Source organism: Apium graveolens, chromosome 7 (genome assembly GCF_009905375.1).
Source record: "Apium graveolens cultivar Ventura chromosome 7, ASM990537v1, whole genome shotgun sequence".
Lineage (NCBI taxonomy): Eukaryota > Viridiplantae > Streptophyta > Magnoliopsida > Apiales > Apiaceae > Apium > Apium graveolens.
In genome coordinates this window covers 180,303,788-180,375,876 of record NC_133653.1, presented here as the reverse complement: position 1 = coordinate 180,375,876, position 72,089 = coordinate 180,303,788, and the positions used below count along the sequence as shown (strand labels likewise).

The window sequence follows — 72,089 nt, the reverse complement described above, 5'->3', positions numbered from 1 at the left end:
AAGAGAAAGCAGCTGGCACACATATCTTATTAAATGCCTATAATAGAATTCAGTATGATCTCTCTTCTCCTAACTTTTCTATAATTGTAAGTTTGAGGATTGATGATTTATGTGGGAGTTATGAAGAAAAAATATATATGTTGAGTTAATCTTCAATGAGGACATGCTTTTTCCTTTTGGTACTCAATAATATTAGGAAAAAAGATAATTTATCACAATGAGGAAATCTGAAATTGTTAAAATGTATTATGAAATTAAAAATAGTATATTTACCTTAAATAAGTTTGTTTTGATAAGAGACACATGAAAAATGAGAATCCAAACTAATAATTTTTTTTTTAAAACAAATCACTTTATTCACATCTAATCAATATATTTGTCCCACCTATTCCTCCATTTTTATTCCTTATTGTAAGCTTGTTATAGCTCCTCTTCTCGTACAACCATGAGACACCATTCATTTACTCCTCCTTTCTTTGGTCTGCCACTACATATTTCTTATTTTTCCATTTAACCCTCTCCTACACCAGCATCTCTAATAGAAGCATGGTTCAAATCTGAACACATAGGATGCGATCTTGAAAACATATGTTGTCTTTAGAATTTGGACATAAACTAAAATATTTTTTGAACATTTTTTTTCAAATTATTATTCCTTCAGATTTTATTTGGTGAAATATTGGGTTTTTGACCGAGTCTACTACTACTAGTCTTTTATAAATATAAAAATACAATAATATTTAGAGAATAAATAAAGTAAAAAATTATTGATCGTGAGTCTTAGTTAGTAAACTTAAATAGTTTAATTTTGAATTTAGCACAATATTGATGATGCAATCAAATGTCAATTTATAAAGATTTGTTCACACACTAACCACCTCAACAACAGAAAAACTTGATACCACAGTTATTCATGAGTAGGACGATAAATAAACAGAGTTAGCTATAAATAAACAGAGTTAGCTATGAACAATAGTGGAGATCGGCTCGTTTAAGTGAACTCAGTTCGTCTCGTCTCCTTAGTCAAAACGATCTTAAACATGAAAATGAGTTCGGACGAGTAAAAGAGTGAAGCCGAGCTTTTTTCTTTTAAACTAGTACTCGGCACATTAAACTCGAAATCGCTTGGATTCAGTCCGGTTTCGGTAATAATTTAGCTCGGAATCAGCTCGAACTCAGTTAAAATTCTGTTATAATAAATTATTTATAATGATATATATTACAAATGATAAATTATTACTAATCACTAATATATTTATAAATATATTTTTCTCGTCGTTTATTAATAATTTAATTATTATGGAAATGTCGTTCATATTTCGAAATTTAACGCTTAATTTTTTCATAAGAGAACTATCAAACATCGTAATCATGATTTATTTGTCTCCAATTTTTTCATAATTTCATGAACATCATTAAATAACCTGTAATTTACATATACCCGATTTTAGTAAAATATTAGAACATAATAAAATTTTGACATCTATATTTTAAAAAGTAATTTACGATTTCTAAAATTAGCATTTTCTAAATAGTGTAAAATAAGATTGTACATATTCTTAAACCTCGACGTCAAAAATAAATATATATAGATTTAAGTTTATTAATCAATATTGAACATTACTATTCTTTCGGTCGTTAAACTCTGATCATCTCGTTTCATTTTTTTAAAAATAATTAACCTCAGCTCGGTTCAGAAAGAACTTGACTTGTTTGCAGCTCGATGAGTTTGATTTGATTTGCAAATGTAACTACTAAGCTCCGTATCATATAGTAAGATTATAGTCTTTGTACCATATTAGAACTTTGTTACATATGAATTTACACGTACTTTTTATGAATATTTAAAATTAATTGTCGTAAAATATATGTAATTGTATTTTAATTTAAGTTATATATTTGTTAACCAAAGTTTTATATGAGTTTTATTTTTTTATTTTTTTTAATTTTGTAGTTAAAGACAGTTTGCATGCACCTATATATATATATATATATATCTATATATGAATATATAGGTTTAAGATCAAATACAAAATTCTTAAGTACAAGATAACAATTTTTTTGATTCTACTTATATAACACGGGTTAAACATCATTTATTCACTAATAACTTAAATTATAATAAATAAATGTAATTTATTTCTTCGATATCCTTCTCATTCGCCAATACTAAATTAGTTCACCCAAAAAATATTAGGTACAGAAATTATAAAATATTGTTAATTTATTTTGATTTTATTAATAATACCAATTTAAATTATATATGATATGAATTCAACACATGCATAACTATTGTTTAACACACACGAGTTTGAACTCTAGTTATGTATTTGTTGAGCATAGCTATAAGAAAATATGAGACTTTCGTAGAAATTTTTGCAACTTTTTCATAAATTATGAAATTTTATGAAAATGTTGTACGTATATAGTAAATATTTTTAAAAATTTTACTCATTTATTGTTAAATGATGTTAAATTCAAGTGATATATGTAATAATCAAAATTTACTCATTTATTGTTAAATGATGTTAAATTCGAGTGATATATGTAATAACCAAAAAAGTTTGTACATAATTTGTACTGGATTTTATAATCAAAATTTATTGGTCGAGTGTGATTAGTCGGGTGAATTTAGTCTAGTTATTAGTAAGCCCATTTGTAAAAATCTACTCTTATTTTTAGAAATTAAAATATTCTTTTTAAATCTTTGCATATTTTGCACACAATCATCTAGATTTTTATTAATTTTAGAATTATTACCATTTTATCTATAAAAGATCCTCGATCCAAATATTTTTGAACACTCCAGTAAGAACATGTTGAGTAGGATTTATGATCCGCACCTACCTTTAAGATTGATTATAGACCGTCAGATGGAGGGGGGAACTCACAAAACTACACTTAAGAGCCGTCAATTCATGTAGAAACTACTAAGCACATCATTAGCAACTTGTAACTGTTAAATCAAAACATAATTCCCCTGCCCCATATATAAAAACAGTTTCCCCCTCCCCATTTGTTCTTCAAACTTTTATATACATCCACTAGGAAGTGATAAAGAGAAAATAAACCTCAAAATATTTGAAGAAGAATTATAGCTCGGTAATTTATTAAGTGACCATTTCTCTTTATTTTTTTCCTCTATATGAAGTACAATTTAAATTTCTTCCCAGGAATTCTGATCTATCTAATTATATGTATGTCATATAGTATTCATCAAAGGTATTGATTGAAAACCATTCTTATTTTATTTTTAGATGGCTCGTACCAAGCAAACTGCTCGTAAATCTATTGGAGGAAAGGTTCCTCGAAAGCCGCTCACACACAAGGTTACATCTTATTAAATGCCTATAATAGAATACATTATGATCTATCTTCTCCTAACTTGATATATCTTCTCCTAACATTTCTGTGTTTTGTTCTCCATCACAGGTTGCTCGTATGCGTGCTCCAACAACTGGTGCCTATAGGAAGCCACATAGATACCGCCCTGGAACAGTTGCCCTTCGGTATATATTTATCAATTCATGTTATTTATTGAAACATCATTTCCTGGTTGTTGCCCAAGGCTAATCATACAGTAATTTCTTGTAGTGAGATCCGTAAGTATCAGAAGACTACTGAGCTTTTGATATTAAAACTTCCATTCCAGAGGCTTGTACGTGAAATTGCTCAAGGAATTAAGGTTAATTAGTTTTTAGTATATTTTTTCAAATAACTTTACCCAAGAGAAACCTTATCTCTGTGTATGGCATGTGCCAAATTTATTTCTAATTTGCAATAGTGAATTTGTTGCAGAGTGATTTGCGTTTCCAGAGCCATGCAGTCCTGGCTCTACAGGAGGCATCGGAGGCCTACCTGGTAGGCCTATTCCATGATGCCAACTTGTGTTTAATTCATGCTAAGCGGGTGACAATAATGCCAAAGGACATTCAGCTGGCAAGGAGGATCCGCGGAGAGTGTGCTTAAGCAGTTGATTCTGCCCGAGAGCAGTTTAATTAAAATAGTAGTTGTAATTGTAAGTTTGAGGATTGCTGATATATGTGGGAGTGATGAAAAAAAATTATATATGTTGAGTTAATCTTCAATGAGGAAGATACCTTTTTCTTTCGGTATTCACTAATATTAGGAAAGAAGATAATTCAAATAATGAGAAAATCCTAAATTATTAAAATGTAATAAGAAATGAAAAATAGTACATTTACCTTTAATTAGTTTACTTATTAAAATGAGAATCCAAACTAATGAAAATTTAGAAAAAAATGAGAGTCCAAACTAATGAAATTTAGTGAAAAAAATTACTTTATTCAAATTTAATATATTTGTACCCTTATTCCTCAATTTCTATTCCTTGTTGCACTACAAAAAAAACGGCTAAATACAACCGCCCAAAAACCGGTTGTATTTAGCTAAATACAACCGGATCCGGTCGTATCTAGCTAAATACAACCGGATTTTGGACAGGTTGTAAATGCTCGAGTAATATTTAGTAAATCGGTCATATTTAGTATATGGAGCGGCTAAATTCGGCCGAAAACGGTCGAATTTGTTTCTTAAATTCGACCGTTTTCGGTCGAATTTGTTTCTTAAATTCGACCGTTTTCAGTCGAATTTGTTTCTTAAATTCGACCAAAAACGGTCGAATTTGTTTTTCACCTAAAATTTGAAAATCCCGCCCAAAAATTTGAATTTTTTTTTTAAAAATTGAAAAGTCCGCCTAAAATATAAATTCGACCGTATATGGTTGAAAATATTGTTCTAAATTCAACTGAATGCGGTTGAATTAACGAGCAACATATTTTAAAAAAATCTCGCCGGAAACTTTTTCCGGCGAGCTTCAAAAAATCCGGCCACCATTCCGACAACTCCGATGTTGCCAAAATTTGGAAATACGATGCAATATTCTTGTTGGTAATTCTTCTTCACCTTCAAGCAACAACACGTAACGTCCAAGTTCTATCTCTGCGGCAAAGCCTACTTTTGGTGACTTCCCATTATTAAAATCAGTGTGTTCAGAAATGAGTTTTCTCTTCAACTGTTTGCAGTAGTAGCAACACGAAAGAACCGGTCTTAAGCATAAAATGGACATGACCCGGACCGTTTTGCTTGCTAAAAGAATGAATATCTGAATTGCAAAGCAGACACTCACTGTCACATTCTTAGAAACTTGCAAAACCTTCCTAAGTTTGCGACTATGAATCCTTATATCCATAGGTTTCTCTCTCCAATCTTTTAGCCCTTGTATTCCAAGAGTTGCAAGTGTTGAATACTTGTAACTCGAGCTGCTAACATACCAATTGACTCCAGCCTTGAAAAACAATCTAATTTCTGCTTCAGCTAATATGACAGCTGCAAAGAGGCAGACAACTCCTGCAGCAGCGCCAAAACAAAATGAGGGTTCCCTGTCTGAACCATCATCCAATATTTTCTAACATCTGCAATAAGACTCTCAACTCTAATCAATTTTCCTTTTTTTTCTTCTGGTTTATAGAACGCTACTCTATGCAGCTCTCTGTATTTCCATTCACAAAATGCGGTTGTTAAATGAAGAAAAGGAGGTTGGCCGGAAAAAGAAAGAAGTTAGCTGGAAAAAAAAGAATGAAGAAAGAGGCAGGGGAGGAGAGGAAAGGGGAGGGGAGGGGGAGCAGGGGAAAAAGTGACAGATGGGATGGGGGTGACGGGTGGGGGGGTGCTGGGGGGGTGGTTTGGGGTTTATTTTAATTTATAGTTTTATTTTTATAGAATGCAAAACTAACCGTTAGATTATTTTTTTAAGGAGGTCAATTTGGTGCGTTGGATCTAAATCACGCGGATCGCTGACATGGCATTAAATTTAACTTTCATCGATTGTATTTAGGAGTGTGATTTTATATTTGTTCCACTTAGTTTTACATTATGAAAATTAAAATTATAATACTATGATTATTTAATCATTTGATTATAAAATAATATATTGTTATAAAATATTAGAATATATTTTAACAACTACTTATTATACTAAAAAAATGGAATGATGATTTTGGTTGATTTAACATAAAAACCACCAAAAATAGTTTGCGGTAAAATTTAGGATTATAATTCATTTCTAAAAAAAATTGTAATTTGTTAATCTTTTTCTTAAAATATTATAATTTTATATTTTATTTTAAAAAATAATTATTTTAATAAAAAATATTGAAATTATAATTTTGATTGATTTTATGACCAGTACTTCTAACTGGTGTTTAATCCCATATTTAAGATTCGATTTTTTAAAACATATTTTTGAATGATCCAACCATACGGATGTTAAAATCTGTATATTTTAGTGATATGACAAAAAAGAAAATAGTACATAAATTATTTTTCAAATTTTTTTCTTCTGAATAAATATTAAATGTTTAAACTATTATTCAGAAAAAGAAAATTTTCAAAATAAGTTATACAACTATACAAGACAAGAGCCTTAAAATGCGTGTCAAACACTTCATTTCAAATGTTAACAATTCAAAGGGACGGAGGGAGTATATTTTAGTGATATGAGAAATTTTTTAGAAAAGAATAAATATATTTGGTTTGCCTTTTTAATAGTCAAAGACTAGTTTGACTAGTACTTCTAACTGGTGTTTAATCTCATATTGATGTTTCGATATTTTTAAAAATATTAATGAATGATCCAACCGTACGGATGTCAAGATCAATATATTTTAGTGATATGACAAAAATTTTAGAAAAAAATAAATATATTTGGTTTGCCTTTTTAATAGTCAAAGACTAATTTGACTCGTACTTCTAACTGGTGTTTAATCTCATATTGATATTTTGATATTTTTAAAAATATTAATAATGATTCAACCGTACGGATTTGAAGATCAATATATTTTAGTGATATGACAAAAAGTTTAGAAAAAAATAAATATATTTGGGTTGCCTTTTTAATAGTCAAAAAGTAGTTTGACCAATATTTCTAACTAGTGTTTAATCCCATATTGATGTTTCGATATTTTCAAAATATTAATGAATGATCCAACCGTACGGATGTCAATACCAGTATATTTTAGTGATATGACAAAAATTTTAGAAAAAATAAATATATTTGGTTTGCCTTTTTAATAGTCAAAGAGTAGTTTGACCAGTATTTCTAACTGGTGTTTAATCACATATTATTGTTTCGATATTTTTAAAAATATTAATGAATGATCCAATCGTACGGATGTCAATACCAGTATATTTTAGTGATATGACAAAAATTTTAGAAAAAAATAAATATATTTGGTTTGGTTTTTTAACAGTCAACTAGTAATTTGATCCATACTTCTAACTAGTGTTTAATCTCATATTGATGTTTCGATATTTTTAAAAATATTAATGAATGATCCAACCATACGGATGTCAAGATTTATATATTTTAGTGATATGACAAAAAATTTAGAAAAAAATAAATATATTTGGTTTGCCGTTTTAATAGTCAAAGAGTAGTTTGACCAGTACTTCTAACTAGTGTTTAATCCCATATTGATGTTTCGATATTTTTAAAAATACTAATGAATGCTCCAAATATACGGATGTCAAGATCTATATATTTTAGTGATATGACAAAATTTTTAGAAAAAAATAAATATATTTGGTTTGCTTTTTTAACAATCAACTAGTAATTTGACCCGTACTTTTAACTAGTTTTTAATCCCATATTGATGTTTCAATATTTTTAAAAATATTAATGAATGATCCAACCGTACGGATGTGAAGATCAATATATTTTAGTGATATGACAAAAAATTTAGAAAAAAATAAATATATTTGGTTTGCCATTTTAATAGTCAAAGAGTAGTTTGACCGGTACTTCTAACTAGTGTTTAATCCCATATTGATGTTTCGATATTTTTAAAAATACTAATGAATGATCCAAACATACGGATGTCAAGATCTATATATTTTAGTGATATGACAAAAATTTTAGAAAAAAATAAATATATTTGGTTTGCTTTTTTAACAATCAACTAGTAATTTGACCCGTACTTTTAACTAGTTTTTAATCCCATATTGATGTTTCAATATTTTTAAAAATATTAATGAATGATCCAACCGTACGGATGTGAAGATCTGTATATTTTAGTGATATGACAAAAATTTTATAAAAAAATAAATATATTTGGTTTGTCTTTTTAATAGTCAAAGAGTAGTTTGACTAGTACTTGTAACTACTGTTTAATCCCATATTGATGTTTCGATATTTTTAAAAATATTAATGAATGATCCAACCATACGGATGTGAAAATAGTTAAAATTTAAAATTTTAAATTACTTACATTTTTCCATGATTTTGTTTTTGACAATTTTCATATCCGTATGGTTGGATTATAATTTAAAACAAATACAAAACAAATTGAAACTCAAACTATAATTATTAATTGAACGATAAATATCTAACTACCATAATAATCTTTTTTGCAAGAACTAAAATATAAATTTCGTGTAAATTTTATTCTATATTTTTTTTCAAATTTTTTTCGCCATTTTTAAAAATAATTTGACCGAAATCGGTTGAATTTAGTACAAAATTCGTTGGCGGGAAAATTCCCTCCATTTTTTGGCAAGGCTAAATTCGACCGAATGCAGTTGAATTTAGGAGCATGCCTAAACTCAACCGTATACGGTTGTATATAAATATGGTTGTATTTATTCGGTTGTAATTAGTAAGGCTAAATTCAACCGAATACGGTTGAATTTAGGAGTATGCCTAAACTCAACCGTATACGGTTGTATATATATACGGTTGTATTTATTCGGTTGTAATTAGTACTAAATTCAACCGCGTAAATATGACCGTATTTAAATACGACCGCATGCGGTTGTATTTAGCCGCGCCCTTAATTTCAACCGAAAACGGTTGAATTTGATGTCGGTTGTATTTGTGCGGTTGTATTTAGCCTTGTTTTCTTGTAGTGTTGTATGTATTACCTCATGAAAGATTGTTCTAGCCAGGAGATGCCACTCACACATTCCTCATTTTCCAATTTGCCCCTCTCACCATCTCTAAAAGCATGGGTCAATTTGACTTTTTTGATAGTCTTTGTTCATAACATTTATTATTTTAATTCAAATTTTGTTATTTTAATTTTGAAAATTATGATATATAGTTTATTTAGTTTGTGTTTTAATAATTTTGATGATTATACATTTGATATTCAATCGGATCAATACTAAACAAACTCTAGAATTCAGTATGATATATCTCCTAACTTTTCTATAATTGTAAGTTTGAGAATTGATGATTTATGTGGGAGTTATGAAGAAAAAATATATATGTTGAGTTAATCTTCAATGAGGACATGCTTTTTCTTTTTGGTATTCAATAATATTAGGAAAGAAGATAATTTATCAAAATGAGGAAATCTGAAATTGTTAAAATGCATTATGAAATTAAAAATAGTATATTTACCTTAAATAAGTTTGTTTTGATAAGAGACACATGAAAAATGAGAATCCAAACTATTAATTTTTTTTTAAAACAAATCACTTTATTCACATCTAATCAATATATTTGTCCTACCTATTCCTCCATTTTTATTCCTTAATGTAAGCTTGTTCTAGCTCCTCTGCTCCTACAGCCATGAGATTACCATTCATTTACTCCTCCTTTCTTTGGTCTGCCACTACATATTTCTTATTTTCCCATTTGCCCCTCTCCTACCCGAAGCATCTCTAATAGAAGTATGGTTCAAATCTGAAAACATAGGATGCCGATCTTGAAAACATATGTTCTCTTTAGAATTTGGACATGAACTAAAATATTTTTTGAACATTTTTTTCAAATTATTATTCCTTCAGATTTTATTTGGTGAAATATTGGGTTTTTAACCGAGTCTACTACTACAAGTCTTTTATAAATATAAAAATACAATAATATTTAGAGAAGAAATAAAGTAAAAATATTTTGGATCGTGAGTCTTAGTCAGTAAACGTAAATAGTTTAATTTTGAATTTAGCACAATATTGATGATGCAATGAAATGTCAATTTGTAAAGATTTGCTCACACACACTAACCACCTCAACAAAAGAAAAACTTGATATCACAGTTATTCAAGAGTAGAACAATACTGGAGATCGGCCCGTTTAAGTGAACTCAGTTCGTCTCGTCTCCTTAGTCAAAACGATCTTAAACATGAAAATGAGTTCGGATGAGTAAAAGAGTGAAGCCGAGCTTTTTTCTTTTAAACTAGTACTCGGCTCGTTAAAATCAAAATCGCTTGAACTCAGTCCGGTTTCGGTAATAATTTAGCTCGGAATCAGCTCGAACTCAGTTAAAATTCTGTTATAATAAATTATTTATAATGATATATATTACAAATGATAAATTATTACTAATCACTAATATATTTATAAATATATTTTTCTCGTCGTTTATTAATAATTTAATTATTAAGGAAATGTCATTCATATTTCGAAATTTAACGCTTAATTTTTTCATAAGAGAACTATCAAACATTGTAATCATGATTTATTTGTCTTCAATTTTTTCATAATTTCATGAACATCATTAAATAACCTGTAATTTAGATACACCCGATTTTAGTAAATTATTAGAACATAATAAAATTTTGACATCTATATTTTAAAAAGTAATGTACGATTTCTAAAATTAGCATTTTCTAAACAGTGTAAAATAAAATTGGACATATTCTTAAACCTCGACGTCAAAAATAAATATATATAGATTTAAGAAATAAGTGTAGATCGATAATGTTTATATCATTATAAGAAAAAGTTTATTAATCAATATTGAACATTACTATTCTTTCGGTCGTTACACTCTGATCATCTCGTTTCATTTTTTTAAAAATAATTAACCTCGGCTCGGTTCAGAAAGAACTTGACTTGTTTGCAGCTCGATGAGTTTGATTTGATTTGCAAATGTAACTACTAAGCTCCGTATCATATAGTAAGATTATAGTCTTTGTACCATATTAGAACTTTATTACATATGAATTTACACGTACTTTTTATGAATATTTAAAATTAATTATCGTAAATTTATGTAAATGTATTTTAATTTAACTTATATACGTGTTAACCAAAGTTTTATATGAGTTTTATTTATTTATTTTTTTGTAATTTTGTAGATAAAGACAGTTTGCATGCACCTATATATATATATATCAATATATGAATATATAGGTTCAAGATCAAATACAAAATTCTTAAGTACAAGATTACAGTTTTTTTGATTCTACTTATATAACGCGGGTTAAACATCATTTATTCACTAATAACTTAAATTTTAATAAATAAATGTAATTTATTTCTTCGATATCCTTCTCATTCGCCAGTATTAAATTAGGGCACATAATATGATATTTTATTTTTCTTCAAAAAACCAAAAGTTTATTTCTTTAATATAGAAGTGTGCTTAGTCATTACTAAAATTTTATTAAATTAATATTATATACTTTTCAATTTTCTTTATCAGTTCACCCAAAAACTATTGGGTACAAAAATTATAAAATATTGTTAATTTATTTAATTTTATTAATAATACCAATTTAAAATTATATATGATATGAATTCAACACATGCATAACTATTGTTTAACACACACGAGTTTGAACTCTAGTTATGTATTTGTTGAGCATAGCTATAAGAAAATATGAGACTTTCGTAGAAATTTTTGCAACTTTTTCATAAATTATGAAATGTTATGAAAATGTTGTACGTATATAGTAAATGTTTTTAAAAATTTTACTCATTTATTGTTAAATGATGTTAAATTCAAGTGATATATGTAATAACCAAAATTTACTCATTTATTGTTAAATGATGTTAAATTCCAGTAATATATGTAATAACCAAAAAAGTTTGTACATAAAAAGTTTGTACCGGATTTTATAATCAAAATTTATTGGTCGAGTGTGATTACTCGGGTTAATTTAGTCTAGTTATTAGTAAGCCCATTTGTAAAAATCTTCTATTATTTTTAGAAATTAAAATATTTTTTTTAAATCTTTGCATATTTTGCACACAATCATCTAGATTTTTATTAATTTTAGAATTGTTACCATTTTATCTATAAAAGATCCTCGATCCAAATTTTTTTGAGCACTCCAATAAGAACACATTGAGTAGGATTTATGATCCGCACCTACCTTCAAGATTGATTATAGACCGTCAGATGGAGGGGCGGGGAACTCACAAAACTACACTTAAGAGCCGTCAATTCATGTAGAAACTACTAAGCACATCATGAGCAACTTGTAACTGTTAAATCAAAACATAATCCCCCTGCCCCATATATAAAAACAGTTTCCCCCTCCCCATTTGTTCTTCAAACTTTTATATACATCTTCACTAGGAAGTGATAAAGAGAAAATAAACCTCAAAATATTTGAAGAAGAATTATAGCTAGGTAATTTATTAAGTGACCATTTCTCTTTATTTTTTTCCTCTATATGAAGTACAGTTTAAAGTTCTTCCCATGAAATCTGATCTATCTAATTATATGTATGTCATATAGTATTCATCAAAGGTATTGATTGAAAACCATTCTTATTTTATTTTTAGATGGCTCGTACCAAGCAAACTGCTCGTAAATCTAGTGGAGGAAAGGTTCCTTGAAAGCAGCTCACACACAAGGTTACATCTTATTAAATGCCTATAATAGAATACATTATGATCTATCTTCTCCTAACTTGATATATCTTCTCCTAACATTTCTGTGTTTTGTTCTCCAACACAGGTTGCTCGTATGCGTGCTCCAACAACTGGTGCCTATAGGAAGCCACATAGATACCGCCCTGGAACAGTTGCCCTTCGGTATATATTTATCAATTCATGTTATTTATTGAAACATCATTTCCTGGTTGTTGCCCAAGGCTAATCATACTGTAATTTCTTGTAGTGAGATCCGTAAGTATCAGAAGACTACTGAGCTTTTGATATTAAAACTTCCATTCCAGAGGCTTGTACGTGAAATTGCTCAAGGAATTAAGGTTAATTAGTTTCTAGTATATTTTTTCAAATAACTTTACCCAAGAGAAACCTTATCTTTGTGTATCGCATGTGCCAAATTTATTTCTAATTTGCAATAGTGAATTTGTTGTTACAGAGTGATTTGCGTTTCGAGAGCCATGCAGTCCTGGCTCTACAGGAGGCATAGGAGGCCTACCTGGTAGGCCTATTCCATGATGCCAACTTGTGTTCAATTCATGCTAAGCGGGTGACAATAATGCCAAAGGACATTCAGCTGGCAAGTAGGATCGGCGGAGAGTGTGCTTAAGCAGTTGATTGTGCCGGAGAGCAGTGTAATTAAAATAGTAGTTGTAATTGTAAGTTTGAGGATTGCTGATATATGTGGGAGTGATGAAGAAAAATTATATATTGTGAGTTAATCTTCAATGATGATGATACCTTTTTCTTTTGGTATTCACTAATATTAGGAAAGAAGATAATTCACAATAATAAGGAAATCCTAAATTATTAAAATGTACCCATATTCCTCAATTTTTATTCCTTGTTGTATGTATCACCTCCTGAAAGATTGTTCTAGCCAGGAGATGCCACCCACACATTCCTCATTTTCCAATTTGCCCCTCTCACCATCTCTAAAAGCATGGGTCAATTCTGACTTTTTTGATAGTCTTTGTTCATAACATTTATTATTTTAATTCAAATTTTTCTATTTTAATTTTGAAAATTATGATATATTGTTTATTTAGTTTATGTTTTATTAATTTTGATGATTATCAATTTGATATTCAACGGATCAATAACTAAACAAACTCTAGAATTCAATATGATCTATCTTCTCCTAACTTTTCTATAATTGTAAGTTTGAGGATTGATGATTAATGTGGGAGTTATGAAGAAAAAATATATATGTTGAGTTAATCTTCAATGAGGACATGCTTTTTCTTTTTGGTATTCAATAATATTAGGAAAGAGGATAATTTATCACAATGAGAAAATCTGAAATTGTTAAAATGTATTATGAAATTAAAAATAGTATATTTACCTTAAATAAGTTTGTTTTGATAAGAGACACATGAAAATTGAGAATCCAAACAAATAACTTTTTTTAAAAAAATTCACTTTCTTCACATCGAACTAATCAATATATGTCCCACCTATTCCTCCATTTTTATTCCTTATTGTAGATGGCTAATACCAAGCAAATCCCCCAGTAAATCTAGTGGATGAAAGGTTAAGAGAAAGCCACCGGCACACAAGGTTACATATTTTATTAAATGCCTATAATAGAATTCTATGACCTTATTGCCTATAATAGAATTCAGTATGATCTATCTTCTCCTAACATTTCTATAATTGTAAGTTTGAGGATTGATGATTTATGTGGGAGTTATGAAGAAAAAATATATATGTTGAGTTAATCTTCAACAAGGACATGTTTTTTCCTTTTGGTATTCAATAATATTAGGAAAGAGGATAATTTATGACAATGAGGAAATCTAAAATTGTTAAAATGTATTATGAAATTAAAAATAGTATATTTATCTTAAATAAGTTTGTTTTCATAAGAGACACATGAAAAATGAGAATCCAAAGAAATAATCCCTACCCTAGCTTTAAGATTGATTATAGACGGTCAGATGGAGGTTTTCCCATCCCCATTTGTTCCTTCAAACTTTTATATACATCTTCATTAGGAAGTGATAAACAAGAAATAAATCTCAAAATATTTGAAGAAGAATTATAACTAGGTAATTTAAGTGATTATTTCTCTTTTAATTTTTTCCTGTATATGAAGTACAGTTTAAAGTTCTTCCTAGGCATTTTGATCTATCTATTTATTTGTATGTCATTTAGTATTCATAAGAGGTATTGATTGAAAACCATTCTTATTTTATTTGTAGATGGCTGATACCAAGCAAATCTAGTGGATGAAAGGTTAATAGAAAGCAGCTGGCACACAAGGTTACATATCTTATTAAATGCCTATAATAGAATTCGTATGATCTATCTTCTCCTAACTTTTCTATAATTGTAAGCTTGAGGATTGATGATTTATGTGGGAGTTATGAAGAAAAAATATATATGTTGAGTTAATCTTCAATGAGGACAAGCTTTTTCCTTTTGGTATTGAGAAATATTAGGAAAGAGGATAATTTATCACAATGATGAGGAAAGCTGAAATTGTTAAAATGTATTATGAAATTAAAAATAGTATATTTACCTTAAATAATTTATTTTGATAAGAGACACATGAAAAATGAGAATCCAAAGTAATAATTTTTTTTAAAACAAATCACTTTATTCATATTTAATCAATATATTTGTCCCACCTATTCCTCCATTTTTATTCCTTATTGTAAGCTTGTTCTAGCTCCTCTTCTCCTACAGCCATGAGACGCCATTCATTTACTCCTCCTTTCTTTGGTCTTCCACTACATATTTCTTATTTTCCCATTTTCCCCTCTCGTACACCAGCATCTCTAATAGAAGCATGGTTCAAATATGAAAACATAGGATGTCGAACTTGAAAACATATGTTGTCTTTAGAATTTAGACATGAACTAAAATATTTTTTGAACATTTTTTTCAAATTATTATTCCTTCAGATTTCAATTGGCGAAATATTGGGTTTTTCACCGAGTCTACTACTAGCAGTCTTTTATAAATTTAATTATACAATAATAATTAGAGAAGAAATAAAATAAAAATATTTTGGATCGTGAGTCTTAGTTAGTAAACTTAAATAGTTTAATTTTGAATTTAGCACAATATTGCTCATGCAATCAAATGTCAATTTGTAAATATTTGCTCACACACACTAACCACCTCAACAAAAGAAAAATTTGATACCATAGTTATTCATGAGTAGGGCTACAAATAAACAGAGTTATTATGAACAACACTGGAGATCGGCTCGTTTAAGTGAATCCAGTTCGTCTCGTCTCCTTAGTTAAAACGATCTTAAACATGAAAATGAGTTCGGATGAGTAAACGAGTGAAGCCGAGCTTTTTTCTTTTAAACTAGTACTCGGCTCGTTAAACTCGAAATCGCTTGGACTAGTCCGGTTTCGGTAATAATTTAGCTCGGAATCAGCTCGAACTCAGTTAGAATTCTGTTATAATAAATTATTTATAATGATATATATTACAAATGATAAATTATTACTAATCACTAATATATTTATAAATATATTTTTCTCGTCGTTTATTAATAATTTAATTATTATGGAAATGTCGTTCATATTTCAAAATTTAACATTTAATTTTTTCATAAGAGAACTATCAAACATTTTAATCATGATTTATTTGTCTCCAATTTTTTCATAATTTCATGAACATCATTAAATAACCTGTAATTTACATACACCCGATTTTAGTAAAATATTAGAACATAATAAAATTTTGACATCTATATTTTAAAAAATAATGTACGATTTCTAAAATTAGCATTTTCTAAACAGTGTAAAATAAAATTGAACATATTCTTAAACCTCGATGTCAAAAATAAATATATATAGATTTAAAAAACAAGTGTAGATCGATAATGTTTATATCATTATAAGAAAAAGTTTAATAATCCATATTGAACATTACTATTCTTTCGGTCGTTACACTCTGATCAGCTCGTTTCATTTTTTTAAAAATAATTAAACCCGGCTCGATTCAAAAAGAACTTGACTTGTTTGCAGCTCGATGAGTTTGAGTTGATTTGCAAATGTAACTACTAAGCTCCGTATCATATGGTAAGATTATAGTCTTTGTACCATATTAGAACTTTATTACATATGAATTTACACGTACTTTTTATGAATATTTAAAATTAATTGTCGTAAATATATGTAATTGTATTTTAATTTAAGTTATATATGTGTTAACCAAAGTTTTGTATGAGTTTTATTTATTTATTTTTTTGTAATTTTGTAGTTAAAGACAGTTTGCATGCACGTATATATATATATATATATATATATATCTATATATGAATATATAGGTTCAAGATCTAATACAAAATTCTTAAGTACAAGATAAATTTTTTTTTGATATAACATCTATTCTAATTTTATGTTGAGTTCTTCAATATAAATTGGAATAATTTAATCCAATAAGGACAAACTGGGTATTTGTACAACATCTCGATAAGTCACTATCTAGTTCTCGATAAGAGTCAAGAAAGTGACATTTGTACTTGAGTTCTCTATAGGTCATGAGACTTCTCTACAAGCAAATATTAACAGTTCATTATTCACTTTTTGACAAGTCACATCTCTACCCTATAAATACCCAGACATCTCGACATAACCCCTCTTTACGCTTTTGAGATCTCAATTGACCTAGTTTCTGCAAAATTTCACCAATCTCTTTCGTTTCAACTTTTTCTTTCTCAAATCACTTACCCACTAAAACGCAAACTCTTTAATGGTTGCTAACAATATGAGAACTGTTATTTCCAAGGATGGAACCAATTATCTGGCTTTTGTGGATCCAACTCAAGAACCTGATAACTTTAAGTGCTTTGTCAAGTTCATTTCTGATTCCTATATTTCAGGAGGATTAACTGTAAACCCAGAGCTCTACCTGGATGTCTTGAACGATTTCTGGAGCACTGTAGTCATGAACACCGTTGTTCATGAGAATCAAGCAGTTTTCATGATGGTTAACCGTACAATTAGGGGTATTTCTGCGGAGTTCAATGCCGAGGACATCAACAAGGGCCTGTGTATTCCTATAGACAACTTTGTTGAAGCTGCCACAACTCAGGAATTGGTTGAATTCATGGACTTTATCAACTATAGTGAAAAGATGGACATGTCCAGGCTAAACAAGAAAAACTTGAGGAGGCAATGGTAATTTTATTTGACTCCATAACCAGGGCATTCACATGCAGGAAACTGGCCATGATAATATTTATGCGAATACTTGAGTTAAGCACCACACATAAAGTGTTAACCTGTTCTGTGTTTATATACTACATAGCTACAATCAATCCCTATCAAATACAAGATATGTTACGGTATAACTCTTCTACTTTCTATACATATCTAAATCAACTACGATCCTACAAATCAGCACCTCATGATTTATCTCGCAGAATTGACTTATCCACTCAGATCCTGACAGTAATCTTATCCTGACGGCTTGCCATATCCTGACTGTCAAACAGATCCTGATTGGCTTAACATATTCTAATTCCTCTCTCAGATCTTGACGCCTTGATAAATCGATCCCTGACATAGATAATTATTAAAATTTCTCCGCCAATTTATGCTTTGCAGAATAAGCATAAATTCTAAAGTAATGTCTAGTGCCAAAAACCAAAGAGATAAATTGTAGAGTACAAAGCATACTGTATTTTAGACTTTAATTTTTATATTTATTGATAAACTCTACAGTATCTTTGAACAAAAACTTTAAATCTATCATCAAACTTTTTTAACAATATCTCTTCTAATCTGATATTCTAGTTTTTCCCATATCCAGATTAATTTGACAGTTGATAGATAGAAGCCCTTAAGTTTATGATGGGAATTCTTGCAATCATCAACTCGTCCAGTGTCACATAACAAGCATTAGAACCATCAGGATTCATGGTTTTTTGTCTGTGTAAGAACATTTTCAATAATAGCTCCTCCTTTCGTCATATTGACTTCTTGCCTTTTGAAATTTATGTATGTGGGAATATATGATCCAAATTAATATTGAGCATCATCCAGTATCTTTTTTCTGATATTGGCAAGAATCATGTTCGACCATAACCTTGAACTTTCATCTTCAACTCTTAGCAAATAGTGAATGTATTTCAGTTCCTTTGTTGACATGATCATCAGTTCATCAAGTGAAAGAACTTGAATTTGATCATTTTGCAATAAGAGTAAGATCTTCTGTTCAGGTTCTGAACCATCATGTTTGTCAAGTATAATCTTCACAACTTTAAGTCTTTCCAGATGATCAACAATTACTTCCTGACCAGGACTATCAGCAAGAGTTTATATTGGTTCTTGATTTTTGGAAATACTTGAGCTTTTCTTTCTGCTATTTCATGTAACATCTTCTTATCTATACTCCTCCATCTATTCATTTGAGGTCTTTTACGCATGTTCCTGTATGCTTGATTTGCTTTATCAACAGCAATTCTGATTTTTCTTCCCGTGCTCTTTTATCTCTGTCAAAAACCATTTCTTCTTCCTTAAAGTTTTCAGCATTAAAGGCTTCACAATCAGCAGAAAGAATCTCTAAATCCACTCGAAATAGAATTTCTTCTTCTTCAATTTTAACATAATGAGGAGTTACTATCACTCTATCAGTGTCAGGAAAAGAATTAGAACTTGTTTCTTTGTTGTCAGGAATTGAACTTGGAGTAACACGAGCAGCTTCTAAATTAGATCCATGTGATCTACCCTTAGAGACTTGAGTTGACTGTGTAGTTTGATTTTGAATTCCAGTTCCAGTTTAAACTATCACAACATCAGAGGTCTTCTTTGCTTGCTTATCACCATCATCGGAATTGGTATTCTCTTCAAAACTGATTCAGGTTGACACTTTGTCTTTGGTACTATCTCCCCCTTTTTGGCATCTAGACTTTGTAGAAGAGAGAGAATAACATCCAACTTAGAATTTGTTATAGTCTGACTTGCTTCCAGAGCTGCGAGCTTCTCAGAAATTTGATCCTGCTTAGCTTCCATGCTGAACATCCTCTTGATCAAGCCATTATGTTCGTTTGTTCCTTTAATAATCACTGAAAAATCAACAATATTTTCTCTAAGATCAACATTATCTTTCTTGAGTGTAGAGACAGAAGAATGCAATCCTTTAACTAAAACCGTTGTAGCATTGATAGACACTTTCATATCAGAATTAGAAACCAAATGAACAGAATGATCAACTAAAGTCTGAGCAGATTCCAGAGAGATCTTTTTACTTGGTAGTCCCAAGAGTGATTCCATTCATAAGCCCTATGAGTATTAAGAGTGGGAGCATGACCAGATGATGAACCAAAAATAGATAATTTAGATACTTTTATTCCAGCTTTCAGAGCAGCATCATCAGGATTATCAATGTCTACACGGGTGTAGAGAAACCACAAGTACCCAGTCAAACCACAAGTATGCTTCATCTCCTACAACTTCTTGAAGAATTCGCGTCTTACTTGGCATGTGGGTCCTCGACATGTGGCTGTCCAAATCATCATGTGGGGCCACGTTCACTGTGATCATACTCATTTCTCACCGATGTTATTTCCCACCTAGGAATTTCATCATTTCCTATCGATTTTGGGGCATTTCCTACCAATTCCTCGGTAGGAAATACCCGTTTTTCTTGTATTGTAATATGATATTTTATTTTTATTAAAAAAATCATTTCTTTAATATAGATGTGTGCTTAGCCGTTACTAATTTATTTTAATTAGTGTTATATACTTCTCAATTTTCTTTATCTATCACCCATTGGGTACAAAATTATGAAATATTGTTAATTTATTATCATTTTCTTAATAATACCAATCTAAAATTTTATATATTATATGAATTGAACACATGTATAACTATTCTTTAATACAAACAAATGTGAACTCTAGTTATGTATTTTTTTTTATCGTAGGTAACCCGCAGCCGCTACCCTTCGGGTGCGCACCGGCTAAACCCTACGGGTTCACGTAATAGCCTGCAAACCACGTGAACCAAGGTAAACCGCATTTAAGCGACAGGCTCTGGATCGGGAGGTATAATCATAGATTCTCCTCCCGTGGGATTCGAACCTGTGACCAAGAGGTTAGTTTTCCTCTCTTTAACCAACTGAGCCAACCCTTGCGGGCAACTCTAGTTATGTATTTTTTGAGCACTAGCTATAAGAAAATATCATAATTTTGTAGAAAGTTTTGCAATTTTTTAATAAATTATGAAATATTCTAAAAATGTTGTATGTATAAAATAAATGTTTTTCAAAATTTTACTCATTTATTATTAAATGATGTTAAACTCAAGTGATATATGTAATAACCAACAAAATTTGTACCATGTATAAATCTTAGTATGTTTTGCACACAATCATCTATATTTTCTATAATTTTAGAATTATTACCTTTTTATTAAAAAAAGATCCACAATCCAAATATTTTTGAAGACTCCAATAAAAACACGTTGATCGAATGGAGTTTATGATCCCTACCCTAGCTTTAAGATTGATTATAGACCGTTAGATGGAGGTTTCCCCATCCCCATTTGTTCGTTCAAACTTTTATATACATCTTCATTAGAAAGTGATAAACAAGAAATAAATATCAAAATATTTGAAGAAGAATTATAACTAGGTAATTTAAGTGATTATTTCTCTTTTAATTTTTTCCTGTATATGAAGTATAGTTTAAAGTTCTTCCTAGGCATTTTGATCTATCTAATTATTTGTATGTCATTTAGTATTCATAAGAGGTATTGATTGAAAACCATTTTTATTTTATTTGTAGATGGCTAATACCAAACAAACCCCCTAGTAAATCTAGTGGATGAAAGGCTAAGAGAAAGCAGCTGGCACACAAGATTACATATCTTATTAAATGCCTATAATAGAATTCAGTATGATCTCTCTTCTCCTAACTTTTCTATAATTGTAAGTTTGAGGATTGATGATTTATGTGGAAGTTATGAAGAAAAAAATATATATGTTGAGTTAATCTTCAATGAGGACATGCTTTTTCCTTTTGGTATTCAATAATATTAGGAAAAAAGATAATTTATCACAATGAGGAAATCTGAAATTGTTAAAATGTATTATGAAATTAAAAATAGTATATTTACCTTAAATAAGTTTGTTTTGATAAGAGACACATGAAAAATGAGAATCCAAACTAATAATTTTTTTTTAAAACAAATCACTTTATTCACATCTAATCAATATATTTGTCCCACCTATTCCTCCATTTTTATTCCTTATTGTAAGCTTGTTATAGCTCCTCTTCTCGTACAACCATGAGACACCATTAATTTACTCCTCCTTTCTTTGGTCTGCCACTACATATTTCTTATTTTTCCATTTGCCCCTCTCCTACACCAGCATCTCTAATAGAAGCATGGTTCAAATCTGAACACATAGGATGCCGATCTTGAAAACATATGTTGTCTTTAGAATTTGGACATAAACTAAAATATTTTTTGAACATTTTTTTTCAAATTATTATTCCTTCAGATTTTATTTGGTGAAATATTGGGTTTTTGACCGAGTCTACTACTACTAGTCTTTTATAGATATAAAAATACAATAATATTTAGAGAATAAATAAAGTAAAAAATTATGGATCGTGAGTCTTAGTTAGTAAACTTAAATAGTTTAATATCGTTTAAGTGAACTCAGTTCGTCTCGTCTCCTTAGTCAAAACGATCTTAAACATGAAAATGAGTTCGGATGAGTAAAAGAGTGAAGCCGAGCTTTTTTCTTTTAAACTAGTACTCGGCTCGTTAAACTCGAAATCGCTTGGATTCAGTCCGGTTTCGGTAATAATTTAGCTCGGAATTAGCTCGAACTCAGTTAAAATTCTGTTATAATAAATTATTTATAATGATATATATTACAAATGATAAATTATTACTAATCACTAATATATTTATAAATATACTTTTCTCGTCGTTTATTAATAATTTAATTATTATGGAAATGTCGTTCATATTTCAAAATTTAACGCTTAATTTTTTCATAAGAGAACTATCAAACATCGTAATCATGATTTATTTGTCTCCAATTTTTTCATAATTTCATGAACATCATTAAATAACCTGTAATTTACATACACCCGATTTTAGTAAAATATTAGAACATAATAAAATTTTGACATCTATATTTTAAAAAGTAATTTACGATTTCTAAAATTAGCATTTTCTAAATAGTGTAAAATAAGATTGTACATATTCTTAAACCTCGACGTCAAAAATAAATATATATAGATTTAAGTTTATTAATCAATATTGAACATTACTATTCTTTCGGTCATTAAACTCTGATCATCTCGTTTCACTTTTTAAAAATAATTAACCTCAGCTCGGTTCAGAAAGAACTTGACTTGTTTGCAGCTCGATGAGTTTGATTTGATTTGCAAATGTAACTACTAAGCTCCGTATCATATAGTAAGATTATAGTCTTTGTACCATATTAGAACTTTATTACATATGAATTTACACGTGCTTTCTATAAATATTTAAAATTAATTGTCGTAAAATATATGTAATTGTATTTTAATTTAAGTTATATATGTGTTAACCAAAGTTTTATATGAGTTTTATATGAGTTTTATTTTTTTTAATTTTGTAGTTAAAGACAGTTTGCATGCACCTATATATATATATATATATCTATATATGAATATATAGGTTTAAGATCAAATACAAAATTTTTAAGTACAAGATAACAATTTTTTTGATTCTACTTATATAACACGGGTTAAACATCATTTATTCACTAATAACTTAAATTATAATAAAAAAATGTAATTTATTTCTTCGATATCCTTCTCATTCGCCAATACTAAATTAGTTCACCCAAAAAATATTAGGTACAGAAATTATAAAATATTGTTAATTTATTTTGATTTTATTAATAATACCAATTTAAAATTATATATGATATGAATTCAACACATGCATAACTATTGTTTAACACACACGAGTTTGAACTCTAGTTATGTATTTGTTGAGCATAGCTATAAGAAAATATGAGACTTTCGTAGAAATTTTTGTAACTTTTTCATAAATTATGAAATTTTATGAAAATGTTGTACGTATATAGTAAATATTTTTAAAAATTTTACTCATTTATTGTTAAATGATGTTAAATTCAAGTGATATATGTAATAATCAAAATTTACTCATTTATTGTTAAATGATGTTAAATTCGAGTGATATATGTAATAACCAAAAAAGTTTGTACATAATTTGTACTGGATTTTATAATCAAAATTTATTGGTCGAGTGTGATTAGTCGGGTGAATTTAGTCTAGTTATTAGTAAGCCCATTTGTAAAAATCTACTCTTATTTTTAGAAATTAAAATATTCTTTTTAAATCTTTGCATATTTTGCACACAATCATCTAGATTTTATTAATTTTAGAATTATTACCATTTTATCTATAAAAGATCATCGATCCAAATATTTTTGAACACTCCAATAAGAACACGTTGAGTAGGATTTATGATCCGCACCTACCTTTAAGATTGATTATAGACCGTCAGATGGAGGGGGGGAACTCACAAAACTACACTTAAGAGCCGTCAATTCATGTAGAAACTACTAAGTACATCATTAGCAACTTGTAACTGTTAAATCAAAACATAATTCCCCTGCCCCATATATAAAAACAGTTTCCCCCTCCCCATTTGTTCTTCAAACTTTTATATACATCCACTAGGAAGTGATAAAGAGAAAATAAACCTCAAATATTTGAAGAAGAATTATAGCTAGGTAATTTATTAAGTGACCATTTCTCTTTATTTTTTCCTCTATATGAAGTACAATTTAAATTTCTTCCCAGGAATTCTAATCTATCTAATTATATGTATGTCATATAGTATTCATCAAAGGTATTGATTGAAAATCATTCTTATTTTATTTTTAGATGGCTCGTACCAAGCAAACTGCTCGTAAATCTATTGGAGGAAAGGTTCCTCGAAGCCGCTCACACACAAGGTTACATCTTATTAAATGCCTATAATAGAATACATTATGATCTATCTTCTCCTAACTTGATATATCTTCTCCTAACATTTCTGTGTTTTGTTCTCCATCACAGGTTGCTCGTATGCGTGCTCCAACAACTGGTGCCTATAGGAGCCACATAGATACCGCCCTGGAACAGTTGCCCTTCGGTATATATTTATCAATTCATGTTATTTATTGAAACATCATTTCCTGGTTGTTGCCCAAGGCTAATCATACAGTAATTTCTTGTAGTGAGATCCGTAAGTATCAGAAGACTACTGAGCTTTTGATATTAAAACTTCCATTCCAGAGGCTTGTACGTGAAATTGCTCAAGGAATTAAGGTTAATTAGTTTTTAGTATATTTTTTCAAATAACTTTACCCAAGAGAAACCTTATCTTTGTGTATGGCATGTGCCAAATTTATTTCTAATTTGCAATAGTGAATTTGTTGTTACGAGTGATTTGTGTTTCCAGAGCCATCTTTGTGTATGGCATGTGCCAAATTTATTTCTAATTTGCAATAGTGAATTTGTTGTTACAGAGTGATTTGTGTTTCCAGAGCCATGCAGTCCTGGCTCTACAGGAGGCATCGGAGGCCTACCTGGTAGGCCTATTCCATGATGCCAACTTGTGTTTAATTCATGCTAAGCTGGTGACAATAATGCCAAAGGACATTCAGCTGGCAGGAGGATCGGCGGAGAGTGTGCTTAAGCAGTTGATTCTGCCCGAGAGCAGTTTAATTAAAATAGTAGTTGTAATTGTAAGTTTGAGGATTGCTGATATATGTGGGAGTGATGAAGAAAAATTATATATGTTGAGTTAATCTTCAATGAGGAAGATACCTTTTTCTTTCGGTATTCACTAATATTAGGAAAGAAGATAATTCAAATAATGAGGAAATTCTAAATTATTAAAAGTAATAAGAAATGAAAAATAGTACATTTACCTTTAATTAGTTTACTTATTAAAATGAGAATCCAAACTAATGAAAATTTAGAAAAAAATGAGAATCCAAACTAATGAAATTTAGTGAAAAAAATTACTTTATTCAAATTTAATATATTTGTACCCTTATTCCTCAATTTCTATTCCTTGTTGTATGTATTACCTCATGAAAGATTGTTCTAGCCAGGAGATGCCACTCACACATTCCTCATTTTCCAATTTGCCCCTCTCACCATCTCTAAAAGCATGGGTCAATTTGACTTTTTTGATAGTCTTTGTTCATAACATTTATTATTTTAATTCAAATTTTGTTATTTTAATTTTGAAAATTATGATATATAGTTTATTTAGTTTGTGTTTTATTAATTTTGATGATTATACATTTGATATTCAATCGGATCAATACTAAACAAACTCTAGAATTCAGTATGATATATCTCCTAACTTTTCTATAATTGTAAGTTTGAGAATTGATGATTTATGTGGGAGTTATGAAGAAAAAATATATATGTTGAGTTAATCTTCAATGAGGACATGCTTTTTTTTTTGGTATTCAATAATATTAGGAAAGAAGATAATTTATCACAATGAGGAAATCTGAAATTGTTAAAATGCATTATGAATTAAAAATAGTATATTTACCTTAAATAAGTTGTTTTGATAAGAGACACATGAAAAATGAGAATCCAAACTACTAATTTTTTTTTAAAACAAATCACTTTATTCACATCTAATCAATATATTTGTCCTACCTATTCCTCCATTTTTATTCCTTAATGTAAGCTTGTTCTAGCTCCTCTGCTCCTACAGCCATGAGATTACCATTCATTTACTCCTCCTTCTTTGGTCTGCCACTACATATTTCTTATTTTCCCATTTGCCCCTCTCCTTCCGAGCATCTCTAATAGAAGCATGGTTCAAATCTGAAAAACATAGGATGCCGATCTTGAAAACATATGTTCTCTTTAGAATTTGGACATGAACTAAAATATTTTTTGAACATTTTTTTCAAATTATTATTCCTTCAGATTTTATTTGGTGAAATATTGGGTTTTTAACCGAGTCTACTACTACAAGTCTTTTATAAATATAAAAATACAATAATATTTAGAGAAGAAATAAAGTAAAAATATTTTGGATCGTGAGTCTTAGTCAGTAAACTAAAATAGTTTAATTTTGAATTTAGCACAATATTGATGATGCAATCAAATGTCAATTTGTAAAGATTTGCTCACACACACTAACCACCTCAACAAAAGAAAACTTGATATCACAGTTATTCAAGAGTAGGGCTACAAATAAACAGAGTTATTATGAACAATACTGGAGATCGGCCCTTTTAAGTGAACTCAGTTCGTCTCGTCTCCTTAGTCAAAACCGATCTTAAACATGAAAATGAGTTCGGATGAGTAAAAGAGTGAAGCCGAGCTTTTTCTTTTAAACTAGTACTCGGCTCGTTAAAATCAAAATCGCTTGAACTCAGTCCGGTTCGGTAATAATTTAGCTCGGAATCAGCTCGAACTCAGTTAAAATTCTGTTATAATAAATTATTTATAATGATATATATTACAAATGATAAATTATTACTAATAACTAATATATTTATAAATATATTTTTCTCATCGTTTATTAATAATTTAATTATTATGGAAATGTCATTCATATTTCGAAATTTAACGCTTAATTTTTTCATAAGAGAACTATCAAACATTGTAATCATGATTTATTTGTCTTCAATTTTTCATAATTTCATGAACATCATTAAATAACCTGTAATTTAGATACACCCGATTTAGTAAAATATTAGAACATAATAAAAATTTTGACATCTATATTTTAAAAAGTAATGTACGATTTCTAAAATTAGCATTTTCTAACATGTAAAAATAAAATTGGACATATTCTTAAACCTCGACTGTCAAAAATAAATATATATATTTAAGAAACAGCGTAGATCGATAATGTTTATATCATTATAAGAAAAAGTTAATTAATCGATATTGAACATTACTATTCTTTCGGTCGTTAAAACTCTGATCAGCTCATTTCATTTTTTAAAAATAATTAACCTCGACTCGGTTCAAAAATAACTTGACTTGTTTGCAGCTCGATGAGTTTGAGTTGATTTGCAAATGTAACTACTAAGCTCCGTATCATATAGTAAGATTATAGTCTTTGTACCATATTAGAACTTTATTACATATGAATTTACACGTACTTTTATGAATATTTAAAATTAATTGTCGTAATATATGTAATTGTATTTTAATTTAAGTTATATATGTGTTAACCAAAGTTTTGTATGAGTTTTATTTATTTATTTTATTTAGTTATAAGATTTTGTAGTTAAAGACAGTTTTGCATGCACGTATATATATATATATATCTATATATGAATATATAGGTTCAAGATCAAATACAAAATTCTTAAGTAAAAGATAAATTTTTTTTTGATATAAAATCTATTCTAATTTTATGTTGAGTTCTTCAATATAAATTGGAATAATTTAATCCAATAAGGACAAACTGGGTATTTGTACAACATCTCGATAAGTCACTATCTAGTTCTCGATAAGAGTCAAGAAAGTGACATCTGTACTTGAGTTCTCTATAGGTCATGAGACTTCTCTACAAGCAAATATTAACAGTTCATTATTCACTTTTTGACAAGTCACATCTCTACCCTATAAATACCCAGACATCTCGACATAACCCCTCTTTACGCTTTGAGATCTCAATTGACCTAGTTTCTGCAAAATTTCACCAATCTCTTTCGTTTCAAGTTTTTTCTTTCTCAAATCACTTACCCACTAAAACCCAAACTCTTTAATGGTTGCTAACAATATGAGAACTGTTATTCCCAAGGATGGAACCAATTATCTGGCTTTTGTGGATCCAACTCAAGAACCTGATAACTTTAAGTGCTTTGTCAAGTTCATTTCTGATTCCTATATTTCAGGAGGATTAACTGTAAACCCAGAGCTCTACCTGGATGTCTTGAACGATTTCTGGAGCACTGTATTCATGAACACCATTGTTCCTGAGAATCAAGCAGTTTCCATGATGGTTAACCGTACAATTAGGGGTATTTTTGCGGAGTTCAATGCCGAGGACATATCCTGACTGTCAAACAGATCCTGATTGGCTTAACATATCCTAATTCCTCTGTCAGATCTTGACGCCTTGATAAATCGATCCCTGACATTGATAATTATTAAAATTTCTCCGCCAATTTATGCTTTGCAGAATAAGCAGAAATTCCAAAGTAATGTCTAGTGCCCAAAAACCAAAGAGACAAAATTGTAGAGTACAAAGCATACTGTATTTTAGACTTTAATTTTTATATTTATTGATAAAACCTCTACAGTATCTTTGAACAAAACTTAAATCTATCATCAAACTTTTTAAACAATATCTCTTCTAATATGATATTCTAGTTTTTCCCATATCCAGATTAATTTGACAGTTGATAAATAGAAGCCCTTAAGTTTATGATGGGAATTCTTTTAATCATCAACTCGTCCAGTGTCACATAACAAGCATTAGAACCATCATGATTCATGGTTATGTGTCTGTGTAAGAATATTTTCAATAATAGCTCCTCCTTTCGTCATATTGACTTCTTGCCTTTTGAATTTATGTATATAGGAATATATGATCCAAATTAATATTGACCATCATCTAGTATCTTTTTTCTGATATTGGCAAGAATCATGTTTGACCATAACCTTGAAGTTTCATCTTCAACTCTTAGCAAATAGTGAATGTATTTCAGTTCCTTTGTTGACATGATCATCAGTTTATCAAGTGAAAGAACTTGAATTTGATCATTTGCAATAAGAGTAAGATCTTCGGTTCAGGTTCTGAACCATCATGTTTGTCAAGTATAATCTTCACAACTTCAAGTCTTTCCAGATGATCAACAATTACTTCCTGACCAGGACTATCAGCAAGAGTTTATATTGGTTCTTGATTTTTAGAAATACTGAGCGTTTCTTTCTGCTCTTTCATGTAACATCTTCTATCTGTACTCCTCCATCTATTCATTTCAGGTCTTTTACGCATGTTCCTGTATGCTTGATTTGCTTTGTCAACAGCAATTCTGATTTTTCCTTCCCGTGCTCTTTCTTCTCTGTCAAAAACCATTTCTTCTTCCTTGAAGTTTTCAACATTAAAGGCTTCACAATAAGCAGAAAAAATCTGTAAATCCACTCGAAATAGAATTTCTTCTTCTTCAAATTTAACAGAATGAGGAGTTACTATCACTCTATCAGTATCAGGAAAAAGAATCAGAACTTGTTTCTTTGTTGTCAGGAATTGAACTTGGAGTAACACGAGCAGTTTCTAAATTAGATCCATGTGATCTACCCTTAGAGACTTGAGTTGACTGTGTAGTTTGATTTTGAATTCCAGTTCCAATTTGAACTATCACAACATCAGAGGACTTCTTTGCTTGCTTATCACCATCATTGGAATTGGTATTCTCCTCGAAACTGATTCAGGTTGACACTTTATCTTTGGTACTATCTCCCCCTTTTGGGCATCTAGACTTTGTAGAAGAGAGAGAATTAACATCCAACTTAGAATTTGTTGTAGTCTGACTTGCTTCCAGAGCTGCGAGCTTCTCACAAATTTGATCCTGCTTAGCTTCCATGCAGAACATCCTCTTGATCAAGCCATTATGTTTCTTTATTCCTTTAATAATCACTGAAAAATCAACAATATTTTCTCTAAGATCAACATTATCTTTCTTCAGTGTAGAGATAGAAGAATGCAATCCTTTAACTAAAACTGTTGTGGCATTGATAGATGCTTTCATATCAGAATTAGAAACCAAATGAACAGAATGATCAACTAAAGTCTGAGCAGATTCCAGAGAGATCTTCTCACTTGGTAGTCCCCAAGAGTGATTCCATTCATAAGCCCTATGAGTATTAAGAGTGGGAGCATGACCAGATGATGAACCAAAAATAGACAATTTAAACTCGAAATCGCTTGGACTCAGTCCGATTTCGGTAATAATTTAGCTCAGGAATCAGCTCGAACTAAGTTAAAATTCTGTTATAATAAATTATTTATAATGATATATATTACAATTGATAAATTATTACTAATCAATAATATATTTATAAATATATTTTTCTCGTCGTTTATTAATAATTTAATTATTATGGAAATGTCGTTCATATTTCGAAATTTAACGCTTAATTTTTTCATAAGAGAACTATCAAACATTCGTAATCATGATTTATTTGTCTCCAATTTTTTCATAATTTCATGAACATCATTAAATAACCTGTAATTTACATACACCCGATTTTAGTAAAATATTAGAACATAATAAAATTTTGACATCTATATTTTAAAAAGTAATGTACGATTTCTAAAATTAGCATTTTCTAAATAGTGTAAAATAAGATTGTACATATTCTTAAACCTCGACGTCAAAAATAAATATATATAGATTTAAGTTTATTAATCAATATTGAACATTACTATTCTTTCGGTCGTTAAACTCTGATCATCTCGTTTCATTTTTTCAAAATAATTAACCTCAGCTCGGTTCAGAAAGAACTTGACTTGTTTGCAGCTCGATTGAGTTGATTTGATTGCAAATGTAACTACTAAGCTCCGTATCATATAGTAAGATTATAGTCTTTGTACCATATTAGAACTTTGTTACATATGAATTTACACGTACTTTTTATGAATATTTAAAATTAATTGTCGTAAAATATATGTAATTGTATTTTAATTTAAGTTATATATGTGTTAACCAAAGTTTTATATGAGTTTTATTTTTTTATTTTTTTTAATTTTGTAGTTAAAGACAGTTTGCATGCACGTATATATATATATATATCTATATATGAATATGTAGGTTTTAGATCAAATACAAAATTCTTAAGTACAAGATTACAATTTTTTTGATTCTACTTATATAACTCGGGTTAAACATCATTTATTCACTAATAACTTAAATTTTAATAAATAAATGTAATTTATTTCTTCGATATCATTCTCATTCGCCAATATTAAATTAGGGCACATAATATAATATTTTATTTTTCTTCAAAAAACCAAAAGTTTATTTCTTTAATATAGAAGTGTGCTTAGTCATTACTAAAATTTTGTTAAATTAATATTATATACTTTTCAATTTTCTTTATCAGTTCACCCAAAAAATATTGGGTACAAAAATTATAAAATATTGTTAATTTATTTTGATTTTATTAATAATACCAATTTAAAATTATATATGATATGAATTCAACCCATGCATAACTATTGTTTAACACACACGAGTTTGAACTCTAGTTATGTATTTGTTGAGCACAGCTATAAGAAAATATGAGACTTTCGTAGAAATTTTTGCAACTTTTTCATAAATTATGAAATTTTATGAAAATGTTGTACGTATATAGTAAATATTTTTAAAAATTTTACTCATTTATTGTTAAATGATGTTAAATTCAAGTGATATATGTAATAATCAAAATTTACTCACTTATTGCTTAAATGATGTTAAATTCGAGTGATATATGTAATAACCAAAAAAGTTTGTACATAAAGTTTGTACTGGATTTTATAATCAAAATTTATTGGTCGAGTGTGATTAGTCGGGTGAATTTAGTCTAGTTATTAGTAAGCCCATTTGTAAAAATCTACTATTATTTTTAGAAATTAAAATATTCTTTTTAAATCTTTGCATATTTTGCACACAATCATCTAGATTTTTATTAATTTTAGAATTATTACCATTTTATCTATAAAAGATCCTCGATCCAAATATTTTGAACACTCCAATAAGAACACTGTTGAGTAGGATTTATGATCAGCACCTACCTTTAAGATTGATTATAGACCGTCAGATGGAGGGGGGGAACTCACAAAACTACACTTAAGAGCCGTCAATTCATGTAGAAACTACTAAGCACATCATTAGCAACTTGTAACTGTTAAATCAAAACATAATTCCCCTGCCCCATATATAAAAACAGTTTCCCCCTCCCCATTTGTTCTTCAAACTTTTATATACATCCACTAGGAAGTGATAAAGAGAAAATAAACCTCAAAATATTTGAAGAAGAATTATAGCTAGGTAATTTATTAAGTGACCATTTCTCTTTATTTTTTTCCTCTATATGAAGTACAATTTAAATTTCTTCCCAGGAATTCTGATCTATCTAATTATATGTATGTCATATAGTATTCATCAAAGGTATTGATTGAAAACCATTCTTATTTTATTTTTAGATGGCTCGTACCAAGCAAACTGCTCGTAAATCTATTGGAGGAAAGGTTCCTCGAAAGCCGCTCACACACAAGGTTACATCTTATTAAATGCCTATAATAGAATACATTATGATCTATCTTCTCCTAACTTGATATATCTTCTCCTAACATTTCTGTGTTTTGTTCTCCATCACAGGTTGCTCGTATGCGTGCTCCAACAACTGGTGCCTATAGGAAGCCACATAGATACCGTCCCTGGAACAGTTGCCCTTCGGTATATATTTATCAATTCATGTTATTTATTGAAACATCATTTCCTGGTTGTTGCCCAAGGCTAATCATACAGTAATTTCTTGTAGTGAGATCCGTAAGTATCAGAAGACTACTGAGCTTTTGATATTAAAACTTCCATTCCAGAGGCTTGTACGTGAAATTGCTCAAGGAATTAAGGTTAATTAGTTTTTAGTATATTTTTTCAAATAACTTTACCCAAGAGAAACCTTATCTCTGTGTATGGCATGTGCCAAATTTATTTCTAATTTGCAATAGTGAATTTGTTGCAGAGTGATTTGCGTTTCCAGAGCCATGCAGTCCTGGCTCTACAGGAGGCATCGGAGGCCTACCTGGTAGGCCTATTCCATGATGCCAACTTGTGTTTAATTCATGCTAAGCGGGTGACAATAATGCCAAAGGACATTCAGCTGGCAAGGAGGATCGCGGAGAGTGTGCTTAAGCAGTTGATTCTGCCCGAGAGCAGTTTAATTAAAATAGTAGTTGTAATTGTAAGTTTGAGGATTGCTGATATATGTGGGAGTGATGAAGAAAAATTATATATGTTGAGTTAATCTTCAATGAGGAAGATACCTTTTTCTTTCGGTATTCACTAATATTAGGAAAGAAGATAATTCAAATAATGAGGAAATCCTAAATTATTAAAATGTAATAAGAAATGAAAAATAGTACATTTACCTTTAATTAGTTTACTTATTAAAATGAGAATCCAAACTAATGAAAATTTAGAAAAAAATGAGAGTCCAAACTAATGAAATTTAGTGAAAAAAATTACTTTATTCAAATTTAATATATTTGTACCCTTATTCCTCAATTTCTATTCCTTGTTGTATGTATTACCTCATGAAAGATTGTTCTAGCCAGGAGATGCCACTCACACATTCCTCATTTTCCTATTTGCCCCTCTCACCATCTCTAAAAGCATGGGTCAATTTGACTTTTTTGATAGTCTTTGTTCATAACATTTATTATTTTAATTCAAATTTTGTTATTTTAATTTTGAAAATTATGATATATAGTTTATTTAGTTTGTGTTTTATTAATTTTGATGATTATACATTTGATATTCAATCGGATCAATACTAAACAAACTCTAGAATTCAGTATGATATATCTCCTAACTTTCTATAATTGTAAGTTTGAGAATTGATGATTTATGTGGGAGTTATGAAGAAAAAATATATATGTTGAGTTAATCTTCAATGAGGACATGCTTTTTCTTTTTGGTATTCAATAATATTAGGAAAGAAGATAATTTATCACAATGAGGAAATCTGAAATTGTTAAAATGCATTATGAAATTAAAAATAGTATATTTACCTTAAATAAGTTTGTTTTGATAAGAGACACATGAAAAATGAGAATCCAAACTAATAATTTTTTTTAAAACAAATCACTTTATTCACATCTAATCAATATATTTGTCCTACCTATTCCTCCATTTTTATTCCTTAATGTAAGCTTGTTCTAGCTCCTCTGCTCCTACAGCCATGAGATTACCATTCATTTACTCCTCCTATCTTTGGTCTGCCACTACATATTTCTTATTTTCCCATTTGCCCCTCTCCTACCCGAAGCATCTCTAATAGAAGCATGGTTCAAATCTGAAAACATAGGATGCCGATCTTGAAAACATATGTTCTCTTTAGAATTTGGACATGAACTAAAATATTTTTTGAACATTTTTTTCAAATTATTATTCCTTCAGATTTTATTTGGTGAAATATTGGGTTTTTAACCGAGTCTACTACTACAAGTCTTTTATAAATATAAAAATACAATCATATTTAGAGAAGAAATAAAGTAAAAATATTTTGGATCGTGAGTCTTAGTCAGTAAACTTAAATAGTTTAATTTTGAATTTAGCACAATATTGATGATGCAATGAAATGTCAATTTGTAAAGATTTGCTCACACACACTAACCACCTCAACAAAAGAAAAACTTGATATCACAGTTATTCAAGAGTAGAACAATACTGGAGATCGGCCCGTTTAAGTGAACTCAGTTCGTCTCGTCTCCTTAGTCAAAACGATCTTAAACATGAAAATGAGTTCGGATGAGTAAAAGAGTGAAGCCGAGCTTTTTTCTTTTAAACTAGTACTCGGCTCATTAAAATCAAAATCGCTTGAACTCAGTCCGGTTTCGGTAATAATTTAGCTCGGAATCAGCTCGAACTCAGTTAAAATTCTGTTATAATAAATTATTTATAATGATATATATTACAAATGATAAATTATTACTAATCACTAATATATTTATAAATATATTTTTCTCGTCGTTTATTAATAATTTAATTATTATGGAAATGTCGTTCATATTTCGAAATTTAACGCTTAATTTTTTCATAAGAGAACTATCAAACATTGTAATCATGATTTATTTGTCTTCAATTTTTTCATAATTTCATGAACATCATTAAATAACCTGTAATTTAGATACACCCGATTTTAGTAAAATATTAGAACATAATAAAATTTTGACATCTATATTTTAAAAAGTAATGTACGATTTCTAAAATTAGCATTTTCTAAACAGTGTAAAATAAAATTGGACATATTCTTAAACCTCGACGTCAAAAATAAATATATATAGATTTAAGAAACAAGTGTAGATCGATAATGTTTATATCATTATAAGAAAAAGTTTATTAATCAATATTGAACATTACTATTCTTTCGGTCGTGACACTCTGATCATCTCGTTTCATTTTTTTAAAAATAATTAACCTCGGCTCGGTTCAGAAAGAACTTGACTTGTTTGCAGCTCGATGAGTTTGATTTGATTTGCAAATGTAACTACTAAGCTCCGTATCATATAGTAAGATTATAGTCTTTGTACCATATTAGAACTTTATTACATATGAATTTACACGTACTTTTTATGAATATTTAAAATTAATTATCGTAAATTTATGTAAATGTATTTTAATTTAACTTATATACGTGTTAACCAAAGTTTTATATGAGTTTTATTTATTTATTTTTTTGTAATTTTGTAGATAAAGACAGTTTGCATGCACCTATATATATATATCAATATATGAATATATAGGTTCAAGATCAAATACAAAATTCTTAAGTACAAGATTACAGTTTTTTTGATTCTACTTATATAACCCGGGTTAAACATCATTTATTCACTAATAACTTAAATTTTAATAAATAAATATAATTTATTTCTTCGATATCCTTCTCATTCGCCAGTATTAAATTAGGGCACATAATATGATATTTTATTTTTCTTCAAAAACCAAAAGTTTATTTCTTTAATATAGAAGTGTGCTTAGTCATTACTAAAATTTTATTAAATTAATGTTATATACTTTTCAATTTTCTTTATCAGTTCACCCAAAAACTATTGGGTACAAAAATTATAAAATATTGTTAATTTATTTTAATTTTATTAATAATACCAATTTAAAATTATATATGATATGAATTCAACGCATGCATAACTATTGTTTAACACACACGAGTTTGAACTCTAGTTATGTATTTGTTGAGCATAGCTATAAGAAAATATGAGACTTTCGTAGAAATTTTTGCAACTTTTTCATAAATTATGAAATGTTATGAAAATGTTGTACGTATATAGTAAATGTTTTTAAAAATTTTACTCATTTATTGTTAAATGATGTTAAATTTAAGTGATATATGTAATAACCAAAATTTACTCATTTATTGTTAAATGATGTTAAATTCCAGTAATATATGTAATAACCAAAAAAGTTTGTACATAAAAAGTTTGTACCAGATTTTATAATCAAAATTTATTGGTCGAGTGTGATTACTCGGGTTAATTTAGTCTAGTTATTAGTAAGCCATTTGTAAAATCTTCTATTATTTTTAGAAATTAAAATATTTTTTTTAAATCTTTGCATATTTTGCACACAATCATCTAGATTTTTATTAATTTTAGAATTGTTACCATTTTATCTATAAAAGATCCTCGATCCAACATTTTTTGAACACTCCAATAAGAACACATTGAGTAGGATTTATGATCCGCACCTACCTTTAAGATTGATTATAGACCGTCAGATGGAGGGGCGGGGAACTCACAAAACTACACTTAAGAGCCGTCAATTCATGTAGAAACTACTAAGCACATCATGAGCAACTTGTAACTGTTAAATCAAAACATAATCCCCCTGCCCCATATATAAAAACAGTTTCCCCCTCCCCATTTGTTCTTCAAACTTTTATATACATCTTCACTAGGAAGTGATAAAGAGAAAATAAACCTCAAAATATTTGAAGAAGAATTATAGCTAGGTAATTTATTAAGTGACCATTTCTCTTTATTTTTTTCCTCTATATGAAGTACAGTTTAAAGTTCTTCCCATGAAATCTATCTATCTAATTATATGTATGTCATATATTCATCAAAGGTATTGATTGAAAACCATTCTTATTTTATTTTTAGATGGCTCGTACCAAGCAAACTGCTAGTAAATCTAGTGGAGGAAATGTTCCTTGAAAGCAGCTCACACACAAGGTTACATCTTATTAAATGACTATAATAGAATACATTATGATCTATCTTCTCCTAACTTGATATATCTTCTCCTAACATTTCTGTGTTTTGTTCTCCATCACAGGTTGCTCGTATGCGTGCTCCAACAACTGGTGCCTATAGGAAGCCACATAGATACCGCCCTGGAACAGTTGCCCTTCGGTATATATTTATCAATTCATGTTATTTATTGAAACATCATTTCCTGGTTGTTGCCCAAGGCTAATCATACTGTAATTTCTTGTAGTGAGATCCGTAAGTATCAGAAGACTACTGAGCTTTTGATATTAAAACTTCCATTCCAGAGGCTTGTACGTGAAATTGCTCAAGGAATTAAGGTTAATTAGTTTTTAGTATATTTTTTCAAATAACTTTACCCAAGAGAAACCTTATCTTTGTGTATCTCATGTGCCAAATTTATTTCTAATTTGCAATAGTGAATTTGTTGTTACAGAGTGATTTGCGTTTCCAGAGCCATGCAGTCCTGGCTCTACAGGAGGCATCGGAGGCCTACCTAGGTAGGCCTATTCCATGATGCCAACTTGTGTTCAATTCATGCTAAGCGGGTGACAATAATGCCAAAGGACATTCAGCTGGCAAGGAGGATCGGCGGAGAGTGTGCTTAAGCAGTTGATTTTGCCGGAGAGCAGTGTAATTAAAATAGTAGTTGTAATTGTAAGTTTGAGGATTGCTGATATATGTGGGAGTGATGAAGAAAAATTATATATGGTGAGTTAATCTTCAATGATGATGATACCTTTTTCTTTTGGTATTCACTAATATTAGGAAAGAAGATAATTCACAATAATAAGGAAATCCTAAATTATTAAAATGTACCCATATTCCTCAATTTTTATTCCTTGTTGTATGTATCACCTCCTGAAAGATTGTTCTAGCCGGGAGATGCCACCCACACATTCCTCATTTTCCAATTTGCCCCTCTCACCATCTCTAAAAGCATGGGTCAATTCTGACTTTTTTGATAGTCTTTGTTCATAACATTTATTATTTTAATTCAAATTTTTCTATTTTAATTTTGAAAATTATGATATATTGTTTATTTAGTTTATGTTTTATTAATTTTGATGATTATCAATTTGATATTCAACGGATCAATAACTAAACAAACTCTAGAATTCAATATGATCTATCTTCTCCTAACTTTTCTATAATTGTAAGTTTGAGGATTGATGATTAATGTGGGAGTTATGAAGAAAAAATATATATGTTGAGTTAATCTTCAATGAGGACATGCTTTTTCTTTTTGGTATTCAATAATATTAGGAAAGAGGATAATTTATCACAATGAGAAAATCTGAAATTGTTAAAATGTATTATGAAATTAAAAATAGTATATTTACCTTAAATAAGTTTGTTTTGATAAGAGACACATGAAAATTGAGAATCCAAACAAATAACTTTTTTTAAAAAAATTCACTTTCTTCACATCGAACTAATCAATATATCTGTCCCACCTATTCCTCCATTTTTATTCCTTATTGTAGATGGCTAATACCAAGCAAATCCCCCAGTAAATCTAGTGGATGAAAGGTTAAGAGAAAGCCACCGGCACACAAGGTTACATATTTTATTAAATGCCTATAATAGAATTCTATGACCTTATTGCCTATAATAGAATTCAATATGATCTATCTTCTCCTAACATTTCTATAATTGTAAGTTTGAGGATTGATGATTTATGTGGGAGTTATGAAGAAAAAATATATATGTTGAGTTAATCTTCAACAAGGACATGTTTTTTCCTTTTGGTATTCAATAATATTAGGAAAGAGGATAATTTATGACAATGAGGAAATCTAAAATTGTTAAAATGTATTATGAAATTAAAAATAGTATATTTATCTTAAATAAGTTTGTTTTCATAAGAGACACATGAAAAATGAGAATCCAAAGAAATAATCCCTACCCTAGCTTTAAGATTGATTATAGACGGTCAGATGGAGGTTTTCCCATCCCCATTTGTTCCTTCAAACTTTTATATACATCTTCATTAGGAAGTGATAAACAAGAAATAAATCTCAAAATATTTGAAGAAGAATTATAACTAGGTAATTTAAGTGATTATTTCTCTTTTAATTTTTTCCTGTATATGAAGTACAGTTTAAAGTTCTTCCTAGGCATTTTGATCTATCTATTTATTTGTATGTCATTTAGTATTCATAAGAGGTATTGATTGAAAACCATTCTTATTTTATTTGTAGATGGCTGATACCAAGCAAACCCCCTAGTAAATCTAGTGGATGAAAGGTTAATAGAAAGCAGCTGGCACACAAGGTTACATATCTTATTAAATGCCTATAATAGAATTCGTATGATCTATCTTCTCCTAACTTTTCTATAATTGTAAGCTTGAGGATTGATGATTTATGTGGGAGTTATGAAGAAAAAATATATATGTTGAGTTAATCTTCAATGAGGACAAGCTTTTTCCTTTTGGTATTCAGAAATATTAGGAAAGAGGATAATTTATCACAATGATGAGGAAAGCTGAAATTGTTAAAATGTATTATGAAATTAAAAATAGTATATTTACCTTAAATAAGTTTATTTTGATAAGAGACACATGAAAAATGAGAATCCAAAGTAATAATTTTTTTTAAAACAAATCACTTTATTCATATTTAATCAATATATTTGTCCCACCTATTCCTCCATTTTTATTCCTTATTGTAAGCTTGTTCTAGCTCCTCTTCTCCTACAGCCATGAGACACCATTCATTTACTCCTCCTTTCTTTGGTCTTCCACTACATATTTCTTATTTTCCCATTTTCCCCTCTCGTACACCAGCATCTCTAATAGAAGCATGGTTCAAATATGAAAACATAGGATGCCGAACTTGAAAACATATGTTGTCTTTAGAATTTAGACATGAACTAAAATATTTTTTGAACATTTTTTTCAAATTATTATTCCTTCAGATTTCATTTGACGAAATATTGGGTTTTTCACCGAGTCTACTACTAGCAGTCTTTTATAAATTTAATTATACAATAATAATTAGAGAAGAAATAAAATAAAAATATTTTGGATCGTGAGTCTTAGTTAGTAAACTTAAATAGTTTAATTTTGAATTTAGCACAATATTGCTCATGCAATCAAATGTCAATTTGTAAATATTTGCTCACACACACTAACCACCTCAACAAAAGAAAAATTTGATACCATAGTTATTCATGAGTAGGGCTACAAATAAACAGAGTTATTATGAACAACACTGGAGATCGGCTCGTTTAAGTGAATTCAGTTCGTCTCGTCTCCTTAGTTAAAACGATCTTAAACATGAAAATGAGTTCGGATGAGTAAACGAGTGAAGCCGAGCTTTTTTCTTTTAAACTAGTACTCGGCTCATTAAACTCGAAATCGCTTGGACTAGTCCGGTTTCGGTAATAATTTAGCTCGGAATCAGCTCGAACTCAGTTAGAATTCTGTTATAATAAATTATTTATAATGATATATATTACAAATGATAAATTATTACTAATCACTAATATATTTATAAATATATTTTTCTCGTCGTTTATTAATAATTTAATTATTATGGAAATGTCGTTCATATTTCAAAATTTAACGCTTAATTTTTTCATAAGAGAACTATCAAACATTTTAATCATGATTTATTTGTCTCCAATTTTTTCATAATTTCATGAACATCATTAAATAACCTGTAATTTACATACACCCGATTTTAGTAAAATATTAGAACATAATAAAATTTTGACATCTATATTTTAAAAAATAATGTACGATTTCTAAAATTAGCATTTTCTAAACAGTGTAAAATAAAATTGAACATATTCTTAAACCTCGATGTCAAAAATAAATATATATAGATTGAAAAAACAAGTGTAGATCGATAATGTTTATATCATTATAAGAAAAAGTTTAATAATCCATATTGAACATTACTATTCTTTCGGTCGTTATACTCTGATCAGCTCGTTTCATTTTTTTAAAAATAATTAAACCCGGCTCGGTTCAAAAAGAACTTGACTTGTTTGCAGCTCGATGAGTTTGAGTTGATTTGCAAATGTAACTACTAAGCTCCGTATCATATGGTAAGATTATAGTCTTTGTACCATATTAGAACTTTATTACATATGAATTTACACGTACTTTTTATGAATATTTAAAATTAATTATCGTAAATATATGTAATTGTATTTTAATTTAAGTTATATATGCGTTAACCAAAGTTTTGTATGAGTTTTATTTATTTATTTTTTTGTAATTTTGTAGTTAAAGACAGTTTGCATGCACGTATATATATATATATATCTATCTATATATGAATATATAGGTTCAAGATCTAATACAAAATTCTTAAGTACAAGATAAATTTTTTTTTGATATAACATCTATTCTAATTTTATGTTGAGTTCTTCAATATAAATTGGAATAATTTAATCCAATAAGGACAAACTGGGTATTTGTACAACATCTCGATAAGTCACTATCTAGTTCTCGATAAGAGTCAAGAAAGTGACATCTGTACTTGAGTTCTCTATAGGTCATGAGACTTCTCTACAAGCAAATATTAACAGTTCATTATTCACTTTTTGACAAGTCACATCTCTACCCTATAAATACCCAGACATCTCGACATAACCCCTCTTTACGCTTTTGAGATCTCAATTGACCTAGTTTCTGCAAAATTTCACCAATCTCTTTCGTTTCAACTTTTTCTTTCTCAAATCACTTACCCACTAAAACGCAAACTCTTTAATGGTTGCTAACAATATGAGAACTGTTATTTCCAAGGATGGAACCAATTATCTGGCTTTTGTGGATCCAACTCAAGAACCTGATAACTTTAAGTGCTTTGTCAAGTTCATTTCTGATTCCTATATTTCAGGAGGATTACCTGTAAACCCAGAGCTCTACCTGGATGTCTTGAACGATTTCTGGAGCACTGTAGTCATGAACACCGTTGTTCATGAGAATCAAGCAGTTTTCATAATGGTTAACCGTACAATTAGGGGTATTTCTGCGGAGTTCAATGCCGAGGACATCAACAAGGTCCTGTGTATTCCTATAGACAACTTTGTTGAAGCTGCCACAACTCAGGAATTGGTTGAATTCATGGACTTTATCAACTATAGTGAAAAGATGGACATGTCCAGGCTAAACAAGAAAAACTTGAGGAGGCAATGGTAATTTGTTTTTGACTCATAACCAGGGCATTCACATGCAGGAAACTGGCCATGATAATATTTATGCGAATACTCGAGTTAAGCACCACACATAAAGTGTTAACCTGTTCTGTGTTTATATACTACATAGCTACAATCAATCCCTATCAAATACAAGATATGTTACGGTATAACTCTTCTACTTTCTATACATATCTAAATCAATTACGATCCTACAAATCAGCACCTCATGATTTATCTCGCAGAATTGACTTATCCACTCAGATCCTGACTGTAATCTTATCCTGACGGCTTGCCATATCCTGACTGTCAAACAGATCCTGATTGGCTTAACATATTCTAATTCCTCTCTCAGATCTTGACGCCTTGATAAATCGATCCCTGACATAGATAATTATTAAAATTTCTCCGCCAATTTATGCTTTGCAGAATAAGCATAAATTTCAAAGTAATGTCTAGTGCCAAAAACCAAAGAGATAAATTGTAGAGTACAAAGCATACTGTATTTTAGACTTTAATTTTTATATTTATTGATAAACTCTACAGTATCTTTGAACAAAAACTTTAAATCTATCATCAAACTTTTTCAACAATATCTCTTCTAATCTGATATTCTAGTTTTTCCCATATCCAGATTAATTTGACAGTTGATAGATAGAAGCCCTTAAGTTTATGATGGGAATTCTTGCAATCATCAACTCGTCCAGTGTCACATAACAAGCATTAGAACCATCAGGATTCATGGTTTTTTGTCTGTGTAAGAACATTTTCAATAATAGCTCCTCCTTTCGTCATATTGACTTCTTGCCTTTTGAAATTTATGTATGTGGGAATATATGATCCAAATTAATATTGAGCATCATCCAGTATCTTTTTTCTGATATTGGCAAGAATCATGTTCGACCATAACCTTGAAGTTTCATCTTCAACTCTTAGCAAATAGTGAATGTATTTCAGTTCCTTTGTTGACATGATCATCAGTTCATCAAGTGAAAGAACTTGAATTTGATCATTTTGCAATAAGAGTAAGATCTTCTGTTCAGGTTCTGAACCATCATGTTTGTCAAGTATAATCTTCACAACTTTAATCTTTCCAGATGATCAACAATTACTTCCTGACCAGGACTATCAGCAAGAGTTTATATTGGTTCTTGATTTTTGGAAATACTTGAGCTTTTCTTTCTGCTATTTCATGTAACATCTTCTTATCTATACTCCTCCATCTATTCATTTGAGGTCTTTTACGCATGTTCCTGTATGCTTGATTTGCTTTATCAACAGCAATTCTGATTTTTCTTCCCGTGCTCTTTTATCTCTGTCAAAAACCATTTCTTCTTCCTTAAAGTTTTCAGCATTAAAGGCTTCACAATAAGCAGAAAGAATCTCTAAATCCACTCGAAATAGAATTTCTTCTTCTTCAATTTTAACATAATGAGGAGTTACTATCACTCTATCAGTGTCAGGAAAAGAATCAGAACTTGTTTCTTTGTTGTCAGGAATTGAACTTGGAGTAACACGAGCAGCTTCTAAATTAGATCCATGTGATCTACCCTTAGAGACTTGAGTTGACTGTGTAGTTTGATTTTGAATTCCAGTTCCAGTTTAAACTATCACAACATCAGAGGTCTTCTTTGCTTGCTTATTACCATCATCGGAATTGGTATTCTCTTCAAAACTGATTCAGGTTGACACTTTGTCTTTGGTACTATCTCCCCCTTTTTGGCATCTAGACTTTGTAGAAGAGAGAGAATAACATCCAACTTAGAATTTGTTATAGTCTGACTTGCTTCCAGAGCTGCGAGCTTCTCAGAAATTTGATCCTGCTTAGCTTCCATACTGAACATCCTCTTGATCAAGCCATTATGTTCGTTTGTTCCTTTAATAATCACTGAAAAATCAACAATATTTTCTCTAAGATCAACATTATCTTTCTTGAGTGTAGAGACAGAAGAATGCAATCCTTTAACTAAAACTGTTGTAGCATTGATAGACGCTTTCATATCAGAATTAGAAACCAAATGAACAGAATGATCAACTAAAGTCTGAGCAGATTCCAGAGAGATCTTTTCATTTGGTAGTCCCAAGAGTGATTCCATTCATAAGCCCTATGAGTATTAAGAGTGGGAGCATGACCAGATGATGAACCAAAAATAGATAATTTAGATACTTTTATTCCAGCTTTCAGAGCAGCATCATCAGGATTATCAATGTCTACACGGGTGTAGAGAAACCACAAGTACCCAGTCAAACCACAAGTATGCTTCATCTCCTACAACTTCTTGAAGAATTCACGTCTTACTTGGCATGTGGGTCCTCGACATGTGGCTGTCCAAATCATCATGTGGGGCCACGTTCACTGTGATCATACTCATTTCTCACCGATGTTATTTCCCACCTAGGAATTTCATCATTTCCTATCGATTTTGGGGCATTTCCTACCAATTCCTCGGTAGGAAATACCCGTTTTTCTTGTATTGTAATATGATATTTTATTTTTATTAAAAAAATCATTTCTTTAATATAGATGTGTGCTTAGCCGTTACTAATTTATTTTAATTAGTGTTATATACTTCTCAATTTTCTTTATCTATCACCCATTGGGTACAAAATTATGAAATATTGTTAATTTATTATCATTTTCTTAATAATACCAATCTAAAATTTTATATATTATATGAATTGAACACATGTATAACTATTCTTTAATACAAACAAATGTGAACTCTAGTTATGTATTTTTTTATCGTAGGTAACCCGCAGCCGCTACCCTTCGGGTGCGCACCGGCTAAACCCTACGGGTTCACGTAATAGCCTGCAAACCACGTGAACCAAGGTAAACCGCATTTAAGCGACAGGCTCTGGATCGGGAGGTATAATCATAGATTCTCCTCCCGTGGGATTCGAACCTGTGACCAAGAGGTTAGTTTTCCTCTCTTTAACCAACTGAGCCAACCCTTGCGGGCAACTCTAGTTATGTATTTTTTGAGCACTAGCTATAAGAAAATATCATAATTTCGTAGAAAGTTTTGCAATTTTTTAATAAATTATGAAATATTCTAAAAATGTTGTATGTATAAAATAAATGTTTTTCAAAATTTTACTCATTTATTATTAAATGATGTTAAACTCAAGTGATATATGTAATAACCAACAAAACTTGTACCATGTATAAATCTTAGTATGTTTTGCACACAATCATCTTTATTTTCTATAATTTTAGAATTATTACCTTTTTATTAAAAAAAGATCCACAATCCAAATATTTTTGAAGACTCCAATAAAAACACGTTGATCGAATGGAGTTTATGATCCCTACCCTAGCTTTAAGATTGATTATAGACCGTTAGATGGAGGTTTCCCCATCCCCATTTATTCGTTCAAACTTTTATATTCATCTTCATTAGAAAGTGATAAACAAGAAATAAATATCAAAATATTTGAAGAAGAATTATAACTAGGTAATTTAAGTGATTATTTCTCTTTTAATTTTTTCCTGTATATGAAGTATAGTTTAAAGTTCTTCCTAGGCATTTTGATCTATCTAATTATTTGTATGTCATTTAGTATTCATAAGAGGTATTGATTGAAAACCATTCTTATTTTATTTGTAGATGGCTAATACCAAACAAACCCCCTAGTAAATCTAGTGGATGAAAGGCTAAGAGAAAGCAGCTGGCACACAAGATTACATATCTTATTAAATGCCTATAATAGAATCCAGTATCATCTCTCTTCTCCTAACTTTTCTATAATTGTAAGTTTGAGGATTGATGATTTATGTGGGAGTTATGAAGAAAAAAATATATATGTTGAGTTAATCTTCAATGAGGACATGCTTTTTCCTTTTGGTATTCAATAATATTAGGAAAAAAGATAATTTATCACAATGAGGAAATCTGAAATTGTTAAAACGTATTATGAAATTAAAAATAGTATATTTACCTTAAATAAGTTTGTTTTGATAAGAGACACATGAAAAATGAGAATCCAAACTAATAATTTTTTTTTAAAACAAATCACTTTATTCACATCTAATCAATATATTTGTCCCACCTATTTCTCCATTTTTATTCCTTATTGTAAGCTTGTTATAGCTCCTCTTCTTGTACAACCATGAGACACCATTCATTTACTCCTCCTTTCTTTGGTCTGCCACTACATATTTCTTATTTTTTCCATTTGCCCCTCTCCTACACCAGCATCTCTAATAGAAGCATGGTTCAAATCTGAACACATAGGATGCCGATCTTGAAAACATATGTTGTCTTTAGAATTTGGACATAAACTAAAATATTTTTTGAACATTTTTTTTCAAATTATTATTCCTTCAGATTTTATTTGGTGAAATATTGGGTTTTTGACCGAGTCTACTACTACTAGTCTTTTATAAATATAAAAATACAATAATATTTAGAGAATAAATAAAGTAAAAAATTATGGATCGTGAGTCTTAGTTAGTAAACTTAAATAGTTTAATTTTGAATTTAGCACAATATTGATGATGCAATCAAATGTCAATTTATAAAGATTTGTTCACACACTAACCACCTCAACAACAGAAAAACTTGATACCACAGTTATTCATGAGTAGGGCGATAAATAAACAGAGTTAGCTATAAATAAACAGAGTTAGCTATGAACAATAGTGGAGATCGGCCTCGTTTAAGTGAACTCAGTTCGTCTCGTCTCCTTAGTCAAAACGATCTTAAACATGAAAATGAGTTCGGATGAGTAAAAGAGTGAAGCCGAGCTTTTTTCTTTTAAACTAGTACTCGGCTCGTTAAACTCGAAATCGCTTGGATTCAGTCCGGTTTCGGTAATAATTTAGCTCGGAATTAGCTCGAACTCAGTTAAAATTCTGTTATAATAAATTATTTATAATGATATATATTACAAATGATAAATTATTACTAATCACTAATATATTTATAAATATACTTTTCTCGTCGTTTATTAATAATTTAATTATTATGGAAATTTCGTTCATATTTCAAAATTTAACGCTTAATTTTTCATAAGAGAACTATCAAACATCGTAATCATGATTTATTTGTCTCCAATTTTTTCATAATTTCATGAACATCATTAAATAACCTGTAATTTACATACACCCGATTTTAGTAAAATATTAGAACATAATAAAATTTTGACATCTATATTTTAAAAAGTAATTTACGATTTCTAAAATTAGCATTTTCTAAATAGTGTAAAATAAGATTGTACATATTCTTAAACCTCGACGTCAAAAATAAATATATATAGATTTAAGTTTATTAATCAATATTGAACATTACTATTCTTTCGGTCGTTAAACTCTGATCATCTCGTTTCACTTTTTAAAAATAATTAACCTCAGCTCGGTTCAGAAAGAACTTGACTTGTTTGCAGCTCGATGAGTTTGATTTGATTTGCAAATGTAACTACTAAGCACCGTATCATATAGTAAGATTATAGTCTTTGTACCATATTAGAACTTTATTACATATGAATTTACACGTGCTTTCTATGAATATTTAAAATTAATTGTCGTAAAATATATGTAATTGTATTTTAATTTAAGTTATATATGTGTTAACCAAAGTTTTATATGAGTTTTATTTTTTTATTTTTTTTAATTTTGTAGTTAAAGACAGTTTGCATGCACCTATATATATATATATATCTATATATGAATATATATGTTTAAGATCAAATACAAAATTCTTAAGTACAAGATAACAATTTTTTTGATTCTACTTATATAACACGGGTTAAACATCATTTATTCACTAATAACTTAAATTATAATAAATAAATGTAATTTATTTCTTCGATATCCTTCTCATTCGCCAATACTAAATTAGTTCACCCAAAAAATATTAGGTACAGAAATTATAAAATATTGTTAATTTATTTTGATTTTATTAATAATACCAATTTAAAATTATATATGATATGAATTCAACACATGCATAACTATTGTTTAACACACACGAGTTTGAACTCTAGTTATGTATTTGTTGAGCATAGCTATAAGAAAATATGAGACTTTCGTAGAAATTTTTGCAACTTTTTCATAAATTATGAAATTTTATGAAAATGTTGTACGTATATAGTAAATATTTTTAAAAATTTTACTCATTTATTGTTAAATGATGTTAAATTCAAGTGATATATGTAATAATCAAAATTTACTCATTTATTGTTAAATGATGTTAAATTCGAGTGATATATGTAATAACCAAAAAAGTTTGTACATAATTTGTACTGGATTTTATAATCAAAATTTATTGGTCGAGTGTGATTAGTCGGGTGAATTTAGTCTAGTTATTAGTAAGCCCATTTGTAAAAATCTACTCTTATTTTTAGAAATTAATATATTCTTTTTAAATCTTTGCATATTTTGCACACAATCATCTAGATTTTTATTAATTTTAGAATTATTACCATTTTATCTATAAAAGATCCTCGATCCAAATATTTTTGAACACTCCAATAAGAACACGTTGAGTAGGATTTATGATCCGCACCTACCTTTAAGATTGATTATAGACCTGTCAGATGGAGGGGGGGAACTCACAAAACTACACTTAAGAGCCGTCAATTCATGTAGAAACTACTAAGCACATCATTAGCAACTTGTAACTGTTAAATCAAAACATAATTCCCCTGCCCCATATATAAAAACAGTTCCCCCTCCCCATTTGTTCTTCAAACTTTTATATACATCCACTAGGAAGTGATAAAGAGAAAATAAACCTCAAAATATTTGAAGAAGAATTATAGCTAGGTAATTTATTAAGTGACCATTTCTCTTTATTTTTTTCCTCTATATGAAGTACAATTTAAATTTCTTCCCAGGAATTCTGATCTATCTAATTATATGTATGTCATATAGTATTCATCAAAGGTATTGATTGAAAACCATTCTTATTTTATTTTTAGATGGCTCGTACCAAGCAAACTGCTCGTAAATCTATTGGAGGAAAGGTTCCTCGAAAGCCGCTCACACACAAGGTTACATCTTATTAAATGCCTATAATAGAATACATTATGATCTATCTTCTCCTAACTTGATATATCTTCTCCTAACATTTCTGTGTTTTGTTCTCCATCACAGGTTGCTCGTATGCGTGCTCCAACAACTGGTGCCTATAGGAAGCCACATAGATACCGCCCTGGAACAGTTGCCCTTCGGTATATATTTATCAATTCATGTTATTTATTGAAACATCATTTCCTGGTTGTTGCCCAAGGCTAATCATACAGTAATTTCTTGTAGTGAGATCCGTAAGTATCAGAAGACTACTGAGCTTTTGATATTAAAACTTCCATTCCAGAGGCTTGTACGTGAAATTGCTCAAGGAATTAAGGTTAATTAGTTTTTAGTATATTTTTTCAAATAACTTTACCCAAGAGAAACCTTATCTTTGTGTATGGCATGTGCCAAATTTATTTCTAATTTGCAATAGTGAATTTGTTGTTACAGAGTGATTTGTGTTTCCAGAGCCATGCAGTCCTGGCTCTACAGGAGGCATCGGAGGCCTACCTGGTAGGCCTATTCCATGATGCCAACTTGTGTTTAATTCATGCTAAGCGGGTGACAATAATGCCAAAGGACATTCAGCTGGCAAGGAGGATCCGCCGAGAGTGTGCTTAAGCAGTTGATTCTGCCCGAGAGCAGTTTAATTAAAATAGTAGTTGTAATTGTAAGTTTGAGGATTGCTGATATATGTGGGAGTGATGAAGAAAAATTATATATGTTGAGTTAATCTTCAATGAGGAAGATACCTTTTTCTTTCGGTATTCACTAATATTAGGAAAGAAGATAATTCAAATAATGAGGAAATCCTAAATTATTAAAATGTAATAAGAAATGAAAAATAGTACATTTACCTTTAATTAGTTTACTTATTAAAATGAGAATCCAAACTAATGAAAATTTAGAAAAAAATGAGAATCCAAACTAATGAAATTTAGTGAAAAAAATTACTTTATTCAAATTTAATATATTTGTACCCTTATTCCTCAATTTCTATTCCTTGTTGTTTGTATTACCTCATGAAAGATTGTTCTAGCCAGGAGATGCCACTCACACATTCCTCATTTTCCAATTTGCCCCTCTCACCATCTCTAAAAGCATGGGTCAATTTGACTTTTTTGATAGTCTTTGTTCATAACATTTATTATTTTAATTCAAATTTTGTTATTTTAATTTTGAAAATTATGATATATAGTTTATTTAGTTTGTGTTTTATTAATTTTGATGATTATACATTTGATATTCAATGGGATCAATACTAAACAAACTCTAGAATTCAGTATGATATATCTCCTAACTTTTCTATAATTGTAAGTTTGAGAATTGATGATTTATGTGGGAGTTATGAAGAAAAAATATATATGTTGAGTTAATCTTCAATGAGGACATGCTTTTTCTTTTTGGTATTCAATAATATTAGGAAAGAAGATAATTTATCACAATGAGGAAATCTGAAATTGTTAAAATGCATTATGAAATTAAAAATAGTATATTTACCTTAAATAAGTTTGTTTTGATAAGAGACACATGAAAAATGAGAATCCAAACTAATAATTTTTTTTTAAAAAAAATCACTTTATTCACATCTAATCAATATATTTGTCCTACCTATTCCTCCATTTTTATTCCTTAATGTAAGCTTGTTCTAGCTCCTCTGCTCCTACAGCCATGAGATTACCATTCATTTACTCCTCCTTTCTTTGGTCTGCCACTACATATTTGTTATTTTCCCATTTGCCCCTCTCCTTCCCGAGCATCTCTAATAAAAGCATGGTTCAAATCTGAAAACATAGGATGCCGATCTTGAAAACATATGTTCTATTTAGAATTTGGACATGAACTAAAATATTTTTTGAACATTTTTTTCAAATTATTATTCCTTCAGATTTTATTTGGTGAAATATTGGGTTTTTAACCGAGTCTACTACTACAAGTCTTTTATAAATATAAAAATACAATAATATTTAGAGAAGAAATAAAGTAAAAATATTTTGGATCGTGAGTCTTAGTCACTAAACTAAAATAGTTTAATTTTGAATTTAGCACAATATTGATGATGCAATCAAATGTCAATTTGTAAAGATTTGCTCACACACACTAACCACCTCAACAAAAGAAAAACTTGATATCACAGTTATTCAAGAGTAGGGCTACAAATAAACAGAGTTATTATGAACAATACTGGAGATCGGCCCGTTTAAGTGAACTCAGTTCGTCTCGTCTCCTTAGTCAAAACGATCTTAAACATGAAAATGAGTTCGGATGAGTAAAAGAGTGAAGCCGAGCTTTTTTCTTTTAAACTAGTACTCGGCTCGTTAAAATCAAAATCGCTTGAACTCAGTCCGGTTTCGGTAATAATTTAGCTCGGAATCAGCTCGAACTCAGTTAAAATTCGGTTATAATAAATTATTTATAATGATATATATTACAAATGATAAATTATTACTAATAACTAATATATTTATAAATATATTTTTCTCATCGTTTATTAATAATTTAATTATTATGGAAATGTCATTCATATTTCGAAATTTAACGCTTAATTTTTTCATAAGAGAACTATCAAACATTGTAATCATGATTTATTTGTCTTCAATTTTTTCATAATTTCATGAACATCATTAAATAACCTGTAATTTAGATACACCCGATTTTAGTAAAATATTAGAACATAATAAAATTTTGACATCTATATTTTAAAAAGTAATGTACGATTTCTAAAATTAGCATTTTCTAAACAGTGTAAAATAAAATTGGACATATTCTTAAACCTCGATGTCAAAAATAAATATATATATATATTTAAGAAACAGGCGTAGATCGATAATGTTTATATCATTATAAGAAAAAGTTTATTAATCGATATTGAACATTACTATTCTTTCGGTCGTTAAACTCTGATCAGCTCGTTTCATTTTTTAAAAATAATTAACCTCGACTCAGTTCAAAAAGAACTTGACTTGTTTGCAGCTCGATGAGTTTGAGTTGATTTGCAAATGTAACTACTAAGCTCCGTATCATATAGTAAGATTATAGTCTTTGTACCATATTAGAACTTTATTACATATGAATTTACACGTACTTTTTATGAATATTTAAAACTAATTGTCGTAAATATATGTAATTGTATTTTAATTTAAGTTATATATGTGTTAACCAAAGTTTTGTATGAGTTTTATTTATTTATTTATTTATTTGTAATTTTGTAGTTAAAGACAGTTTGCATGCACGTATATATATATATATATATATATATATATATATCTATATATGAATATATAGGTTCAAGATCAAATACAAAATTCTTAAGTAAAAGATAAATTTTTTTTTGATATAAAATCTATTCTAATTTTATGTTGAGTTCTTCAATATAAATTGGAATAATTTAATCCAATAAGGACAAACTGGGTATTTGTACAACATCTCGATAAGTCACTATCTAGTTCTCGATAAGAGTCAAGAAAGTGACATCTGTACTTGAGTTCTCTATAGGTCATGAGACTTCTCTACAAGCAAATATTAACAGTTCATTATTCACTTTTTGACAAGTCACATCTCTACCCTATAAATACCCAGACATCTCGACATAACCCCTCTTTACGCTTTTGAGATCTCAATTGACCTAGTTTTTGCAAAATTTCACCAATCTCTTTCGTTTCAAGTTTTTTCTTTCTCAAATCACTTACCCACTAAACCCCAAACTCTTTAATGGTTGCTAACAATATGAGAACTGTTATTCCCAAGGATGGAACCAATTATCTGGCTTTTGTGGATCCAACTCAAGAACCTGATAACTTTAAGTGCTTTGTCAAGTTCATTTCTGATTCCTATATTTCAGGAGGATTAACTGTAAACCCAGAGCTCTACCTGGATGTCTTGAACGATTTCTGGAGCACTGTAGTCATGAACACCATTGTTCATGAGAATCAAGCAGTTTCCATGATGGTTAACCGTACAATAAGGGGTATTTTTGCGGAGTTCAATGCCGAGGACATATCCTGACTGTCAAACAGATCCTGATTGGCTTAACATATCCTAATTCCTCTGTCAGATCTTGACGCCTTGATAAATCGATCCCTGACATTGATAATTATTAAAATTTCTCCGCCAATTTATGCTTTGCAGAATAAGCATAAATTCCAAAGTAATGTCTAGTGCCAAAAACCAAAGAGACAAATTGTAGAGTACAAAGCATACTGTATTTTAGACTTTAATTTTTATATTTATTGATAAACTCTACAGTATCTTTGAACAAAAACTTTAAATCTATCATCAAACTTTTTAAACAATATCTCTTCTAATATGATATTCTAGTTTTTCCCATATCCAGATTAATTTGACAGTTGATAAATAGAAGCCCTTAAGTTTATGATGGGAATTCTTTCAATCATCAACTCGTCCAGTGTCACATAACAAGCATTAGAACCATCAGGATTCATGGTTATGTGTCTGTGTAAGAACATTTTCAATAATAGCTCCTCCTTTCGTCATATTGACTTCTTGGCTTTTGAAATTTATGTATATAGGAATATATGATCCAAATTAATATTGACCATCATCCAGTATCTTTTTTCTGATATTGGCAAGAATCATGTTTGACCATAACCTTGAAGTTTCATCTTCAACTCTTAGCAAATAGTGAATGTATTTCAGTTCCTTTGTTGACATGATCATCAGTTCATCAAGTGAAAGAACTTGAATTTGATCATTTTGCAATAAGAGTAAGATCTTCGGTTCAGGTTCTGAACCATCATGTTTGTCAAGTATAATCTTCACAACTTCAAGTCTTTCCAGATGATCAACAATTACTTCCTGACCAGGACTATCAGCAAGAGTTTATATTGGTTCTTGATTTTTGGAAATACTTGAGCTTTTCTTTCTGCTCTTTCATGTAACATCTTCTTATCTGTACTCCTCCATCTATTCATTTCAGGTCTTTTACGCATGTTCCTGTATGCTTGATTTGCTTTGTCAACAGCAATTCTGATTTTTCCTTCCCGTGCTCTTTCTTCTCTGTCAAAAACCATTTCTTCTTCCTTGAAGTTTTCAACATTAAAGGCTTCACAATAAGCAGAAAAAATCTGTAAATCCACTCGAAATAGAATTTCTTCTTCTTCAAATTTAACAGAATGAGGAGTTACTATCACTCTATCAGTATCAGGAAAAGAATCAGAACTTGTTTCTTTGTTGTCAGGAATTGAACTTGGAGTAACACGAGCAGTTTCTAAATTAGATCCATGTGATCTACCCTTAGAGACTTGAGTTGACTGTGTAGTTTGATTTTGAATTCCAGTTCCAATTTGAACTATCACAACATCAGAGGACTTCTTTGCTTGCTTATCACCATCATTGGAATTGGTATTCTCCTCGAAACTGATTCAGGTTGACACTTTATCTTTGGTACTATCTCCCCCTTTTGGGCATCTAGACTTTGTAGAAGAGAGAGAATAACATCCAACTTAGAATTTGTTGTAGTCTGACTTGCTTCCAGAGCTGCGAGCTTCTCACAAATTTGATCCTGCTTAGCTTCCATGCAGAACATCCTCTTGATCAAGCCATTATGTTTCTTTATTCCTTTAATAATCACTGAAAAATCAACAATATTTTCTCTAAGATCAACATTATCTTTCTTCAGTGTAGAGATAGAAGAATGCAATCCTTTAACTAAAACTGTTGTGGCATTGATAGATGCTTTCATATCAGAATTAGAAACCAAATGAACAGAATGATCAACTAAAGTCTGAGCAGATTCCAGAGAGATCTTCTCACTTGGTAGTCCCAAGAGTGATTCCATTCATAAGCCCTATGAGTATTAAGAGTGGGAGCATGACCAGATGATGAACCAAAAATAGACAATTTAAACTCGAAATCGCTTGGACTCAGTCCGGTTTCGGTAATAATTTAGCTCGGAATCAGCTCGAACTAAGTTAAAATTCTGTTATAATAAATTATTTATAATGATATAATTACCATTGATAAATTATTACTAATAAATAATATATTTATAAATATATTTTTCTCGTCGTTTATTAATAATTTAATTATTATGGAAATGTCGTTCATATTTCAAAATTTAACGCTTAATTTTTTCATAAGAGAAGTATCAAACATTGTAATCATGATTTATTTGTCTCCAATTTTTTCATAATTTCATGAACATCATTAAATAACCTGTAATTTACATACACCCGATTTTAGTAAAATATTAGAACATAATAAAATTTTGACATCTATATTTTAAAAAGTAATGTACGATTTTTAAAATTAGCATTTTCTAAATAGTGTAAAATAAAATTGGACATATTCTTAAACCTCGACGTCAAAAATAAATATATATAAATTTAAGAAACAAGTGTAGATCGATAATGTTTATATCATTATAAGAAAAAGTTTATTAATCAATATTGAACATTACTATTCTTTCGGTCGTTAAACTCTGATGATCTCGTTTCATTTTTTTAAAAATAATTAACCTCGGCTCGATTCATAAAGAAATTGACTTGTTTGCAGCTCGATGAGTTTGATTTGATTTGCAAATGTAACTACTAAGTTCCGTATCATATTGTAAGATTATAGTCTTTGTACCATATTAGAACTTTATTACATATGAATTTACACGTACTTTTTATGAATATTTAAAATTAATTGTCATAAATTTATGTAATTGTATTTTAATTTAAGTTATATATGTGTTAACCAAAGTTTTATATGAGTTTTATTTATTTAGTTTTTTGTAATTTTGTAGTTAATGACAGTTTGCATGTACCTATATATATATATATCTATATATGAATATGTAGGTTTTAGATCAAATACAAAATTCTTAAGTACAAGATTACAATTTTTTTAATTCTACTTATATAACTCGGGTTAAACATCATTTATTCACTAATAACTTAAATTTTAATAAATAAATGTAATTTATTTCTTCGATATCATTCTCATTCGCCAATATTAAATTAGGGCACATAATATAATATTTTATTTTTCTTCAAAAAACCAAAAGTTTATTTCTTTAATATAGAAGTGTGCTTAGTCATTACTAAATTTTGTTAAATTAATATTATATACTTTTCAATTTTCTTTATCAGTTCACCCAAAAAATATTGGGTACAAAAATTATAAAATATTGTTAATTTATTTTGATTTTATTAATAATACCAATTTAAAATTATATATGATATGAATTCAACCCATGCATAACTATTGTTTAACACACACGAGTTTGAACTCTAGTTATGTATTTGTTGAGCAGAGCTATAAGAAAATATGAGACTTTCGTAGAAATTTTTGCAACTTTTTCATTAATTATGAAATGTTATGAAAATGTTGTACGTATATAGTAAATGTTTTTAAAAATTTTACTCATTTATTGTTAAATGATGTTAAATTCAAGTGATATATGTAATAATCAAAATTTACTCACTTATTCTTAAATGATGTTAAATTCTAGTAATATATGTAATAACCAAAAAAGTTTGTACATAAAAAAGTTTGTACGGGATTTTATAATCAAAATTTATTGGTCGAGCGTGATTACTCGGGTGAATTTAGTCTAGTTATTAGTAAGCCCATTTGTAAAAATCTGCTATTATTTTTAGAAATTAAAATATTCTTTTTAAATCTTTGCATATTTTGTACACAATCATCTAGATTTTTATTAATTTTAGAATTATTACCATTTTATCTATAAAAGATCCTCGATCCAAATATTTTTGAACACTCCAATAAGAACACGTTGAGTAGGATTTATGATCCGCACCTACCTTTAAGATTGATTATAGACCGTCAGATGGAGGGGCGGGGAACTCACAAAACTACACTTAAGAGCCGTCAATTTATGTAGAAACTACGAAGCACATCATTAGTAACTTGTAACTGTTAAATCAAAATATAATCCCCCTGCCCCATATATAAAAATAGTTTCTCCCTCCCCATTTGTTCTTCAAACTTTTATATACATCTTCACTACGAAGTGATAATGAGAAAATAAACCTCAAAATATTTGAAGAAGAATTATAGCTAGGTAATTTATTAAGTGACCATTTCTCTTTATTTTTTTCCTCTATATATATAAAGTACAGTTTAAAGTTCTTCCCATGAAATCTGATCTATCTAATTATATGTATGTCATATAGTATTCATCAAAGGTATTGATTGAAAACCATTCTTATTTAAGTTTTAGATGGCTCGTACCAAGCAAACTGCTCGTAAATCTAGTGGAGGAAAGGTTCCTGGAAAGCAGCTCACACACAAGGTTACATCTTATTAAATGCCTATAATACAATACATTATGATCTATCTTCTCCTAACTTGATATATCTTCTCCTAACATTTCTGTGTTTTGTTCTCTATCACAGGTTGCTCGTATGCATGCTCCAACAACTGGTGCCTATAGGAAGCCACATAGATACCACCCTGGAACAGTTGCCCTTCGGTATATATTTATCAATTCATGTTATTATTGAAACATCATTTCCTGGTTGTTGCCCAAGGCTAATCATACAGTAATTTCTTGTAGTGAGATCCATAAGTATCAGAAGACTACTGAGCTTTTGATATTAAAACTTCCATTCCAGAGGCTTGTACAGTGAAATTGCTCAAGGAATTAAGGTTAATTAGTTTTTAGTATATTTTTTCAAATAACTTTACCCAAGAGAAACCTTATCTTTGTGTATCGCATGTGCCAAATTTATTTCTAATTTGCAATAGTGAATTTGTTGTAGTCTGACTTGCTTCGAGAGCTGCGAGCTTCTCAGAAATTTGATCCTGCTTAGCTTCCATGCTGAACATCCTCTTGATCAAGCCATTACGTTTGTTTGTTCCTTTAATAATCACCGAAGAATGCAATCCTTTAACTAAAACTGTTGTGGCATTGATAGATGCTCTCATATCAGAATTAGAAACCAAATGAACAGAATGATCAACTAAAGTCTGAGCAGATTCCAGAGAGATCTTCTCACTTGGTAGTCCCAAGAGTGATTCCATTCATAGCCCTATGAGTATTAAGAGTGGGAGCATGAACAGATGATGAACCAAAAATAGACAATTTAGATACTTTTATTCCAGCTTTCAGAGTAGCATCATCAGGATTATCATCATCAGGATTATCATCATCATCAGAATCATCAGACTCAGCATCATCACCAGAATATTTCTCAAGAACATCAAAATTAGTGTCAGGAACTATGCCTTTGAGCTTTAAATCAGGATTTGACTTAGAAGGCTTAGTTGCCTGTGATGATCCTTAAATACTACTAGAAAAAGATCAATATACACCAGTTCTGAACTGATGTCTATTTCCTTCAAAACCAATGTCTACACGGGTGTAGAGAAAAGTATTTTTTTTCACATCAGTCCAAAACTGATATGAAATGTCATCTCAGATATCAGTTCCTTTGATTTCACATCGGTCCCGAATCGTTGTTAAAAATCACCCCAGGCATCAGCTCCTTGCAAATATTGATGTCAAATATGTACATAAACATCGGTTTTAGGCGATGTCTGGTTAATATACATCAGCTATAAACTAATGTCTGGTTATTTAAAAACTGATGTTTTCGTAGCTGTAGAGAATGGGCTTTTTATATCAATTTTTTAAAAACATTTATTATGTAGATAAACATTTTATACATAATTTATAGTTATATAAACTGATGTTAAATATTTGACTGATTAAATTATATACATACAAAAAAATAGATAAAATCAAAAACCAACCAATAGTATTGCATTTGATTAACCAATACATAATTTTCATTACCAAACCAATCCAAAGGATTTCAGTAAACAATAGGAAAATCAAAAACATTAGTAATCAAAGCCTAATTTTCTTAAGAATAATGTCAGAAGCATGCGTTAATAGCATTGGCCATGCCAATTTTGATGTTTGTCTTCTTCAAAGCTGGGGCATCATTGTCACCATATCCAGTCAAACCACAAGTATGCTTCATCTCCTACAACTTCTTGAAGAATTCGCGTCTTACTTGGCATGTGGGTCCTCGACATGTGGCTGTCCAAATCAACATGTGGGACCATGTTCACTGTGATCATACTCATTTCTCACCCATGTTATTTCCCACCTAGGAATTTCGTCATTTCGTATCGATTTTGGGGCATTTCCTACCAATTCCTCGGTAGGAAATACCCGTTTTTCTTGTATTGTAATATGATATTTTATTTTTCTTAAAAATATCATTTCTTTAATATAGATGTGTGCTTAGCCGTTACTAATTTATTTTAATTAATGTTATATACTTCTCAATTTTCTTTATCTATCACCCATTGGGTACAAAATTATGAAATATTGTTAATTTATTATCATTTTCATAATAATACCAATCTAAAATTATATATATTATATGAATTGAACACATGTATAACTATTCTTTAATACACACAAATGTGAACTCTAGTTATGTATTTTTTGAGCACTAGCTATAAGAAAATATCATAATTTCGTAGAAAGTTTTGGAATTATTAATAAATTATGAAATATTCTAAGAATGTTGTATGAATAAAATAAATATTTTTAAAAATTTTACTCATTTATTATTAAATGATGTTAAACTCAGGTGATATATGTAATAACCAACAAAATTTGTACCATGTATAAATCTTAGTATGTTTTGCACAGAATCATCTATATTTTCTTTAATTTTTTCCGGTATATGAAGTACAGTTTAAAGTTCTTCCTAGGCATTTTGATCTATCTAATTATTTGTATGCCATTTAGTATTCATAAGAGGTATTGATTGAAAACCATTCTTATTTTAGCAAACCCCATAGTAAATCTAGTGGATGAAAGGTTAAGAGAAAGCAGCTGGCACACAAGGTTACATATCTTATTAAATGCCTATAATAGAATTAGTATGATCTCTCTTCTCCTAACTTTTCTATAATTGTAAGTTTGAGGATTGATGATTTATGTGGGAGTTATGAAGAAAAAATATATATGTTGATTTAATCTTCAATGAGGACATCCTTTTTCCTTTTGGTATTCAATAATATTAGGAAACAAGATATATTATCACAATGAGGAAATCTGAAATTGTTAAAATGTATTATGAAATTAAAAATAGTATATTTACCTTAAATAAGTTTGTTTTGATAAGAGACACATGAAAAATGAGAATCCAAACTAATAATTTTTTTTAAAACAAATCACTTTATTCACATCTAATCAATATATTTGTCCCACCTATTCCTCCATTTTTATTCCTTATTGTAAGCTTGTTCTAGCTCCTCTTCTCCTACAGCCATGAGATTACCATTCATTTACTCCTCCTTTCTTTGGTCTGCCACTACATATTTCTTATTTTCCCATTTGCCCCTCTCCTACACCAGCATCTCTAATAGAAGCATGATTCAAATCCGAAAACATAGGATGCCGATCTTGAAAACATATGTTGTCTTTAGAATTTGGACATGAACTAAAATATTTTTTGAACATTTTTTTAAAATTATTATTCCTTCAGATTTTATTTGGTGAAATATTGGGTTTTTGACCGAGTCTACTACTACTAGTCTTTTATAAATATAAAAATACAATAATTTTTAGATAAGAAATAAAGTAAAAATATTTTGGATCGTGAGTCTTAGTTAGTAAACTTAAATAGTTTAATTTTGAATTTAGCACAATATTGATGATGCAATCAAATGTCAATTTGTAAAGATTTGCTCACACATACTAACCACGTCAACAAAAGAAAAACTTGATACCAGAGTTATTCATGAGTAGGGCTACAAATAAACAGAGTTATTATGAACAATACTGGAGATCGGCTCGTTTAAGTGAACTCAGTTCGTCTCGTCTCCTTAGTCAAAACGATCTTAAACATGAAAATGAGTTCGGATGAGTAAAAGAGTGAAGCCGAGCTTTTTTCTCTTAAACTAGTACTCGGCTCGTTAAACTCGAAATCGCTTGGACTAACTCCGGTTTCGGTAATAATTTAGCTCGGAATCAGCTCGAACTCAGTTAAAATTCTGTTATAATAAATTAGTTATAATGATATATATTACAAATGATAAATTATTACTAATCACTAATATATTTATAAATATATTTTTCTCGTCATTTATTAATAATTTAATTATTATGGAAATGTCGTTCATACTTCAAAATTTAACGCTTAATTTTTTCATAAGAGAACTATCAAACATCTAATCATGATTTATTTGTCTCCAATTTTTTTATAATTTCATGAACATCATTAAATAACCTGTAATTTACATACACCCGATTTTAGTAAAATATTAGAACATAATAAAATATTGACGTCTATATTTTAAAAAGTAATTTACGATTTTTAAAATTAGCATTTTCTAAATAGTGTAAAATAAGATTGGACATAATCTTAAACCTCGACGTCAAAAATAAATATATATAGATTTAAGTTTATTAATCAATATTGAACATTACTATTCTTTCGGTCGTTAAACTCTGATCATCTCGTTTCATTTTTTTAAAAATAATTAACCTCAGCTCTGTTCAGAAAGAACTTGACTTGTTTATGAGTTTGATTTGATTTGCAAATGTAACTACTAAGCTCCGTATCATATAGTAAGATTATAGTCTTTGTACCATATTAGAACTTTATTACATATGAATTTACACGTACTTTTTATGAATATTTAAAATTAATTGTCGTAAAATATATGTAATTGTATTTTAATTTAAGTTATATATGTGTTAACCAAAGTTTTATATGAGTTTTTTTTTTAATTTTGTAGTTAAAGACAGTTTGCATGCACCTATATATATATATCTATATATGAATATATAGGTTTAAGATCAAATACAAAATTCTTAAGTACAAGATTACAATTTTTTTGATTCTACTTATATAACACGGGTTAAACATCATTTATTCACTAATAACTTAAATTATAATAAATAAATGTAATTTATTTCTTCGATATACTTCTCATTCGCCAATATTAAATTAGTTCACCTAAAAAATATTGGGTACAGAAATTATAAAATATTGTTAAATGATGTTAAATTCGAGTGATATTTGTAATAACCAAAAAAGTTTGTACATAATTTGTATCGGATTTTATAATCAAAATTTATTGGTCGAGTGTGATTAGTCGGGTGAATTTAGTCTAGTTATTAGTAAGCCCATTTGTAAAAATCTACCCTTAGAGACTTGAGTTGACTGTGTAGTTTGATTTTGAATTCCAGTTCCAGTTTGAACTATCACAACATCAGAGGTCTTCTTTGCTTGCTTATCACCATCATCGGAATTGGTATTCTCCTCGAAACTGATTCAGGTTGACACTTTATCTTTGGTACTATCTCCCCCTTTTTGGCATCTAGACTTTGTGGAAGAGAGCGAATAACATCCAACTTAGAATTTGTTGTAGTCTGACTTGCTTCCAGAGCTGCGAGCTTCTCAGAAATTTGATCCTGCTTAGCTTCCATGTAGAACATCCTCTTGATCAAGCCATTATGTTTGTTTGTTCCTTTAATAATCACTGAAAAATCAACAATATTTTCTCTAAGATCAACATTATCTTTCTTGAGTGTAGAGACAGAAGAATGCAATCCTTTAACTAAAACTGTTGTGGCATTGATAGATGCTTTCATATCAGTATTAGAAACCAAATGAACAGAATGATCAACTAAAGTCTGAGCAGATTCCAGAGAGATCTTCTCACTTGGTAGTCCCAAGAGTGATTCCATTCATAAGCCCTATGAGTATTAAGAGTGTGAGCATGACCAGATGATGAACCAAAAATAGACAATTTAGATACTTCTATTCCAACTTTCAGAGCATCATCATCAGGATTATCATCATCATCAGAATCATCAGACTCAACATCAACACCAGAAAATTTCTCAGGAACATCAAAATCAGTGTCAGGAACTATGCCTTTGAGCTTTAAATTAGGATTTGACTTAGAAGGTTTAGTTGCCTGTGAAGATCCTGAAATACTACTAAAAAAGGCCAATATACATCAGTTATGAACTGATGTCTATTTCCTTCAAAACCAATGTCTACACGGGTGTAGAGAAAAGTATTTTTTTGACATCGGTCCAAAACTGATATGAAATGTCATCCCAGATATCAGTTCCTTCGATTTCACATCGGTCCAGAACCGTTGACAAAAATCACCCCAGGCATCAGCTCCTTGCAAATACTGATGTCAAATATGTACATAAACACAGTTTTAGGCGATGTCTGGTTAATATACATCAGCTATAAACTAATTTTTTGTTATTTAAAAACTGAAATTTTCGTAGCTGTAGAGAATGGGCTTTTTATATCAATTTTTTAAAAATATTTGTTATGTAGATAAACATTTTATACATAATTTATAGTTATATAAACTGATGTTAAATATTTGGCTGATTAAATTATAGACATACAAAAAAATAGATAAAATCAAAAACCAACCAATAGTATTGTATTTAATTAACCAATACATAATTTTCATTACCAAACCAATCCAAAGGATTTTAGTAAACAATAGGAAAATAAAAAACATTAGTAATCAAAGCCTAATTTTCTTAAGAATAATGTCAGAAGCATGCGTTAAGAGCATGGACCATGGCAATTTCGATGTCTGTATTCTTCAAAGCTGGGGCATCATTGTCACCATATCCAGTCAAATCACAAGTATGCTTCATCTCCTACAACTTCTTGAAGAATTGGCGTCTTACTTGGTATGTGGGTCCTCGACATGTGGCTGTCCAAATCAATATGTGGGGCCATGTTCACTGTGATCATACTTATTTCTCACCGATGTTATTTCCCACCTAGGAATTTCGTCATTTCCTATCGATTTTGGGGCATGTCCTACCAATTCCTCGGTAGGAAATACCCGTTTTTCTTGTATAGTAATATGATATTTTATTTTTCTTAAAAAAATCATTTCTTTAATATAGATGTGTGCTTAGCCGTTACTAATTTTTTTTTAATTAATATTATATACTTCTCAATTTTCTTTATCTATTCACCCATTGTGTACAAAATTATGAAATATTGTTAATTTATTATCATTTTCTTAATAATGCCAATCTAAAATTATATATATTATATGAATTGAACACATGTATAACTGTTCTTTAACACACACAAATGTGAACTCTAGTTATGTATTTGTTGAGCAAACTCTTCTTTCACACACAAATGTGAACTCTAGTTATGTATTTGTTGAACACTAGCTATAAGAAAATATCATAATTTCGTAGAAAGTTTTGCAAATTTTTAATAAATTATGAAATATTCTTCAATGGGAGTTATGAAGAAAAAATATATATGTTGAGTTAATCTTCAATGAGGACATGCTTTTTCTTTTTGGTATTCAATAATATTAGGAAAGAAGATAATTTATCACAATGAGAAAATCTGAAATTGTTAAAATGTATTATGAAATTAAAAATAGTATATTTACCTTAAATAAGTTTGTTTTGATAAGAGACACATGAAAAATGAGAATTCAAACTAATATTTTTTTTTAAAACAAATCAGTTTATTCACATCTAATCAATATACTTGTCCCACCTATTCCTCCATTTTTATTCCTTATTGTAAGCTTGTTGTAGCTCCTCTACTCCTCCTTTCTTTGGTCTGCCACTACATATTTCTTATTTTCTCATTTGCCCCTCTCCTACACCAGCATCTCTAATAGAAGCATGGTTCAAATCTGAAAACATAGGATGCCGATCTTGAAAACATATGTTGTCTTCAGAATTTGGACATGAACTAAAATATTTTTTGAACATTTTTTTCAAATTATTAATCCTTCAGATTTATTTGGTGAAATATTAGGTTTTTGACCGAGTCTACTACTACAAGTCTTTTATAAATATAAAAATACAATAATATTTAGAGAAGAAATAAAGTAAAAATATTTTGGATAGTGAGTCTTAGTTAGTAAACTTAAATAGTTTAATTTGAAATTTAGCACAATATTGATGATGCAATCAAATGTCAATTTGTAAAGATTTGCTCACACACACTAACCACCTCAACAAAAGAAAAACTTGATACCACAGTTATTCATGAGTAGGGCTACAAATGAAGAGAGTTATTATGAACAATAGTGGAGATCAACTCGTTTAAGTGAACTCAGTTCGTCTCGTCTCCTTAGTCAAAACGATCTTAAACATGAAAATGAGTTCGGATGAGTAAAAGAGTGAAGCCGAGCTTTTTTCTTTTAAACTAGTACTCGGCTCGTTAAACTCGAAATCGCTTGGACTCGGTCCGGTTTCGATAATAATTTAGCTGGATTCAGCTCGAACTCAGTTAAAATTTTATTTTAATAAATTATTTATAATGATATATATTACAAATGATAAATTATTACTAATCACTAATATATTTATAAATATATTTTTCTCGTCGTTTATTAATAATTTAATTATTATGGAAATGTCGTTCATATTTCGAAATTTAACGCTTAATTTTTTCATAAGAGAACTATCAAACATTGTAATCATGATTTATTTGTCTCCAATTTTTTCATAATTTCATGAACATCATTAAATAACCTGTAATTTAGATACACCCGATTTTAGTAAAATATTAGAACATAATAAAATTTTGACATCTATATTTTAAAAAGTAATGTACGATTTCTAAAATTAGCATTTTCTAAACAGTGTAAAATAAAATTGGACATATTCTTAAACCTCGACGTCAAAAATAAATATATATAGATTTAAGAAACAAGTGTAGATCGATAATGTTTATATCATTATAAGAAAAAGTTTATTAATCAATATTGAACATTACTATTCTTTCGGTCGTTACACTCTGATCATCTCGTTTCATTTTTTTAAAAATAATTAATCTCGGCTCGGTTAAGAAAGAACTTGACTTGTTTGAAGCTCGATGAGTTTGATTTGATTTGCAAATGTAACTACTAAGCTGTAAGATTATAGTCTTTGTACCATATTAGAACTTTATTACATATGAATTTACACGTACTTTTTATGAATATTTAAAATTAATTGTCGTAAATTTATGTAATTGTATTTTAATTTAAGTTATATACGTGTTAACCAAAGTTTTATATGAGTTTTATTTATTTATTTTTTTGTAATTTTGTAATTAAAGACAGTTTGCATGCACCTATATATATGTTGAGTTAATCTTCAATGATGATGATACCTTTTTCTTTTGGTATTCACTAATATTAGGAAAGAAGATAATTCACAATAATAAGGAAATCCTAAATTATTAAAATGTAATAAGAAATTAAAAATAGTACATTTACCTTTAATTAGTTTACTTATTTAAATGAGAATCCAAACTAATGAAAATTTAGAAAAAAATGAGAATCCAAACTAATGAAATTTAGAGAAAAAATTACTTTATTCAAATTTAATATATTTGTACCCATATTCCTCAATTTTTATTCCTTGTTGTATGTATCACCTCCTGAAAGATTGTTCTAGCCAGGAGATGCCACCCACACATTCCTCATTTTCCAATTTGCCCCATTCACCATCTCTAAAAGCATGGGTCAATTCTGACTTTTTTGATAGTCTTTGTTCATAACATTTATTATTTTAATTCAAATTTTTCTATTTTAATTTTGAAAATTATGATATATTGTTTATTTAGTTTATGTTTTATTAATTTTGATGATTATCAATTTGATATTCAACGGATCAATAACTAAACAAACTCTAGAATTCAATATGATCTATCTTCTCCTAACTTTTCTATAATTGTAAGTTTGAGGATTGATGATTAATGTGGGAGTTATGAAGAAAAAAATATATATGTTGAGTTAATCTTCTATGAGGACATGCTTTTTCTTTTTGTTATTCAATAATATTAGGAAAGAGGATAATTTATCACAATGAGAAAATCTGAAATTGTTAAAATGTATTATGAAATTAAAAATAGTATATTTACCTTAAATAAGTTTGTTTTGATAAGAGACACATGAAAATTGAGAATCCAAACTAATAACTTTTTTTAAAAAAATTCACTTTCTTCACATCGAACTAATCAATATATCTGTCCCACCTATTCCTCCATTTTTATTCCTTATTGTAGATGGCTAATACCAAGCAAATCCCCTAGTAAATCTAGTGGATGAAAGGTTAAGAGAAAGCCACCGGCACACAAGGTTACATATTTTATTAAATGCCTATAATAGAATTCTATGACCTTATTGCCTATAATAGAATTCAGTATGATCTATCTTCTCCTAACATTTCTATAATTGTAAGTTTGAGGATTGATGATTTATGTGGGAGTTATGAAGAAAAAATATATATATTGAGTTAATCTTCAACAAGGACATGTTTTTTCCTTTTGGTATTCAATAATATTAGGAAAGAGGATAATTTATGAAAATGAGGAAATCTAAAATTGTTAAAATGTATTATGAAATTAAAAATAGTATATTTATCTTAAATAAGTTTGTTTTCATAAGAGACACATGAAAAATGAGAATCCAAAGAAATAATCCCTACCCTAGCTTTAAGATTGATTATAGACGGTCAGATGGAGGTTTTCCCATCCCCATTTGTTCCTTCAAACTTTTATATACATCTTCATTAGGAAGTGATAAACAAGAAATAAATCTCAAAATATTTGAAGAAGAATTATAACTAGGTAATTTAAGTGATTATTTCTCTTTTAATTTTTTCCTGTATATGAAGTACAGTTTAAAGTTCTTCCTAGGCATTTTGATCTATCTATTTATTTGTATGTCATTTAGTATTCATAAGAGGTATTGATTGAAAACCCTTCTTATTTTATTTGTAGATGGCTGATACCAAGCAAACCCCCTAGTAAATCTAGTGGATGAAAGGTTAAGAGAAAGCAGCTGGCACACAAGGTTACATATCTTATTAAATGCCTATAATAGAATTCGTATGATCTATGTTCTCCTAACTTTTCTATAATTGTAAGCTTGAGGATTGATGATTTATGTGGGAGTTATGAAGAAAAAATATATATGTTGAGTTAATCTTCAATGAGGACAAGCTTTTTCCTTTTGGTATTCAGAAATATTAGGAAAGAGGATTAATTATCACAATGATGAGGAAAGCTGAAATTGTTAAAATGTATTATGAAATTAAAAATAGTATATTTACATTAAATAAGTTTGTTTTGATAAGAGACACATGAAAAATGAGAATCCAAACTAATAATTTTTTTTAAAACAAATCACTTTATTCATATTTAATCAATATATTTGTCCCACCTATTCCTCCATTTTTATTCCTTATTGTAAGCTTGTTCTAGCTCCTCTTCTCCTACAGCCATGAGACGCCATTCATTTACTCCTCCTTTCTTTGGTCTTCCACTATATATTTCTTATTTTCCCATTTTCCCCTCTCGTACACCAGCATCTCTAATAGAAGCATGGTTCAAATATGAAAACATAGGATGCCGAACTTGAAAACATATGTTGTCTTTAGAATTTAGACATGAACTAAAATATTTTTTGAACATTTTTTTCAAATTATTATTCCTTCAGATTTCATTTGGCGAAATATTGGGTTTTTCACCGAGTCTACTACTAGCAGTCTTTTATAAATTTAAAAATACAATAATAATTAGAGAAGAAATAAAATAAAAATATTTTGGATCGGGAGTCTTAGTTAGTAAACTTAAATAGTTTAATTTTGAATTTAGCACAATATTGCTCATGCAATCAAATGTAAATTTGTAAATATTTGCTCACACACACTAACCACCTCAACAAAAGAAAAATTTGATACCATAGTTATTCATGAGTACGGCTACAAATAAACAGAGTTATTATGAACAACACTGGAGATCGGCTTGTTTAAGTGAATTCAGTTCGTCTCGTCTCCTTAGTTAAAACGATGTTAAACATGAAAATGAGTTCGGATGAGTAAACGAGTGAAGCCGAGCGTTTTTCTTTTAAACTAGTACTCGGCTCGTTAAACTCGAAATCGCTTGGACTAGTCCGGTTTCGGTAATAATTTAGCTCGGAATCAGCTCGAACTCAGTTAAAATTCTGTTATAATAAATTATTTATAATGATATATATTACAAATGATAAATTATTACTAATCACTAATATATTTATAAATATATTTTTCTCGTCGTTTATTAATAATTTAATTATTATGGAAATGTCGTTCATATTTCAAAATTTAACGTTTAATTTTTTCATAAGAGAACTATCAAACATTTTAATCATGATTTATTTGTCTCCAATTTTTTCATAATTTCATGAACATCATTAAATAACCTGTAATTTACATACACCCAATTTTAGTAAAATATTAGAACATAATAAAATTTTGACATCTATATTTTAAAAAGTAATGTACGATTTCTAAAATTAGCATTTTCTAAATAGTGTAAAATAAAATTGGACATATTCTTAAACCTCGACGTCAAAAATAAATATATATAGATTTAAAAAACAAGTGTAGATCGATAATGTTTATATCATTATAAGAAAAAGTTTATTAATCCATATTGAACATTACTATTCTGTCGGTCGTTACACTCTGATCAGCTCGTTTCATTTTTTTAAAAATAATTAAACCCGGCTCGGTTCAAAAAGAACTTGACTTGTTTGCAGCTCGATGAGTTTGAGTTGATTTGCAAATGTAACTACTAAGCTCCGTATCATATGGTAAGATTATAGTCTTTGTACCATATTAGAACTTTATTACATATGAATTTACACGTACTTTTTATGAATATTTAAAATTAATTGTCGTAAATACATGTAATTGTATTTTAATTTAAGTTATATATGTGTTAACCAAAGTTTTGTATGAGTTTTATTTATTTATTTTTTTGTAATTTTGTAGTTAAAGACAGTTTGCATGCACGTATATATATATATATATATATATATATATATATATATATATATATATATATATATATATATATCTATATATGAATATATAGGTTCAAGATCAAATACAAAATTCTTAAGTACAAGATAAAATTTTTTTTGATATAAAATCTATTCTAATTTTATGTTGAGTTCTTCAATATAAATTGGAATAATTTAATCCAATAAGGACAAACTGGGTATTTGTACAACATCTCGATAAGTCACTATCTAGTTCTCGATAAGAGTCAAGAAAGTGACATCTGTACTTGAGTTCTCTATAGGTCATGAGACTTCTCTACAAGCAAATATTAACAGTTCATTATTCACTTTTTGACAAGTCACATCTCTACCTTATAAATACCCAGACATCTCGACATAACCCCTCTTTACGCTTTTGAGATCTCAATTGACCTAGTTTCTGCAAAATTTCACCAATCTCTTTCGTTTCAACTTTTTCTTTCTCAAATCACTTACCCACTAAAACGCAAACTCTTTAATGGTTGCTAACAATATGAGAACTGTTATTTCCAAGGATGGAACCAATTATCTGGCTTTTGTGGATCCAACTCAAGAACCTGATAACTTTAAGTGCTTTGTCAAGTTCATTTCTGATTCCTATATTTCAGGAGGATTAACTGTAAACCCAGAGCTCTACCTGGATGTCTTGAATAATTTCTGGAGCACTGTAGTCATGAACACCGTTGTTCATGAGAATCAAGCAGTTTCCATGATGGTTAACCGTACAATTAGGGGTATTTCTGCGGAGTTCAATGCCGAGGACATCAATAAGGTCCTGTGTATTCCTATAGACAACTTTGTTGAAGCTGCCACAACTCAGGAATTGGTTGAATTCATGGACTTTATCAACTATAGTGAAAAGATGGACATGTCCAGGCTAAACAAGAAAAACTTGAGGAGGCAATGGTAATTTGTTTTTGACTCCATAACCAGGGCATTCACATGCAGGAAACTGGCCATGATAATATTTATGCGAATACTCGAGTTAAGCACCACACATAAAGTGTTAACCTGTTCTGTGTTTATATACTACATAGCTACAATCAATCCCTATCAAATACAAGATATGTTACGGTATAACTCTTCTACTTTCTATACATATCTAAATCAACTACGATCCTACAAATCAGCACCTCATGATTTATCTCGCAGAATTGACTTATCCACTCAGATCCTGACAGTAATCTTATCCTGACGGCTTGACATATCCTGACTGTCAAACAGATCCTGATTGGCTTAACATATTCTAATTCCTCTCTCAGATCTTGACGCCTTGATAAATCGATCCCTGACATAGATAATTATTAAAATTTCTCCGCCAATTTATGCTTTGCAGAATAAGCATAAATTCTAAAGTAATGTCTAGTGCCAAAAACCAAATAGATAAATTGTAGAGTACAAAGCATACTGTATTTTAGACTTTAATTTTTATATTTATTGATAAACTCTACAGTATCTT

General features: G+C 29.2%; 1 protein-coding gene and 3 pseudogenes across 1 annotated transcript; all 4 read left to right on the top strand.

The window, feature by feature from the left end:
- Positions 1-3,257: 3,257 nt before the first annotated feature.
- LOC141672344 (histone H3.3-like) lies at positions 3,258-4,044 on the top strand. Its single transcript, XM_074478918.1, has 4 exons — positions 3,258-3,329; positions 3,433-3,509; positions 3,595-3,685; positions 3,799-4,044. Exons 1-4 carry the CDS (start codon positions 3,258-3,260, stop codon positions 3,967-3,969), a joined length of 411 nt encoding a protein of 136 aa, XP_074335019.1. The 3' UTR covers positions 3,970-4,044.
- Positions 4,045-12,538: 8,494 nt separating this feature from the next.
- LOC141672345 (histone H3.3-like) lies at positions 12,539-13,253 on the top strand (annotated as a pseudogene).
- An 11,286-nt stretch (positions 13,254-24,539) lies between these two features.
- On the top strand, positions 24,540-33,650 carry LOC141674231 (uncharacterized; annotated as a pseudogene).
- A 3,874-nt stretch (positions 33,651-37,524) lies between these two features.
- Positions 37,525-38,240, top strand: LOC141672410 (histone H3.3-like; annotated as a pseudogene).
- The last annotated feature ends 33,849 nt before the right edge of the window (positions 38,241-72,089 follow it).

Coding starts and splice junctions, on each gene's coding strand:
- LOC141672344 (XM_074478918.1), top strand. CDS start 3,258: ATGGCTCGTACCAAGCAAACTGCTCGTAAATCTATTGGAGGAAAGGTT. Junction 3,330..3,432: donor GAAAGCCGCTCACACACAAG/GTTACATCTTAT, acceptor TCTCCATCACAG/GTTGCTCGTATGCGTGCTCC. Junction 3,686..3,798: donor AAATTGCTCAAGGAATTAAG/GTTAATTAGTTT, acceptor AATTTGTTGCAG/AGTGATTTGCGTTTCCAGAG.